The sequence below is a fragment of the Bos grunniens genome, chromosome 9 (assembly GCF_055505025.1).
Source record: "Bos grunniens cultivar Pamir isolate PY7600 chromosome 9, Bosgru_T2T1.0, whole genome shotgun sequence".
NCBI lineage: Eukaryota > Metazoa > Chordata > Mammalia > Artiodactyla > Bovidae > Bos > Bos grunniens.
Window position 1 is genome coordinate 76,339,830 of NC_141173.1, and position 72,089 is coordinate 76,411,918.

General features: G+C 41.1%; 1 protein-coding gene and 1 pseudogene across 1 annotated transcript; both read right to left on the minus strand.

The window, feature by feature from the left end:
• Nucleotides 1–3,219: 3,219 nt before the first annotated feature.
• Nucleotides 3,220–42,755, minus strand: LOC147366203 (DDB1- and CUL4-associated factor 13-like; annotated as a pseudogene).
• Nucleotides 42,756–47,429: 4,674 nt separating this feature from the next.
• Nucleotides 47,430–48,690, minus strand: OLIG3 (oligodendrocyte transcription factor 3). Its single transcript, XM_086316164.1, has one exon. The coding sequence runs from the start codon at nucleotides 48,246–48,248 to the stop codon at nucleotides 47,430–47,432; it is 819 nt and encodes a 272-aa protein (XP_086172290.1). The 5' UTR covers nucleotides 48,249–48,690.
• Between the last annotated feature and the right edge of the window lie 23,399 nt (nucleotides 48,691–72,089).

Genomic DNA, 72,089 nt, shown 5'->3' on the forward strand with positions numbered 1-72,089 from the left:
TCCATTGACACTAATGGGCCATTTTATGCAAAACTGTTCATTTTCCGGAAGGGACCATGTCTGACTGGTGGAGTGATTCACAAAAATCACTTCATTAAACGATTACTCCTCATGCATGGCCGTATTCCCTTTAGTGGGCTGGACACTGTGAGCCACGCATGGGTACGCAAGGCAGGGAAGCTCTTCCTCACACTGTGAATTCAACGCCTGGTTCCCGGTCTTGCCCTCAGACAATGACATCCTGGGGCTGGCACACAGGCTAAGAACCCTGGTGACTCTGTTCATCCCTGGCATGCCAGCTCCACAGATAGAGCCTCTGAGAACCAGCCCCCTCTGTCTCCACACCAACCCTAGTTGTATTCTTTCCCCCAATTCTCCTTGAAGCAAGCAAATGACTCTGTTTACAACAATCTCCTTCTGGATGAACTCCTGAGAGTTGATACCCCGCAAACCTGGGAAACCAGCATGCTTCTCCCAAAAGAACACTTGCTCCCTGAAATTCTCCCACAATCTTCAACAACATGACAAGTCCAAAGATGTAAAAATATCAGAGGAAGAAGTTGCTTAATTTGGAAAAGGAGAAGGGAACCAGGTTTGTTGAGGTTTGAAGGAGTGAGAAGTTGAGGTGCCATTTGAGCCTGTAAACATGCTGGGAAATTCTGGGACGATTTATCTTAACCTGTTGGAGCTTCCATAGATGAAGTTATCTTTAGCTGTGGGTCACGCTGATCTCCTGAAGTCGCCTGGCTTACCTGAAGTCAGTGCTTCCACAGGCAAAAGGTCACAGCTTGTCATTTGTCTGAATGAAACTTCTCTAAATAGGAAGTTTCTCTCACATTACTTTTCAGCTTCTGCATTGGTTAGGGCAATGGCAAGATTTCACTGAACGTTCAGAGTCCAAACCCTTTGACTTTTGAAAATACTAAAAATGAGTGCTTTGTCTTTAAGAATGCCACGGCAAGCAGTGTGTGCAAGGTCCGTTTTGCGTGATTTGCACATCCCAGGACTGCTCCGAGCTCAGCTGCACCAGGCTAATTTCCATAAGCATCATGTGGTGTTACAGAAACCACATTTTGCCAAGCTGTCAACTATACAGCCTTCTCTTTGCTAAACAGACTCCCATTAAAACTGTCTGCACAATTTGTCAGTTAAATGAGGTACAAGAGGGACGCTCTATTTGCCCCTAATTAGCTGCGCAGACTACCTTTGTCTGTTTGATTAAGCATTCACATTATCAATTTTGTTTAATCTGATTCATTTCACACACCTCCCCCGGGACAAAGCCCATACGGTTAACTAATCTCTGATATCATCTCTCATATCAGGCAGCTCTCATCTCCCCCAGAATACATTCTACCCACAGGCTCCACGATTGTCAAGCTCCATGAAGGGGAGTTGGTCAGATGAGGGGCAGAAATTTAGCTCAGCAACTGGAGCTGAACTCCAACATGCCTAACTGAAAGCCTCAAGCAGATTCTTGCTCGGTGCCATCTGTCCACATTATCCATCCATTCATTTAGTCGTATTCACTAATTCATTCATTCCGGCAGTAAACATATTGTCTGCCTACTATGCACCAGGGGCTGTGCTGTGAGCTGGGAGGGATACAAAGATGTAGAAGCTAAGGTTCCTGCTCTCAGATTGCTTATTTTCTCAGCCCCCAAGATTACTGTACAAACCATCAACTAGCGTAGAAAGCACACTTGCTCCCTGAGGCCAGTTCTTCTAATATCTGTCACACATGGCCTATTCAACTCAGCTACCAAACAACTCTCCAAAGAAAGATTTCGGATCAAGGCATAAAAGCAAGTGGTTATGGTTTCCTGAAATAATCTTGCCTCCCTCTCCTGTGTGGAAACATAGTTGGCAATGGAGACGGAGGAGTTTTAGAAACTAGAAATAACAATCACTTGATCTTCAATAGTTCTGAAGTGTCATTGTAGCTGATAACTTCACAGAAGTTATTGCTTAGTGAAAGCAAATCACTAAGTTATTTAACCTGACACCTTCCGTAAGTTGATAGAACAAATGCTAACCACTAGTAGAAAAAGCTGAAATTTTTGAGAGAAAGGTGATTGGCTTAATTTAGTGGGAAGTATAAAGTTATTCTGAAGAATATATATACTTATATATATATCTTTTATATATATGCATAATATATATGTATGACTGAATCACTTTGCTATACATCTGAAACTTACACAACAATTGTAAATCAACTATATTTTAATAAAAATTAAAAAAATATACTTAAGATGAGAGCAGTTGAAAACTATTCAAGAATTCATGGCTCATGAAACACTTGTATTCCTAAAAATCTATATCAAAACCTCAGGCTGATCAAGATGGCAATCTCAGAATCATATTCCCCCTTGAGGGTTTCTGGGTCCCAGCAGGTGATAAGTACTTGAAAATGAGTATTTGAGTCTCAGAAAAGAGACATGGAAGGCTTTGGAGTTTTTCAGTGTGATCCTCTATCTGTCCGAGAGTCTCCTGGATGACATTCCCAGAGGAAGGAATCGTTGGATTCTGTGTAAGTGCCTCCACAAATGGGTTCCACGTCCTGCAAGTCTGCCCTCCCCTTTTCAGTCATTTCTGGCTAGCAGAAACGTAGTGGTTATGTTTGCTGAGATCTTCCCTATGAAACACCCCTTTACTGATTGCAGGCAGCTGGTCCGAGGAGGCAGGCCTAACATCTAAATAATTTTGAGGACAGCTTTAGGTTTCCTACCCAGGAACTTCCTTCTCTCAGCACAGTCCCTTCAGTGTTTTCAGTGGTTCTGCATCTGGTGATTTCTAGTCCTCTGCCTTCTCCACTCACTCTCTTCCAAATATTCTTTGGTTAGTTCTCCTTCTTCTCAAAGTCTGATCCCCAGAACTGAGAACTGTCTCCAGGAGTATATGACATATGCACCCGGAGCGAGACCCTCCCGGACTCTGGACCACGTCTGGTCCAGTTCTACCGATGTGATCCGAGATCATGTTGACTTGTTCAACAGCATCATTGCTCTGTGGATTCATATTGGCTGAAAATCCTTGGGGTCTTTTACATGTGGCTTTTATTCAGCTCTCATCACTCTGGATTTGCCATGCTATTCAATTTTATGTTAATCCCTGTTATTTATTATCTTGGTAACATCAATTAAGTTTATTTCATTTTTTTTTACTAGAGCCATTAGTTTTATTTGTAGAGTTCACAAATCAAAACATAGCAAATAATTACACATCAATATCGGTTGGAATACCAAATATTATTTCACTACTGCCACGGTGTCCTTTTTTCTCTGACACAAGCTGCGTAGATGCAGGCTTTCTATGTTTGATACGATTCAGTTCCTTTCATCGACAAGCTTCTTTCATGATATGCTGTTCCTAAATCTGACTGTAAATAGGTTTTGGTAGATGTCAGTGACAAGGGATACATTTCATATGAAGATGATGTTGAAATTTCTCCGTTAATTTCTGGTTATAATCTGCAGCTGTATTTTCTCAAGGTGTAAGCACACCCAACTTTTCAGAAGCATTAGTTTTTCATAGATGAATGTTTATTTCATTATATCCATACACGATGTACAGTTCTTGCTGTCAGAAGTGCATTTTACACAGATAACATGGTTTTTTGTTTTGTTTTGGGCCCCACCTTGCTGTATATGGGATCTTAATTCCCTGACCAGGGATCAAACCCACATCTCCTGCACTGGAAGTGCAGCATCTTAACCAGGGAAGTCCCACAGATAACATGTTGCATTCTCTGTGTGAGATAGACTTTTGTCCACAGGTAAGGTTCATATGGATTTATCAAAACTAGCAGACACAAATGATTTCCCAGTGGTAGCGTAATCCACATCAAGCCCCACAGATACATGAACCATATGTACCATTACAGGACTGTCCAGAGCATACATATTAAAAGTATATAAGTCATCATCTTCATTTGCTGCAGTAAGAATGAATGATTCCATAGGGCTTCAGCAGGTTGTATTGGTTCTCATATCCAAGATGATCTTTTTCAGAGAAGTAGCTTACCTCATATCATACAATATATTCCTGTGAGAAGCACAGCTTCCCAAGAGAAATGTTTCAATTAGGTTAAAGTTAACACCATTTATACCATCAAATCCCCAAGTCATTGAACATATAGGACTGAGTCTTTGTTTGTCCTAAATGTCTACTTGCTATCCACACGTGGCAAAAACAACTTCTTTCCAGTGATGATGAATTCCTGTATATTGTGTCTTTCCTAATACTGTGTGCAACGATTCCTCCTCTTCCCCATAGTTTGGTCCACCCATTTTCCTTTGCTTCAGAGTTTTAACTACTAACAGTAAAAAGAAAAAAAAGTCCCACAAAACAAGTACATATTCCTTATACAAAATCTTCATGTGCTTGTACCATATGAATACATTTTCATTTAGTCAGTTTCCAAATTCTAACCTCTCCATCACACGCCTCAGAGAATACAGTAGGCAGGCTCTTTGGATGCTTTGCCAAGCGACTGACTCCATCTCAGTGACCAGCCAGGGAAACATCAGTTCATTTCAGTTTGTGGGTTTCCATCTGGCTCTGCCCTCTTGACTTCTGTGGCCTCCCAGTTTAATAAGGATGGCATCACTCTTTCATCCCAGTTATTGATTAAAATCACTGCAGATGGTGACTGCAGCCATGAAATTAAGACGCTTACTCCTTGGAAGGAAAGTTATGACCAACCTAGATAGCATATTCAAAAGCAGAGACATTACTTTGCCAACAAAGGTCCGTCTAGTCAATGCTATGGTTTTTCCTGTGGTCATGTATGGATGTGAGAGTTGGACTGTGAAGAAGGCTGAGCGCCGAAGAATTGCTGCTTTTGAACTGTGGTGTTGGAGAAGACTCTTGAGAGTCCCTTGGACTGCAAGGAGGTCCAACCAGTCCATTCTGAAGGAGATCAGCCCTGGGATTTCTTTGGAGGGACTGATGCTGAAGCTGAAACTCCAATACTTTGGCCACCTCATGCGAAGAGTTGACTCATTGGAAAAGACTCTGATGCTGGGAGGGATTGGGGGCAGGAGGAGAAGGGGATGCCAGAGGATGAGATGGCTGGATGGCATCACTGACTCGATGGACATGAGTCTGAGTGAACTCCAGGAGTTGGTGATGGACAGGGAGGCCTGGCGTGCTGCAATTCATGGGGTCGCAAAGAGTCGGACACGACTGAGCGACTGAACTGAACTGAACTGATCTGATTGATTAAAATGAATTTTTAAAGGACACAAATCACACAAATCAAGTGAGTAAAGTTACCAAAGTTTCTAGAATGAGGATAACAACTACTGCTACCATCTGTTGGACAATTATTCGTGCCAGACGCTACACTAAGTACTTTATGTAGCTGATCTCTCATGCAACGTTAAGAAAACTCTATAGTACCATTGGCACCAGATTATAGATGAAAAAGTTGACTAGAAGTCTAAGAAAGTAATTTGCCCTAAAGAATGCAGTTAATAGTTATGTGGAGGAAGAACTTGAACTAAGGACTGAGTCATGCCTGAGCCCAGTTTATTAAGCCCTCTACTGTAATCACGTCTGTAAGGAAAATGTATCAGATCACAGACAAAGTCAATGACAGAAATGAGCAAGGAACCTTTCATAACCCTTTGCATTAATGCACGTTAGTTAGTTTACCACACATCCCTCTCAAGTGTATGGGGTTGAATTCCTCATACTCTTCTATTCAAGTCGCACTGTTATTGCTGTAGGGCTCCCTTCACATTTTACTTGCTTATTCTTTTAATCCCATTTTCTGCTTCCATTCACCTCCCCCCACAGGAAATCATGCTAAGGTGTTTGATCTATAACCTTGAATTTGTGTATATCTTTGTAAAATATGTAGTGTTATTCTTTTGATTGTTTTTATTTACCTAAATACACTGGGCTGTAGACCTCATTCTGTTTCTTATTTTTATTCCTGAGTACTTTTTGTTAGAAATCTACCTATGTTGCAGGGCATGCATCTAGATTGCTTCTAACAGCTGTGTAGTATTCCATGACCTGTATGGACCACATTTTATTTGTCTATTCCTCTAGAGGTAGACAAGTAGGTTGCCTCCAACTTTCTGCTATCACAAACAAGGCCAAGAAACATCTTGGTATGAGAAATTTATGATCTTGAGTAATAATTTCTCTGGATTATGGATCAAGGGCAGAAGTTCTAGGGCATAGATAAGTAAGTGTTCAGTGGTCCCATTAGCAGAACATAGGATTTCTGTTTTCCTACATGACCTATTTGGTATTTAAAAATGTTCAATAAAACTCCTAGAGGAGAACATAGGCAAAACACTCTCTGACAATACATCACAGCAGGATCCTCTATGACCCACCTCCCAGAATATTGGAAATAAAAGCAAAAATAAACAAATGGGACCTAATTAACCTTAAAAGCTTCTGCACATCAAAGGAAACTATTAGCAAGGTGAAAAGACAGCCTTCAGAATGGGAGAAAATAATAGCAAATGAAGCAACTGACAAACAACTAATCTCAAAAATATACAAGCAACTCCTACAGCTCAACTCCAGAAAAATAAATGACCCAATCAAAAAATGGGCCAAAGAACTAAATAGACATTTCTCCAAAGAAGACATACAGATGGCTAACAAACACATGAAAAGATGCTCAACATCACTCATTATCAGAGAAATGCAAATCAAAACCACTATGAGGTACCATTTCACACCAGTCAGAATGGCTGCCATCCAAAAGTCTACAAATAATAAATGCTGGAGAGGGTGTGGAGAAAAGGGAACTCTCTTACACTGTTGGTGGGAATGCAAACTAGTACAGCCACTATGGAGAACAGTGTGGAGATTCCTTAAAAAACTGGAAATAGAACTGCCTTATGATCCAACAATCCCACTGCTAGGCATACACACTGAGAAAACCAGAAGGGAAAGAGACACGTGTACCCCAATGTTCATCACAGCACTGTTTATAATAGCCAGGACATGGAAGCAACCTAGATGTCCATCTAGAAAGCTGTGGTACATATACACAATGGAGTATTACTCAGCCATTAAAAAGAATACATTTGAATCAGTTCTAATGAGGTGGATGAAACTGGAGCCTATTATACAGAGTGAAGTAAGCCAGAAAGAAAAACATCAATACAGTATACTAACGCATATATATGGAATTTAGAAAGATGGTAACAATAACCCTGTGTACGAGACAGCAAAAGAGACACTGTTGTGTAGAACAGTCTTTTGGACTCTGTGGGAGAGAGAGAGGGTGGGAAGATTTGGGAGAATGACATTGAAACATGTAAAATATCATGTAAGAAACGAGTTGCCAGTCCAGGTTTGATGCACGGTGCTGGATGCTTGGGGCTAGTGCACTGGGACGACCCAGAGGGATGGTATGGGGAGGGAGGAGGGAGGAGGGTTCAGGATGGGGAACACATGTATACCTGTGGCGGATTCATTTTGATATTTGGCAAAACTAATACAATTATGTAAAGTTTAAAAATAAAATAAATTTTAAAAAATTTAAAAAAAATAAAATAAAAAAATAAATAAAAATGTTCAATGTTTGCTAATCTGATATGTATGAAGACACTTCTCACTACTGTTTTAACATGTGTTTATCTGATCATTTATGGATTTAAATATCTGTCTATGTATTGTTGGGTTCCCCGGTAGCTCAGTGGTAAAGAATCTGCCTGCAGTGCAGGAGCCCCAGAAGATGCAAGTTTGATCCTTGGGTCAGGAAGATCCCCTGGAGGAGGGCATGGCAACCCACTTTAGTGTTGTTGCACGGAGAATCCCATGGACAGAAGAGCCTGGCAGGCTACAGTCCACAGGGTTGCAAAGAGTTGGACCCAACTGAAGCAACTTGGCACACGTGCACACACTATATATTTGTAAGCAATTTGAATTTTTTCTTCTGTAATCGCCTTTTTGCATCTTAGTCCATTTTTCTATTTGTTTTCTTATTTCCAGATAAGTGGCAAGAATTCTTTGCATAAAAGCATACTTGTTATATTTTCTTATATATTTTCTTGTTTATGTAATTCATATTACTTCTATATAGTGAATAATGGCAAAACTCTTCAAAAAATTCTGACCATCTCTAGGCAATAACAAATCTTGAAACAATTTGTGTTAACTTTAAGAATGCCCAACTCTAAACGATAATTGACTCTGATTGCTTAGCAAATATCACCAAAATGCAAATGAATTTACCATAAGAACACCTATTCACAATAAAAGATTGAAGGAGAAAAACAATATGATCAACAATATGATAATTTCCATAGATGCAGAGAAACCCATTTGATAAAATTCAGCATCTACATGTAATTTTAAAAAATAGCACATATTTTCCTAGATATGAAATATTTGAAGCATTTAAAATTACCATTAGGAAAATGATGTCTAATATCATCATTTCCATTCAGCATTGAACTTAAGGTCACAGATGGTATAAGAAAAACAAAAAACAAAAAATGTATAAAGATTTGTAAGAAAAAGCTTAAGTTGTCTTAATTCACTGAATTCTATATGAATAAAATTATACAATCCATAGACAAATTATAAGAATTTACAGGTTAGTTTAACATGAGGACTATAAGATCAATATAAAAAAAAAACCAACTGCATTTTTATAATCAGTAAAAACAATTAGAAAATAAATTTTGTAGACAGTAGAAAGCATGTTATGAAATAAATTATTCTTGTTATGTGCACTGTGTGCTTAGAGGTTTGGGGGAAACATATCTGTCAAATGTTAATCATGATTTTTTTGGTAGTTTACTTTCTTTTAAAGAGATTTCTGTATGACTTACTTTTCTAAATAGATTAACTTCATTTTCAGAGCTTAGGAATACTGTATATAATCTGTATTTTAATCACATATTACTTAAACTATTTAAACCTGAAGAGTAAAACGTGAGCATGTACCTAGAGGGTAATGTTATTTCTACTATTGCCAAAGCCTCTAGTTCATGGGGAAAAAAATTGTCAGAATTGTTTCTTCATGTCAAAAGCTGGTTCAGTGATTTAATAGTTAATTTTAAACAGCTTTTTGAGCCTCTCAGAACATTAGAGAATCATCTAGTTATCTAATAAATGCTTGTTACAATATCAATATCTTAAATAAAAATAGACTTTTCATTTCTTGATTGAAATGGCTAAAAGAAGAGATTGGTTTTGGTAAAGGATTAAGCTAGCAAGTGCTTAGAAAGTATGTTTTGAGATCACTTAAATATGGTTGGATGGTATCACCGACTCAATGGACATGAGTTTGAGCAAGCTCCAGGAGGAGGTGAAGGACAAGGAAGCATGGTGTGCTGCAGTCCATTGGGTCCAAAAGAGTCGGACACAACTGAGCGACTGAACAATAACAAAAGATGCCAGTGAAAGTGAAAAAAGAGAACCATAACAGGGAGGCACTGCAAGTGAACGTTAGTCACTCGTGTCAGACTTTGCAACCCCATGGACTGTAGCCCTCCAGGCTCCTCTGTCCTTGGGGATTCTCCAGGCAAGAATACTGGAATAGGTTGCCGTGTACTTCTCCAGGGAGTCTTCCCGACTCAGGGACTGAATCCGGTCTCCTGCATTGTAAGCAGATTATTTACCATCTGAGCCATTATTTACCATCTGAGCCACCAGTAAGTGCTTAGAAAGTATGTTTTGAGATTACTTAAAGACACTAAGCACAGTTTTATTCCCGTATTTGCTTTCTTATCAGTGTTTCTTTAACATCTATTTATGTGTCTACTTGTATGTTTTAATTTTTAATGTAAGTATTCTAAGATCTTTTATTTCCCAATAAACAAACTGACAGATTTACATTTAAGACTATTACTAACTCAGTACTCCGACCTCAAGAATCACTTGATTGTTCTTCCTGGTATTAAAGTTCTGTGAATAAACATAACTTGAAATGCTTATCAGCAGCCAGGAACATCTGGCTTATATGCCTAATAAAAATAAACCCTTAAGTTAAACAATTTTTTTCATAGATGCCCAGAAAAATTTAAGTTTATATGGGTCCACTTTTCTCCCTATTGTACAAATGGAATAATGATAGGTAGAAAATTAAACTTCCTAAATTAAATACAAAGATACCTTATTTATTACAAAAACTATGAGAAGTTAGCCAAATGTAAATGGATCATTCTAAACTTCATAGTGATGGCTTAAAGTAATCAACCCCTCATTTACATGAATAAGTTTTTTAATAGCTCTATATATGCTGAGCTCTGAGAATCATTTTGACTCATTAGTTTCTTTCATCCAATGCTATTAAGTATCAATACTTATGCTCTTTGGCATTGCCATCAGTTTTATACCAATCTAATTAGTACCCTGACTATATGTAGTCATGTTAATTAAAAAGGATTTCAAATCTCAAAGATGAAAGCTTTATTTTCCTTCATAGCATTTGGCTAAAGAGTTTCAAATAACTATGGATAAGTGCCAAGAATCTAAATTCATTCTGCTAAGAGAAGCAAATATTGAGAGGCAACCAGCTTTCCTCCCACTTTGTGAGGAAAGTAATCTTGGGGAGAAGGTTTTATCATTCTCTGTGTTTGAGACATACAAAATGAGGAAAATTGTGGGTATTTTTTTTTTTTTTGGTTGTTTTTGTGAGCAACAGATTAACCAAACCATGTAGTCCCAGCCTTAAAATAGAGATATGCTCTTTAATCTAAATACTCTGTGGTGCATATCTTTACATGAACTCAACTAAATGACTTCTGGATCTCCTGATTTGTTTTTCATTGTGTATTTGGTGTTTTGTTAACTCATTCATTGATAGATTACAGATTGATTCATTCAATAAAATTTGATGAATAAATATATAATGATTATTCACCAGAGAGATGATATTTTGAAATAATTAAGAACAAGTTCTTTTAAGCCAGACAGTTTTGGTTTACTTTCTATATTTTCCATAAGTTTGGTCAACCCAATACCTCTACCACTTAATAGCTTTGTGCCTTGATTTTCTCACCTGTAAAATGGGGATAATAATCAGGAAAGTAATAGTACCATTATCGACAAGTTAATATATATTAGGTGCTTAGCCTACCATAGCCTATCATTGTCAGCTTGTCATATTGTAAGTAATTAATAAATATTAACTGTTATTACATATGCTAAATACTATAGGCTTAGATAATACTCAGGACAGTAACAATTCAAACTTTAAAAGCTATTTTTAAGCTGTCTTGTACATCATAAACTCTATAAATATTTTACTGTCATTATTAATCATTGTCAAGTTGTACTTTCCACATAAATTTATCTCTGTATACACCAATAAGCATGGATTTGTTTCACATGTTGTTTTGTTCATCATTATTTTCTACTAGATTATGAATGTCATGAAATAGGAAGTTTCTTAAATTCTTGAGTTAATGAAATAAGTGTCTCAGTTCTGTGAGTTGATTGAGTAAATAAAAAATTATTTGTCAAACCATAAGTGTAGGCTGCTGAAAGTTTGAATCTCCTGATAGAGATGAACCTCTTTATTACAATACAGAAGTGAGGTGGCAGGAAGAACATCCCCTGCCTCAAGGGCAAAGAAGCCACAACAGGCTTGTATTGCAATATTGTATGTAACTTATTAAATTCCAGGCAGTAATTATCTTAGCCATGATGAAATATATAAGTGGTGTGAAGAAGTGTTAATTGAGAGACTGCATAGACAATACTTTCAATGGAAGAGAGCTATAATCCAATAGACTATTCAAGAATATCACCCAAGAATTCCTATTTCTTTTACCATAATTTTCAAATACCAAATCACGTTTTCATATATTTGGCATCAAACAGATTCCACTTTGATAAACATTTCCTAATTAAAGGATAAAATTAAAAGAATTTATGTCACTCAATTGGACACCAGGGAGTCACAGACCAAATCAAAAACAATTATTTGGGGACATTCTGAGCAGCCAAATAAAACTAGACTAATACCATAATAGTTTGTTCCATTCATGTTGTGTTTCTAAAATGTAGTTGTATTTGCCAAGTCTTACTTTAGAGGGAGTAGATGTGAAACTTTCCAGTTGTCTTACTAAGGTACTGGTAGAGAAATATGTGTAACAATGCACGTCATGTTGAGATATTCATTACCATTTTTATGGAGAAACCCCACGATTCTGTCACAAACATTCAGTAAGCCAATTAAAAATAGTGTTAATTTTGGCTGACTCAAGTGTTATACTTTTTGAAGAACAGATTAAGAACAGTAGATACAATCATACCAAGATATTATTAAGTTGGTGCAAAAATAATTATGGTTTTGCATTGTTGAACTTTGTTATTTGATACTGGAATGCTGCTGCTGCTGCTGCTAAATCGCTTCAGTCGTGTACGACTCTGTGGGACCCCATAGATGGCAGCCCACCAGGCTCCCCCGTCCCTGGGATTCTCCAGGCAAGAACACTGGAGTGGGTTGCCATTTCCTTCTCCAATGCATGAAAGTGAAAAGTGAAAGTGAAGTCGCTCAGTCGTGCCCGACTCTTCTCGACCCCATGGACTTCAGCCTACCAGGCTCCTCTGTCCACGGGATTTTCCAGGCAAGAGTACTGGAGTGGGGTGCCATCGCCTTCTCCTACATCCTTAAATAAACGTGGTTATGTTATACATTATTTTAATATGCATTTCTTGCCTTTTTTTGCTAGTGAATTATTGAAAGTGAAAGTGTTAGTCGCTCAGTAATGTCTGACCCTTTGCGACTCCATGCACTGTAGCCCACCAGGTTCCTCTGTCAGTAGGATTCTCCAGGCAAGAATACTGGAGTGGGTTGCCATTTCCTTCTCCAGATTTTCCCAACCCAGGGATCGAACTTAGGTCTCCTTCATTGCAGGCAGATTCTTTACCATCTGAGCCACCAGGGAAGCCCAGTGAATTATTACTTGCTGTTTATTTTATATGTAGTTTAGACTATGGAAATTGCAAATTTGAGCAATTTTCTTATTCAAGTTCAAAACGGGTCATAAAGCAGTGGAGATAACTCACAACATCAATGACGCATTTGGCCCAGGAACTGCTAATGAACGTATAGTGCACTGGCGATTCAAGAAGTTTTGCAAAGGAGATGAGAGCCTTGAAGATGAGGAGCTCAGTGGCCAGCCATTGGAAGTTGACAACAACAAATTGACAGCAATCATCGAAGCTGAATCCTCTTACAACTACATGAGAAGTTGTCAAAGAACTCAATGTTGACCATTCTATGGTCATTTGGCATTTGAAGTAAATTGGAAAGGTGAAAAAGCTCAGTAAGTGTGTGCCTCATGAGCGAACCGCAAATAAAAAAAAATCTTCATTTTGAAGTGTTATCTCCTCTTATTCTATGCAACAACAAACCACTCCTCAATCAGATTATAATGTGCAATGAATAGTGGATTTTACATGACAACCAGGGATAACCAGCCCAGTGGTTGGACTGAGAAGAAGCGCCAAAGCACTTCCCAAAGCCAAGATCAGATCAGATCAGATCAGATCAGTTGCTCAGTCGTGTCCAACTCCTTGCGACCCCATGTAGCACAGCACGCCAGGCCTTCCTGTCTATCACCAATTTCCGGAGTTCACTGAGACTCACGTCCATCAAGTCAGTGATGCCATCCAGCCATCTCATCCTCTGTCGTCCCCTTCTCCTCTTGCCCCCAATCCCTCCCAGCATCAGAGTCTTTTCCAATGCCAAACTTGCACCCAAAAAAGGTCATGGTCACTGTTAGGTCACCATTAGGTCTGCTGCAGGTCTGATCTACTATAGCTTTCTGAATCCTGGCAAAATCATTACATCTGAGAAGTATGCTCAGCAAATCAAAAGACGCTCTTCAACACCTTCAGCCAGCATTGGTTAACAGAAAGGGCCCAATTCTCCACGGACAATGCCTGCCCTCACATTGCACAACCAACACTTCAAAAGTTGAATGAATTGGGCTACAAAGTTTTGCCTCATTCACTTGACCTTTAGCCAACTGACTACCACTTCTTCAAGCATCTCGACAACTTTTTGCAGGGAAAATGCTTCCACAACCAGCAGGATGAATAGAATGCTTTTCAAGTGTTCATCAAATCCCAAAGCACAGATTTTTAAGCTATAGGAATAAACAAACTTATTATTCATTGGCAAAAATGTGTTGATTGTAATGGTTCCTATTTTGATTAATAAAGATGTGTTTGAGCCTAGTTATAATGATTTAAAATTCAGGGTTTGAAACTGCAATTACTTTAGTATCAACCTAGCAAATAGCTCGGAGAAGGCAATGGCACCCCACTCTAGTACTCTTGCCTGAAAAATCCCATGGATGGAGGAGCCTGGAAAGCTGCAGTCCATGGGGTGGCTGAGGGTCAGACACGACTGAGCGACTTCACTTTCACTTTCACTTTCATGCATTGGAGAAGGAAATGGCAACCCACTCCAGTGTTCTTGCCTGGAGAATCCCAGGGACGGGGGAGCCTGGTGGGCTGCCATCTATGGGGTCACACAGAGTTGGACACAACTGAAGTGGCTTAGCAGCAGCAGAAAATAGCTAAGCTTTCCAGTAAAGAGCAATTTAGTAGATTAAATGGTGTGATTCATGAAAGCAGAAACTGAGAAAAAGCCAAGTAGGAGAAAGTTAGAGAGTTAGACCTGTTGAGTTGATACATCAATGAGAGGTACTTGAATATTTGGAAAAGTTTGCCAGTAAAAGCATGCTAATTGGACTATTTTTGTGAATAAATTTAAACTATTAAGTAAAACTGTTTAATGATTACAAGGCTAATTATTTACATGTTTTGAGTATATTCTGGTAAGTTTAATTTTCTATAAAGTTATCCATTTTATCCAAGTTTTCAAATTTACCAGGATAAATTTTTCCACTGTATTCTCATATACATTTTAAATTTCATGCTCTGTTGAATTTTTTTTTTAATGAGTATTCATCTAAAACGAATTGATCTATAAAGTAGAAATAGAGTCACAGATGTAGAAAACAAACTTATGATTACTAGGGACTAAGTGTGGAGGTTTTCATTCTGTCTGCCTGCTAACAGATAAGGATAAGAGGCTTATGGAAGCTTTCTGATGGGAGAGACTGACTGGGGGAAACTGGGTCTTGTTCTGATAGGCAGGGCCATTCTCAGTGAATCTTTAATTCAATTTTCTATTGATGGGCGGGGCTGTGTTCCCTCCCTGTTGTTTGACCTGAGACCAAACTATAGTGGAGGTAATGAAGATAATGGCAACTTCCTTCAAAAGGCCCTGTGCACGCACTGCCACACTCAACGGCCCCGACCCTGTAGCAGGCCACTGCCGACCCACGCATCCACTGGAGATTCCTGGACACTCACAGGCAAGTCTGGGTCAGTCTCTTGTGGGGTCACTGCTCCTTTCCCCTGGGTCCTGGCGTACACAAGGTTTTGCTTGTACCCTCTAATAGTCGGTTTCCCTGGTCCTGTGTAAGTTCTGGCAGCTCTGCGGTTGGGTTAACGGTGACCTCCTCCAAGAGGGCTTGTACCATACACAGGTCTGCTGCCCCCAGAGCCCCCGCCCTGGAGGTAGGCTACTGCTGACCCAAATCTCCACAGGAGACACTCAAACACTCAACGGCAGGTATGGCTCAGTCTCTGGGGGTCTCCTGGTGTGCACAAGGTTTTGTTTCAGCCCTCCAACTGTCTCTGGAGGGTATGGGGTTTGATTCTAAACGCAATTTTCCCCCTCCTACCATCTTCCTGGAGCTTTTCCTTTGTCCTTGGACATGAGGTATCTTTTTTTGGTGGGATCCAAGATTCTCCTGTGGATGGTTGTTCAGCAGTGAGTTCTTACAGGAAAAGATGGGCACACGTCTTTCTACACCATTGGCTTCTGTAGTTAGGAAGCCGTAGTTAGGTCTCCCACATTGCAGGCAGATTCTTTACCAGCTGAGCACAAAGAGAAGCCCAAGAATACTGGGGTGGGTAGCCTATCACTTCTCTAGTGGATCTTCCGGACACAGAAATTGAACCGGGGTTTCCTACATTGAGGCAGATTCTTTACCAACTGAGCTATTAAATTGATTAAATAGACCATAGCCTTCTTTAACTCAAGAAACTATGAGCCATGCCTTGTAGGAACACCCAGGATGGACAGGTCATGGTGGAGAGTTCTGACAAAATGTGGTCCACTGGAGAAGGGAATGGCAAACCACTTCAGTATTTTTGCCTTGAGAACCCCATGAACAGTATGAAAAGGCACAAAGATATGATACAGAAAGATGAACTCCCCAGGTTGGTAGGTGCCCAGTATGCTACTGGAGAACAGTGGAGAAATAACTCCAGCAAGAATGAAGAGATGGAGTCAAGCCAAAAACAATGCCCAGCTGTGGATGTGACTAGTGATGGAAGTAAAGTCCAATGCTATAAAGAACAATATTGCAAAGGAACCTGGAATGTTAGGTCCATGAATCAAGGTAAATTGGAAGTGGTCAAACAGGAGATGACAAGAGTGAACATCAACATTTTAGGAATCAGTGAACTAAAATGGACTGGAATGGGTGAATTTAACTCAGATGACTGTTATATCTACTACTGTGGGCAAGAATCCCTTGTAAGAAATGGAATAGCCCTCCTAGTTGTTAGGTAGTTAGAATAGGAAACAGGAGTCCAAAATGGTGGTGGCTAAAAGACAAGGAAGAGAAAATCCCGCAAAAATAGAACAAAGGAAGGTCAAAGGAAGGTCCAAGGACCTGAGTGAGGACCTCAGGTAGAACAAACAGCACTCCTGGCTAGCCCAATTTACATAGGGCAGGCCCAGGGGGAGGAAAAATACATATAAAAAGAGGAGCCAAATTGCAAGCTCTTTCTCTCTCTCTCCCATGCACTGGCCTGCTCCCCCACTCCTCCTTTCGTGTCTTTGGGTCAGCATGCCTTCACGCCTCAAGGATGGATTCTCTTGCTATTTTCTAAATAAAATAGAGCTGTAACACTGATTTGTCTAAGTGCTATAACACGGTCCATCCAAGACCCGAGAGCTGTGATGCACCGAGGACTTTAATGCCCATCACTCCAAATCTTTGTTGTGATGAGACAGAACCAAAGAGCATACACTTGCCTGACATAGTCAACAAAAGTCTGAAATGCAGTTCTTTGGTGCAATATCAAAAAAACACGGAATGATCTCTGTTGGTTTCCAAGGCAAACCATTCAATATAATGGTAATCCAAGTCTATGCCCCCAACCACTAATGCTGGAGGAGCTGAAGTTGAATGGTTCTGTGAAGACCTACTAGACCTTCTAGAACTAACACCCAGCAAAAATGTCCACTTCATTATAGGGGACTGGAATGCAAAAGTAGGAAGTCAAGAGATCCCTGGAGTAACAGGCAAATTTGGCCTTGAAGTACAGAATGAAGCAGGGCAAAGGTTAACAGAGTTTTGCCAAAAGAATGTCATAACAAACACCTTCTTCCAACAATGCAAGAGAAGACTCTACACATGGACATCACCAGATGGTCAATACTGAAATCAGATTGATTATATTCTTTGAAGCCAAAGACGGAGAAGCTCTATACAGTCAGCAAAAACAAGACCAGGAGCTGACTGTGGCTCAGATCATGAACTCCTTATTGCAAAGTTCAGACATATTGAAGAAAGTAGGGAAAACCACTAGACCACCCAGGTATGACCTAAATCAAATCCCTTATGATTATACAGTGGAAGTGACAAATAGATTCAAGGGATTAGATCTGATAGACAGAGTGCCTGAAGAACTATGGATGGAGGTTTGTGACATTGTACAGTAGGCAGGGATCAAGACCATCCCCAAGAAAAAGAAATGCAAAAAGGCAAAATGGTTGTCTGAGCAGGCTTTACAAATAGCTGAGAAAAGAAGAGAAATGAAAAGCAAGGGAGCCATGAAATTAAAGATGCTTGTTCCTTGGAAGAAGAGCTATGACCAACTTAGATAGCATATTGAAAAGCAGAGACATTACTCTGCCAGCAAATGTCTGTCTAGTCAAACTATGGTTTTTCCTATAGTCATGTATGGATGTGAGAGTTGAACCATAAAGAAAGCTGAGCGCTGAAGAATTGACGCTTTTGAACTGTGGTGTTGGAGAAGACTCTTGAGAGTCCTTTGGACTCAAGATTCTTGAGTCCCTTAGGATTCAAACCAGTCAATCCTAAAGGAAATCAGTCCTGAATATGTATTGGAATGACTGACGTTGTAGCTGAAACTCCAATAGTTTGGCCACTCTTGCGAAGAACTGACCCATTGGAAAGTTCCCATATGCTGGGAAAGATTGAAGGCAGGAGGAGAGGGGACGACAGAGGATGAGATGGTTGGATGGCATCACCAACTCAATGGACATGAGTCTGAGCAAGCTTTGAGAGTTGGTGATGGGCAGGGATACTTGTGCTGCAGTCCATGGGGTTGCAAAGCTTCGGACATGACTAAGTGACTGAACTGAACTGAACTGAAGTGGAGGGGGGAGGGATAGATTGGGAGACAGGGAGTGATATATACACTTCAATTTTACTATATAAAAATAGATAACTAATAGGGGCCTACTATATAGCACAGGGAACTCTACTCAAAATTCTGTAATGATCTATATGGGAAAATTAGCTTTAAAAGAATATATGTATAACTGATTCACTTTGCTGTACATCTGAAACTAACACAACACTGCAAATCAACTATACTCCAATAAAATAAAATAAAAAAAAACAATTCATCATATGAAGTATTTGTGCATTCCCTCTTTTTCGTTTCCTTTGACAAGTCATTTCAGAGAATTACCTGTTTAATTAGCATTTTCATAAAATCAGGGTTTTTGCAGCTCATGATTTTTTATTGCTTATATATTTTCTAATTCATTAAGTTTTACTTTTATTTTCTTCCTTCTTTCAGTTCATTCTTCTTTTCCTTCTAGCTTCTTTATATATTAGGCTCTCTTTTTCTCGAGTTCAAGCATTCAGTTCAGTTCAGTCCCTCAGTCCTGTCCAACTCTTTGCAATCCCATGAATCGCAGCACGCCAGGCCTCCCTGTCCATCACCAACTCTCGGAGTTCACTCAAACTCATGGCCATCGAGTCGGTGATGCCATCCAGCCATCTCATCCTCTATATTCCCCTTCTCCTCCTGCCCCAGCATCAGAGTCTTTTCCAATGAGTCAACTCTTCGCATGAGGTGGCCAAAGTATTGGACTTTCAGCTTTAGCATCAGTCCTTCCAATGAACACCCAGGACTCATCTCCTTTAGAATGGACTCATTGGATCTCCTTGCAGTCCAAGGGACTCTCAAGAGTCTTCTCCAACACCACAGCTCAAAAGCATCAATTCTTCAGGGCTCAGCTTTCTTCACAGTCCAACTCTCACATCCATACATGACCACTGGAAAAACCATAGCCCTGACTAGACGGATCTTTGTTGGCAAAGTAACATCTCTGCTTTTGAGTATGCAATCTAGGTTGGTCATAACTTTCCTTCCAAGGAGTAAGCATCTTTTAATTTCATGGCTGCAATCACCATCTGCAGTGATTTTGGAGCCCCCCAAAATAAAGTCTGACACTGTTTCCACTGTTTCCCCATCTATTTCCCATGAAGTGATGGGACCAGATGCCTTGGTCTTCATTTTCTGAATGTTGAGCTTTAAGCCAACTTTTTCACTCTCCTCTTTCACCTTCATCAAGAGGTTTTTAGTTCCTCTTCACTTTCTGCCATAAGGGTGGTGTCATCTGCATATCTGAGGTTATTGATATCTCTCCCAGCATCTTGATTCCAGCTTGTGCTTCTTCCAGCCCCAGTGTTTCTCATGATACTCTGCATATAAGTTAAATAAGCAGGGTGACAATATACAGCCTTGACATACTCCTTTTCCTATTTGGAGCCAGTCTGTTGTTCCATGTCCAGTTCTAACTGTTGCTTCCTGACCTGCATATAGGTTTCTTAAGAGGCTGGACTGTGAAGAAAGCTGAGCACTGAAGAATTGATGCTTTTGAACTGTGGTGTTGGAGAAGACTCTTGAGAGTTCCTTGGACTGCAGGGAGATCCAACCAGTCCATTCTAAAGGAAATCAGTCCTGGGTGTTCTTTGGAAGGACTAATGCTAAAGCTGAAACTCCAGTACTTTGGCCACCTCATGTGAAGAGTTGACTCATTGGAAAAGACTCTGATGCTGGGAGGGATTGGGGGCAGGAGGAGAAGGGGACGACAGAGGATGAGATGGCTGGATGGTATCACTGACTCGTTGGACATGAGTTTGAGTGAACTCTGGGAGTTGGTGATGGACAGGGAGGCCTGGCGTGCTGCGATTCATGGGGTCACAAAGACTCTGACACAACTGAGTGACTGAACTGAACTGAACTGAACTGAATTTTGACACAAATAGTGATTTAGCAGCATGTTTAGATGTAAGCTATTTTCATTATAATTTAGGGCTTTTTTCCAAATTTCCAGTGTGATTTTCTTTTGTGTGTTCTATGAGGTATTTTAAAAATTATTTTAAATTTCTAAGTGTTTGGGGGAATTTCTAGCAGTCTCTTAGTGATTATTTTCAAACTTATTTGCACTGTGGTCTAATGTTACTTATTGGTAACATTAAAGTAATTTGCTTTCTGCTTGCTCTATCAATTACTAGAAAGAGTGTTTAAAGAGTTTCCCACCACAATTTTGAATTATCTTTTTATTCCAACAGTTTTGTTAACCACAGAATTTTGCATGTAATACAGATGATCTGAGTACACTTACCAGAGATGAATGATTCAGTATGCTAGCTCAGTAAATGGGAGCAATTCTCAGGGTATGCTCACTTCTCATACTATTGTACTGTGTACTAAAAGGATTTGAGATGCCAGAAATTTGTTGGTATAATTTAGACCAATGGCTCTCCATCAGAGGAAGTGAGAAAGATGTGGGGGCAATTTTGTTGCATAAAAGGAATGATGGGAACTTGGTCTTCTGGGAGTAATGGATGGAGAAACTGGAGGCGGAGCCACACTCCAACCTAGAATAACTAAAAAGTCAGATCAAATATGATAAACAACTTTCTAAAGGCAACTAAGAGCTTCTGAAGTCACAAGAGGTAAAGGGGCTAAGATTTCAGCAAGACAGGACCTTGAAAGAAGTGAGCTGGGCCTTCACAGCTGCTTTTTACCTGGGCCATTTGGTGATTCTGGGCACAAGCACAGGAGGATGAGAATCAAGAACAAAGCCTGGTGGGTATCCATAGAGAAAAACAAATTAGCATTGTAGAGTTTGAAGATCTATGTTCATTTGCTAGAGCTGTTCTAACAAAGTACAAACACTAGACGGCTTTAAAACCAGAAATCTATTGTAACATGGTTCTGGAGGTTGGAAATCCAATATCAAGGTAAGAGCAGTGTTGGTTCCTTCTAAGGGATCTGATGGAGACTGTGTTCCCTGCCTCTCTCCTAGCTGCTGCTGGTTTGCTGACCATCTTTGGCATTCCTTGACTTGTAGAATCATCACTTTAATCTCTACCTTTGTACTCACATGGCATTCTTCCTGTGTGAAGGTTTTTCTCCAAATTTCCTCTTCGTATAAGGACACCAGTCACACTGGATTAGGAACCCACCTTACTCCAGTATGGCTTCATCTTAACTGATTACATCTGCAACATTCCCATGTCCAAATAAGGTCACAATCTGAGTTACTGGGGGTTAAAACTTGAATATATAAATTTGGGGTGATACAACTTAATCCATAACAAGGCCTCAATCCCATGGCTTGGGTAAAACATTTGTGTTCTAGAATTATGGCAGGAGGACATCACGCCAGTAAGTAGAAACAAGTATACGAAATAACAAGATTCATGACTAAAATAATATATACCCACAAGGAGCCACAGGAGTTAAAACAGAGCACTGTACAAAGTATGTTCTTCAGCCTCATGAAGATCCATGAATGGACGTTACTAGTCTGCAAGAAAAGTCTGGAAATTAAGTTACTGCTTGGCAACTTTTATAGCAACTTAGAAGAGTAAGTTTACCACTGAATTTAGAATTATGTTTAAATGAGGGAAAAAAAAATCATAGACTGAGCAGTTGAAGAAGTTGAAGAAGAAAGTTACAGACACCAACCATCATCTTTGATATTTTATCAAAATGAGGACTGTGGTATCCAACACTTTTTTCATGCTGTGAATATATATATCTGTATACATATATAGTCATTAGTATGTACATAAATTCATTAATTTTTCCTTTCTTTCACTTTTTAACTTTATTTTGTTTCTTCATATGTTAACATCCATGAAATGTGTGTATGTACATTTTTGCATACTTGACATCTCAGAAACTGGATGGCACCTAACAGCTAATGGCATATTTTGGTTTAATGACAGTGGTTTTTTTTTTTTTTTCTTTTAAGTGGAACAGTATTGATAATGATGCATTTTACAAATGATAAATGTCTTAGATTTTTTCAAATTTTATAAACAGGTGTTGGCAATGTTTAATCTAGTGTTTAAAGTTATAGAAAGTCAAGGTGAGATTGTGACTAACAGAGGAAGAATAGACCTCACTCAAGGGTTTCCTTTGGTAGCTCAGTGGTAAAGAATCTACCTGCCAATGCAGGAGACACAGGTTTTATCCCTGGGTAAGGAAGATCCCATGGAGAAGGAAATGGTAACCTGCTCCAGTAATCTTGCCTGGGAAATCCCATGGACAGATAAGCCTGATGGGCTACAGTTCATGAGGTTGCAAAAAGAGTTGGACATGACTTGACGACTAAACAACAACAAACCTCACCCAGAAATACTGGAAAGAGTCAGCAAATAATAAGATTGAATCTGGCCTTTTTGGAACGAATGTGTTGGTGTCCTCACTTTTGAGGGATAGCAGTGCTATGTTAAATGGAGTGTATAATTTCTCCTTTTACTGTTTAGAAGACTGAATGTAGAAGAATACATGTTGTTGGACAAACAACAGGTGGACCGTCCTGGACATTAGTCATATGGACCTGCATAAAATCACTTGCCTTTACAGTCATTGTGAATTCTGCCTTCTTTAGGTGAAACACTTGAACTACATTTTTCAGACTCTTGAGAGTAGACAAGTGTCTACCAAGCAGATGAACCCAAGAGACACAGAGGTTGGAGAACAGAAATTTAAACAACTCAAGTGATGAGGTAGCAATATTGTAAATTGCAAGCAGTAAGCCATGGGTAATTGACAAAGCCACATTAAAGAATGTAAATTCCATTTCTTCAAATGTAAGATCATCTCAATGATCCCTTATTTGTAATTCACAATATGGAGGTATATGATGGGGATTATTCTAGGCTGGAGATTATTGAGTTGGGAATGGCAGAAAGTCAGTAAGATAATAGGTCTAAGGCTCCAGAAAGAAATTTAAAGTATTTATTTGTAGGGTCTAACGTAAAGCAATGGCCTAGAAAGTTAGAAAGAAATGGAATGGTGAGATGCTTAGGCAAGTTTGGGATAATAAGAAAATACTGTGAGAGGAAGAAAGAATACATAAGACAAAATATACATACACAGAAACACAAACACTGTGCTAACAACTTGATTTAATGACCTCCCACTATTGGGAATTACCCTTCTGTTAGTCGTCCATCTTTGCTGTTACTGCCATTGGGTCCTGAAAGCCATGTATTTAGGGACAAGTCAGTCCTTGGAATGAAGAGAAATCCAATGGCAAAATTTCCCCCTTCCTCTCTTGTTTTGGAAGTATCTCTCCTTTTCTCTGAGGGAAAATTTTAGCCCATTGTTTTCTTGTCTTTTTATGCTGACATTTAGATTGAACAAAGTCTCTAGAGGACATACTACTTGCAGTAGTTGGCTTTAGCTAACAGATTCCTAGAAAAACCCTTGAGAATCTATGCTCCCAGCTTTTGTGGTAATTACACTGAACTTCGCATTGTACAACTGTTGAAGTACTAAACTGTTTAACAGAATGCTTTCCTAGAAGGTCAAAACAAAGTATAAAGATCTATCTTAATTAATTTCTACTTCAAACTGCTTTTATTCGAGTGTGGCCAATTAAAAATAAAAAAGAACACAAAGTCTTTGACATTCCTCCCGTTGAGAGCTGAGGCCTTGGCCTTATTCCCTTGTATCTAAGGGGGTCATCACTGCTTTGACCAACAAAGCACGGTGGAAGTGGCAGTTGTGGGCTCAGATCTTATGAGACTGACAACCTTAATTTTTCTTTCTTGGAACACTTGGTTTTGGCTCCTCTTGGCTCTCTGAGCCTCTAGGAACGTTCTAATACTCTGCTAGAGAAACTACATGACAAGGTCCTGACACTCCATAACAAGTGACCAAACTGAGCCCAGTCTCCTATCTTTTCTGACCAAGACGCTAAGTATGAGAGTAAACTACTCTTTACCCCTCCAGACTAGCCCAATAGTGTGTTACTCACTCAGTCCTGTTGGACTCTTTGCTACAAGCCTGGATTGTAGCCAGCCAGGCTCCTATGCCCATGGAATTTTCCAGGCGAGAATACTGGAGTGGGTAGCCATTCCCTTCTCCAGGGGATCTTCTCGATCCAGGGATCAAACCTGGGTCACCTGCACTCCAGGCAGATTTTTTACCATCTAAGCCACCAGGGAAGCCCCTGCCACCTGCTAAATGCCACTGAAACGCCCTCAGTCAATGCCATGTGGAACAGAAGTGCTCAACCATGTTCTGCTCAAATGCTTGATACACAAATCATGGGATTTAATGAAATGGCTGTTATTTTAAGCCACCATATTTGGGATAGGTTGTTACCTAGTCATAGATGGTTTGAAAAAGACACATGCAGCATGTTAAAGCTGCATTTGAAGAGTATTTTTATAAGTCTCCCAGAAATTTCTCCTTAATATGCTTCATAATTGAGAGTTGCCTTCTGTTCTTTTTGGTGAGTACTTTAAGGATTCTTATCCCTTAAGCCCTTCTCTTAAGGAACTAATGACCTACAAACATAAGCCTATGCTCATGTGGGAGCTCCATACTTCAAGAAGTGGTAAAATAAGTTTTTAATAAAAAAATAGCATAAAGCACAAATCTTCCTCTTCTCTCTTGTTCTTACTCCTATTTTAACTACTAAGTAAGACACATAAGTAAAGTATTTACATATCTATGTTTTGTAGTTACTCATATACATAAATAGAGATATTTACATATAAATATACTCATATACAGGGGCTTCCCAGGTGACTCAGTGGTAAAGAATCAACCTGCAATGCAGGAGGTGCAGGAAATACAGATTCGATCCTTGGGTCAGGAAGATCCACTGGAGGAGGAATGGCAACCCACTCCAGTATTTTCGCCTGGGTTAATTCCATGGACAGCAAAACCTGGCAGGCTACAATCCATGGGGTTGCAAAGAGTCAGACACGACTGGAGCGACTGGACATGCACACACGCATACACACACACATATATTAATATATGCATATGTATTTTTACACATTTTAAAAAATAGGAAGGTAATGCTCCCCACAGTGGCTGTGTTCCAAGCTCACTCTACCTAATGCCTACAGACAGAGTGGGTAAAGCTATTTGCAGACCTGTAAAGCATTTGGGATCCTCCTGGGTAAAATGTGGTGTTGAAATTATAAGACCATTATCATTAACAATTGGCAGGAGATTCCCTTCATTTCTCCCGGAGAGATTCTGGGGGTTGAAGGATGTTTCCTTTCATCACCGTGCTGACCTCACCTGATGGAGCCTTTGAAAGGGAGCCCACTCTGCTCTCCCTGAGGTCCAAGCATCACCTCACTCAGAGCCACGGGAGCACAGTCTATGGTAAAGAAATTCCTTTGCCAGACAAAACGGTTACAGCAGGTGGTGGTCATTACCCAGAATAGTGCTTCGGAGGGATTCAATGTGAGAAATGTCACAGAAGGAAAAAGAGCTACATTTAGGACTGCTTCATCAATCTAAGGATACATCCCAGACATTCTGGTATAATATCCATGACCCACATTTGAGTTGACATGTGGAGCTACACAATATAAACCAGTGCTTAGTTATTTAGTAAAATAATAACAACTATGATTACAGAATGCCTCTTATGTGCTAGACACTCTATATACCTTTCTCATTTAGTCATAACTGTGGTTCTAGAAGTTGGTAAGTACTTTTTATTATACAGATGGGTGTGTTTGGTAACCTGCCCAGGATAACAGGTAACCTGCCCAGCTAAAAATGACATAAATAGGATTCAATGGCTTTCCGATACAAAAGCTGCTGTTTCTTACACATGTATACACAAAATTGGCAGTACAGTCTTAGAATTTAGATTCATCTGCTTAAAAAAGCAAACAAGACAGTAGCAATAACTAGACATGTAAGATCATTGGAAAAAAATTTTTCTTTTTGCTACATTAAGGATTTTGAAAGGGTTAGTTACCAAAAAGGAGATAGTGATTAAAATAAATACTGAAAAACACAGAAGCAGTAAAGAATAAAAACAAACAGTAAAGTGTTTTCAACCATCTAAGTACTAATGAGAGTTCTTGTATATGAATATATTTCATTCTCTACAATGACTCGATGACATTATTAAGAGCTCCATCTTACAAACGGGGAAACTGAGGCACTGATGGGTTAAGTTGCCAAGTTTACATAGCCTGTAGGTAACAAAGCCAGGCTCAAAGTCAGGAACCTAGTCCTTGAGTCTAACCAGTTAAGCTTGAGTGCTTTGGCCAGGGTTGGAAGGTTGGTTTTGTCACTTTCTAGTTTCATGGTGCAGAGATGTTATTTATGTTCCTCATCTCTAGAATAAGGATGGTGGTTGTGGTTTAGTTGCTAAGTCGTGTCTGACTCTTGTGATCCCATGGACTGTAGCCTGCCAGGCTCCTCTATCCATGGGATTCTCTGGGCAAGAATACTGGAATGGGTTGCCATTTCCTTCTCCAGGGTCTCTTCTCAACCCAGGAATCGAACCCGGATCTCCTGCATTGCAAGCAGATGATTTACCAACTAAGCTATGAGGGAAGCCCAGAAGAGGGATGCTGGTACTCGATCTATGAAACTGCTGGGAGGATTACTCGTGTGATGCATCAGCAGCACCAGTCTATGCCTGCCCGTAATAGATTCTCAACAAGTATTAGTCTCTTCCCAATTTGGGGCTACTTCCCTTCTTGTTTCTTCTCTCCTTTCTCTCACTTTCTTGCTTTTTCAACCTCCCTAGCTATCTTCTGCTTTGGTTCATTAGTGGCTGCCTCTTGTACTTCAGGGTTGTTTGCATCCTCAAAGGCAGTAGGGTGGGCACCCTGCCTTCCAGCTGGTGGTGGTGCCCAGAGTAGGAAGGACAGCTGCTCAGACCCTTTACCACTCTCTGTTCTTCCTCCCCCTTCATCTGGGCTCAAGCCACTCAAGGTCACTGCAGCAGGAAGTCTGACGGATGCCCTGGGGTAAGGAAATATCTGTTGCTCTAAAGATCAGAGCTAGCCCTGGGGAGAGCTCCAGCACATCGCTGCAGGAAATGCTGGTACCAGAACTGGGGTTACTCCAACATCATGTATTTGGTGACAACACCATTGTCCCATAGTCTGCTTTTGGATTGTCTGCTTTGGGTCCCTAGAACGAGAACAGAGGAAACATCAGCTGGGCTGGCACCGTCCTTTTTCTTTCATGTCCCCCTTGTCTACAGTTAAAAAGTGAGATGGCTAATTTTGTGCCTGACAAGAAAGGACGGATCATTTTCTCAGATGCTGTTATCAGCAGAGTCAGAGCTGGTACACTCTCCCGGGGAGTCCCTGAACCACAGGTTACTGGCAGGCAGACAAACACTCGCTGACAGCCATTTGTGACCAACTATGAAACACCATCTGCCGTGGTTGGGGGAGGAAGGGCTCCAGCAAGTGAGAGTCATTGTAGACCTCCTCACTGTGTTAATTCAGGGTAGCCTTTCAGTAGCTCTAAAGGAAATCCAATTTTGTCTTCCTGAATAGTATGTCTCGCCCAGATTGGTACACACATAAATTGTAGAACATTGATGCTTTCCTAAAGGTGAAAAAAGTTTGAATTGATCTTTCTATTAAAATGCAAACATTAAACCACTAAATCCAGCAAAAATTTTGTGGAATAAATATAGCCCAGAACTGAGCAAAGTTTCTTTGGAGACTTGAACCAGCTTGTGCATAGACATCACTACAAGAATGACAGTGACTGGATTGATATGTCTTTGACATTTTACTTGAGATTAAAAAAAAAAATCTTTATTCCTGTGTTTTTTGAGAGGAGAGAGTGCTGACAGTTTCCAAAAGGTGTTCTGCTTCAAAATTCAAGATGTATGTCCAAAAAAAGTATAGTTATTCATAATGAGTAATGGAAACATTCCAAAGAAAATGGTGCTTCGCTAAGAGAAAAGATTTCAGTTCTTTGAGATACTTAGGAAAAGAGAGTCTTTCTTGCTCATTAACTTTAATAAGGCACACAGCCAAAGGCATATGCCAACCCTCTCCCTCTATGGTTAGGAGTCTGGATTTTCATTTTTAGGAGTCTTTATAGTCCTGTGTCTCATGATTAAGTAATGAGAGCTGGAATCAAAGTATCTGAAGTTTAGCTGATCTTGCATTTATCCTTATAGGCGAGGGAAGATCGTAAAACAAAATATTTTAGAGCCAAATATACAAACACAGATAGAAAGACAGATAGATAGACACATACAGTAGAAAAATGCCAGTTCTTATTGACTCTGCTTTAACTCAGAGATCCCAGCAGGGGTTACAAGGTTTGCTGGTAGGATATACTATTTATAGATTAAAATATCTGAGTTCTGGATCCTAGCTCCCAACTGAAAAGCCAATGTATAGCTTAATCATTCTGGTTAAAACCTATCAGAATGTCCATGGTTCTGTCCTTTCGAAGTTCTTAGATGGAAGAGATTTTGGATGTGTGTCGTTGTGTTTTAATCTCCTAGAACAGAAGAGGAGCTTCTGTTCTGAAGCTAAAATCCAATAACCTCAAGCGAAGAATTTGGATCACCCCTGAAATCTGTGCCTTGGAGGGAGGGGAGTGATGGGGGTGGCAGTCCAGGCCTTTACGAATCCCATTACACCAAAGCGTGGGTATGCCTGCTCATGGGAACATAACCCAGCGGTGATGGAGGAGAAGGAAAAAAGATTTAAATGTGCTTTCACTTATGGCCGTGCAATATGAAAAACAAATCTAAACATTTGTCTGTAGAATCAGGTGATGACTGGCTGTCTGCTGTCTCAAGGGGGGTAGGAAAATTGTTCATGCACCTGCCACCTAATTCAGTTTAAAACCTGACACATTTTACCAGGAGTGGGCTGGCATAATGAAGTTCATTCAGGCTGTCAGTGGAGTCAATAACTTATCCTCAACTGCTTTTGTTTCAGCAGCCGCCGTGCCTCTGATCGGCTGAGGTACTTATTCAAGTAAAATTTATTTTCAATTGCCGGCCATAATGCCATGGGCACAAGCCTGGTTTGACAGAACCTTTGCTCAAGGCTATACTATTGTTAAAGTTTGTGTCCATTGTCTGGAGTCTTTGATCTGTCAAAGCTGCTTAACAAGCTGGTTAAAAACTGTTTCAGATAACAGGTGTGTCCTTTGAGGGTATGGGGACATTTTTCAGCTCCTTTAAAAGGCTGGTTTGAGGATTGACTAAAATTTACAAGCTGGTTGGTGGTGATATATGTAAAGCACTTTTAAAACAAGAAACTGATATTTAATGTCTTCACTTCCTTGAATTTCTGCAGCAAGCGATCTTTTTAGAGGAAAGATTTAAGAGACGTGTTGTTCTTGTTTTAACCAAGTCTAGTGTTAAATTGTATGTAGATTTGTATGGAATTAGGGCCAAAGTTGATTGTGCACTAGATGGGTGAGAGGTGGCTGCCCAAGCAAAGGCCCCCCTGTCATTGAGGTTCAACCAATTACTTACTAAAAATCCAGTCTTCTGACTTTCAGAAAGGACAAACTGACAGCAAAAGCATGCTATACAGATGCATGAAAACATACTCCTTTTCCTAGCTGTGGTGCCAGAAAAACCAAATAGATGTTACAGAGGTTCTTTTGGGGCAGCCAAATTATTTCTTCCTATTAGTTTTGGAAACATCCTTATATTTTTCCAAGGGAAATACATCCTCAGCTTCCTCTTTTCAAGTCTGTCATGAACTTATTTCCTTCTCTTCCATGGCAGTAATTTTGTTTTGGTTGAAGATTAATGGACCTAGAAAGAGGTGGGGGCTTGAGCTTGGAGGACACAGTTGGGTCCTTTACACTATTCATCTGCATAAAGCTGCCTCAAGTTCACCAAATCTTCCTTAGGAAAGAGTAGAAATTAGAGTGGGTCATTACTCTGCTTGGAATACTTGGCAAAACATCTTCCACTATACAAGTAATTTTCCAGATATTTCTAAATTGAGTTGGGAATAGGGAAATTGAAATTCAAGAATCCAACAGTATCTTTAGTCCAAAAATCCCTGAAAAACAGAACCAACAAAATTTACCTAAAATAATTATATGTAATAGTTTTCTTTCTAAAGTAGTTAAGTCTGAAGGTAGCTTTATACCCAGAAGTTTCATTGACGGTCTCTAAGAAAGGAAGTTAAAAAGGAAACAAGTAGGATATTTTTATTAAAAAAAAAAAGTTTAAAACTTTTCCCTCCAAATCAAAGCAAAACAAAACAAATCAAAATAAAACAGAAGGAGTATAGATAATGTACTTACTAAAAACGAGAAGCCCTGGCTATATGCGGAAAGTCCTTACTACATATAACTGTTTGGAAAAATCCTCAAAAATGGGGGAGGGAAGGGAGAACCAGTAAATCATTGGGGCAAATGTGGTTAGTCATGGCAGGAATAAAATCAATTTTGGTTCTCATCCAGCACCATCCTCTGAAATAATTCCCAGGTGGAGACACTATAGTTCACGTTTGAGTGGAAGCTGTTTAAATTGAGGTGAGATTATTTGCTTTTCTAATCCTCATCCATAAATTGCTGTTCATTTGTAAAATGGGGACAATTATTGCAGCTACCTAAAGAGAATGTTTTAGGATTAAATATAATAATGTTTAAAATGTAAGTTTGGCTTTTTGTAAACACTAGTTATTGTTATTGAGTCGCATTATATGATTGGACAGAAAGAGATCAAACTAGTCAATCCTAAAGGAAATCAGTCCTGAATATTCATTGGAAGGATTGATGTTGAAGCTGGAAGCTCCAATACTTTGGCCATCTGATGCAAAGAGCTGACTCATTGGAAAAGACCCTGATGTTGGGAATGATTGAAGGCAGGAGGAGAAGGGGATAACAGAAGATGAGATAGTTCGATGCATCACTGACTCAATGGACATGAGTTTGAGCAGACTCTAGGAGGTGGTGAAGGAAAGGAAAGCCTGCCATGCTGTAGTCCACGGGGTCACACAGAGTTGTATATAACTGAGCAACTGAATGACAACAAATATGATTACTAGCATAAAAGATCCATGCTTATCAACTTCTGGATGCAGAGGCCTTGCCAAAGCATAAAATCAATCAGAAATAAATGAATTCATGGTTATAATTATATGTAGTTGTAAATCCTCTATGCTGTAAGAAAAGTAACCAAAAGAAATTAATTATATGAAAAAAATTTTAAAGGACAGAAATGAGAAAAAGAAAAAAACAACAACAAAAGGAATCAAAATTAAAAGGAAAATTCAAGCTAGAAAATACACTTTTAAGAAAAAATGTACCAACGGCTACACAAAGCATTCACAAAAATTAGTAGAACATTGTTTTCAATACATAATTCTATAAAAAGCATAAATTAACACTTCTCATTAAAGGTAATTTTATTTTCTGATAATCATAACATCAAGATTATAAAAATTGGAAGATCCAGGAATCATGTCAACATTGCTTACTGCAATATCTCTATAATCTTGGAAAGAACTTAAGGGACAGCCCATACACCTTTCCCCCCAAATTTTTATTTCATTAAAAGATGTTCCTCTTTGCTATCAAAGAAATGTAATTCTAAGTAGATAAGAAAAAAACCCTAGGTACAGACTTGTATACACCCAATTATTTATTCAAGCTGATTTATAATAATGAAACATTGGAGAAAGCCTCTATAAACAAGTACAGAGAAAAGGAAAATTTTCATCTTATAAAAGAAAAAAAAAATCCTGATTTTCCTCCTTCTAACATTCATTTTAAGGAGAAGCTAAAAATTGTTCTGACTTAAGCACTGAAAATTCACTGGCCCAGATGTTCTCCGTCCATATCCCACAGACCCTAGCTGACTGTGAATCAGCTGATGCCAGGAGTGAGGAGGTTTGAGGATCTTAAAAATGTCTCACGGGTTGCCATGAACAACAACCATCATCTAGGATCATATTTCTGAAGGTTGCTGCTCCCATCAGTAGATCAGTTATCATCCACATATTCCTATTTGCTCTCAAAGAATCACAGATAATTAATAAAGGAAAGAACACTAAGATCATTTAATCCAACATTCTCATTTCATAGAGAAAGAAATAGGCTCAGAAGACCTGAACTCAGGTCATGCAGCTGGCATGGTAGAACTGGCACTGGCATATCCTGACTCCAGATATTACTCCCTCAGCCAGGGAATGGCTCTATGGCCCTGATCATAGCACTTAAGGAAGTATAGAGAAGCATAAAGAGACAGTCTCTGTTCTTGGAATTAAATTCTTAATTATGTAGTCTTTCTATAAGGAAACTCTGTGAGGGCAGGGGTTGAGTCTTCACTGATCATTAGGTATCAGTCAGTCAGGGTTCTCCAGAAAAAAAAAAAAAAAAAAATATATATATATATATATAAAAACTTCAATAACCCTATGAATTAAAGAATTATTATTTCTAAAATATATACATTGTATATATATTGTATAGCATATATATACAAATACTATATTGTATACTGTATAACATACATTTACATATACACATATAGGGAGACTGCAGTTCATGGGGTTGCAGAGTCAGACATGACTCAGAGACTGAACAATATACAGGGAGACAGAGTTCCTTCACTTTAGGAAGTGGCTCATGTGATTGCTGGGGCTGCTATGTCTGAGATCATTAGGCCAGGCTGGAAACTCAGGAAGGATTTCTATGTTACAGTCCCAACGCAGAATGCTTTCTCTTAGAAACCTTAGATTTTGCTCTTAAAGCCTTCACCTGATTAAACAAGGCCCACCTATCATGGAGAGTCATCTCCTCTACTTAAAGTCAACTGGCTGTAAATGTTAATGGTATCTACAAAAGGACTTCACAACAATCAGTTGGATGCAGTAGCTTCATGAAGCTGAAAAATAACATTAACTCTCCCACATCTCCACCCTCCCTCCAACCCATATATGCTATTCCCACTACCTGGATTTCTCTGACCTCAGTTGATGCTTGAGGTCACAGCTCCTTGCCACCCCTTGGTAGAGCTCTCCCTGGCTCCCTAGCTAAATTTAATTACCTAAATCAAACTCAAGCTACTCTGCTGTTTGGGTTTCTTCAGACCTCTTATCTCTATCTCCTTAATTTTTATGTTGTTTGCCTGCTTATTTTCTGTCTTCTCCCTAAAATGAGGACGAGAGCCAAGTGGTCATGTGCATCACTTTATTCCCGGAAGCAGTTTATTCTAATGTTAAAAACATAGGCACTGGAGATAGGTTACCTGAGTTTGAGTCCAACCTTGTCATTTAACAGCTGTGTGACTTTGGAAAAGTTACCCAAACACTCTGGGTCTTGGGTTTCTCATCCTTATAACTAGAATAATAATAATATTTATCTCATAGGTTTGCTGCATATATATATATCTATATATATACATATATATCTATACATATATCTATATAGTAGATATAAAGCAGGTAGAACTGTGCATGGTGCTTGATAAGTGCTATATGTACAATCTATGGATTATTTAGGAACTTAGTTAATATGCATTAAAAACAAGTGAATCAGTTGCAGAGCCTCTTGGCAACTGACTCACTTTTGCCTCTGCAGTATCAGATCCTGCTTTGCTCCATTCTAACTCCGCTCTCACAAAGGAATCCTACTCTCCAGCTGCACTGAAATGTCTCTCACATCCCCTCTGTTCTTTGGCTTCTGGAAACGCTGTTGCCTGTTGCCAAACCTCCTCCCCTAACAGTTCAACTTGACATACCCCTACACAGGGTTAAATGTCCATGGGGATGGTGGTTGTATCCTCTAGCATAGTATTAGGACACTGCTTCACCATTTGCTTGATTAGTTTCCCCACTGAGCTATAAGATTTCTGAGTGCTGATAGCACATTTCTTATTCTCTACAGCACCCTCAGAACCTAGTACCATGCCCAGAGCCAGGCAAGTTTCATTGAATGAGTGAATGACTAGAGAAAAAATTTCTAAAACCCCTGATGACCCCAAACAAGACCTTGTTACAGAGGTGAAAACTGTTAGGGAGGGTTGGACAGGAGCCGTCTTATGTAGGTTACCTTCAATAGGGAATGGCCACCAAGAAGGAAAGGGAGAAGGTAAGAAACAGGTCACAAGGATATTCATAAAGATGTATGACAGCTCTTAGGAGCACTAACTTTTAGAGTAACACAGCAGAGTGTTCAACATGCAGCTGTACCATTTATTGACTGGGCATCCTTTTCAAGTTACTTAACCTAAACCTTTCTCTCCTCACCTGTAGAGGGGCACTATGACACTCTTGCCAGATTACCAAGACATCTATGAAATAGCCATCATGCTATTCATTAAATGGCAGCTACTATACATACAACACACAAAAATGGAGCATCAGGGTAATAAAGCAACTCTATTCTCTTCATTTTATCTGATTAAATTATAAAGTTAATTTCCACTACAAAAAGTGCCTAGAAACAAAGTCATAAAAGCCCCTACTCCAGTGGAGCTACAGGTTTTCAAAACAGTAATAACATATCCAGACTTTAAAATCTGAATCAGACTTTGTGCTTTTGTAGCATATCTTTGTGAAATCTCATAGATGGAAGGGAAACTAAAGACCATCTAATAAAATGATGCATTCAAAGCTTAGATCTATCTCCTCTACAACATTTCTCATTCATTAGTTCAGAAAAATGTCCTTTATGCACCAATTATATTCCAGACACTATGCTGGGTGAGCAGGACCATCACAGTCCTGCCCTATAGAGTTAATATTCTTGTAAAAGAAAAGGACAAGCAAGTGGTTCCAGGTCAGGAGTGCTGTGAAGGGGCTGTACACTGGGCTATGAGAGCACTTGGGAGGGTAAGTACCACTGATCCAGGCTGCCGGGGAAGCTGGGAAGTGAAGACTGGCTGTGAATAGGCAGGCAAGTGGGGATAGGGTGGGACCAAGTGTTCCAGGCAAAGGGATTAGAATGCGTCCAGGCTTGGAGGTTTGAAAGAGCCTGAGTAAACTTGAAAGGCTTCTATTCAGATTTGAATCCATCTGCAAAATGTTTTTTTCAGGATGAGCAGGAAGTCCCTCCTTAAGAAGAATTTCTACTCTCTTCTGTAGAAGACGCTGAATAGTAGGTACATGATGATGTAGAATATATGAGGTAATGGAATATAACAATGGACACTATCTCTACATTTTATAATCAGAAAGAAACTTGCTTCTCAGCCCAGATCAGTGGGGCACTAGAGAGTCATAAAACTTGAGAATTTCTGTCCATGATTATCAGTTTTGAGGTTGAGGAAGTAGAGTGAAAAAATGAAAATATTATGATAACTCTAAGAGACCTGCATATACACATATCTCTTTTCCCTCCAACACTCTACCACCTAAAAAAACAGTGATAGAAGTCTGGTAATATCAGCACTGCATTTTAAAAATCATTATTCTCATTGGCCTAGAATGTACTCAGTTTGGAGGCAAATATGACCCTTTTGTGAAAAATTTATTGTCCTTGGATTTATTTTACTAAGACATAATACTAAGTCACAGCAATAACAATTTACTGGTAGTGACAAAGAAACAGACCAATATACCGATGACACTGAGTAGAAAGTTCAAAAAAAGACCAGTGAAAATATAGGAACTTGATACAGCATAAAGACACCACCACAAAGCAAAAGGTAAAAGACAGACTGTGTAACAGACAATTCTGGGAAAATTGGGCACCCTCCATAGAAAAGAAACAAAAACACAAAATTAAAATATTAGGTGAAAACAGTTGTTATATCTAAAACTTTCAATATCTAAACTGTACAAGGAACCCTTGAAAAACAGATAACCTGATAGAAAAGTGAGCAAAGAATATTGATTATATATATAACATATTATATATAATCAATTAATTAATATATACAATCTCCAAGATTTGTGATCAATATTCTATATGAGTGAGTGAGTGAAAGTCGCTCAGTCGTGTCCGACTCTTTGCGACCCCATGAACTATACAGTCCATGGAATTCTCCAGGCCAGAATACTGGAGTGGTTAGCCTTTCCCTTCTCCAGGGGATCTTCCCAACCCAGGGATCTTCCCCAACCCAGGATCTTCCCCAACCCAGGGATTGAACTCAGGTCTCCTGCATTGCAGGCAGATTCTTTTCCAGCTAAGCCACCAGGGAAGCCCAGTATTCTATATATATGTGTGTATATAATTTCCAAGATATGTAATCTATCTGTCTGTCTATCTATCTATCTATCTATATATATATGAAAACTTCTTGAAGAGATTCAAGAGGAGACAAATAAGTAAAGATTTTCACAGCAGTGTTATCACATGTGAAGGGTGCTACAGGGAAGCTAAGTTTCATCCCAAGGGACATGAAGAATGAAATGTGATGGACACACAGTATGGAATACTCAGCAGAATTGAAACTGGAGGACATTATACACATGCAACCAGCAGATAAATAAATCCTGGAGACGTAATACACAGCACAGTAACTGCAGACAACAAAACAGTATCTGAAACCTTAAACTTGCTAAATGACTAGATCTTAATTGTTCCCAATGTTGGAAGAACTGATAATTATGTGACAAGACAGAGGTTTAACTATTTCTACAGTGGCAATCATAGAGCAATATAAACACATCAGGAGAATACATGGTACACCTTGAACTTACATACAATATTATATGTCAAATATAATTCAATAAAAAAGGAGTGGAACAAGATTAACTTACAGCCAAATAAATTGGATCTTAAAACCTAATGCTGAGGGGGGAAAAAAGTAATAGAAGAAGGACTATAACACAGTTCACACATAAATTAAAAATGGGTACACAAACAAAGAAGCATTGCTTATTATAAAAGAATTCGGTACTTCATAAATATTCAAGATGAGTATCATGTCCATGGGAAGAAGAAGAAGGGGAGTAGACAGTGGCCTTGTCCTGAAAAATGATGACAAAGGGCCAATTGCTTGAAGAATGTACTGGTCTCAGCCCTCTGTTGGCAGAAACTTTTCACAGATCTCTTGCATTTCTTTCTCTGTATCTTGTGATCTGAGACACTGACAAACTTGGCTACCTCTGCAATGTTCTTGTGGGGATTAAAGAACCAGGGGAATCAATGTGAACATGATGTTCATGATACTTTCCGCACAGTGAGAAATAAAGTTCCTTGTTTCTGACCCAGGAGTGTTGCGTCCTCTGCCAGCGTCCACAAAACTGTGATAGCCTATCTTATTTGTTGGCAAGCAAGATAAAATCTCAGAATTTGTGTTTCTAACAAGGTTCTGGATGCTGCTGCTGCTGCTGGCCCAGGGAACTTATCCTGTAGGTCTGGGGATACCACTGACCTAGGACATACCAGGAAAGTTATATACCTTTCTGCATCTCAGTTTGTGCATTTGCAAACATGGGACTAGTAATAGCACCACCTGCATAGGCTTTCAGTGGGAATTAAATGAGTTAATATTTGTTGAGTATTTAAAACCGTGACTGGCACATTTTAAGAACTTTCTGTTTTCTATAATTATTAATATAAACATTTCCCCTAAGTTAACATAAGCTAGCTAGGACATGCATACTTCTATCACCTGGAAAGGCATTCTCATGATGCTGCTGCTTTTTGGAATTTAAAGTGCTTTCAAACATCTTTAGTTCTGGGATACACGTCCCTGTAGCTCCCCCCACCCACTTTTTTTTTTTTCCTGTAACATAACACAGGCTGAGAGTGAAGGTATTAACAGACCTGCTCAGAATAACAGAAACTGGTTGAAGGAGCAGGCAGGCTGCGTGTGCAAGGACTGAGTGAGAAGGCTAAGGGAATGTCAACCCCAGGCTCCCCTAAAGCAACGAAGTGGCCAAAGTAGTGGACAACTAGAGCGGAGGGACGAGCTGGAATGGAAAATAAAGTAAAGACTGGAAGCAGAGAGGTGGAAGAAGATAGAGAGCCAGAGATGAGGAGATGACAGAGACTCCAGAGAGAAGGATAGAGGAAGAAAAGAAAATTGAGGTGGAAGGCAGAGGAGAAAGAGAAGAATTCAGCTATAATCTTTCATCTCTCGGAAGTCAGCAAACACGGTCCTTTTTTTCTAAGAAGTATCTTCACCTAAAGCATATATAGGTGAGGCACAAACTATTAACAGTAACCTTTGATGTCATGTCACCAGCAAAAATGTTTTACCTTTTTTAAAAAGTGGCCACCATGTTTCTTGCCTTACCTGCTCCACTTAATCTGTTTTATTCCTGCTTCGTAGATTCTATTTCCCATTTCTTTCTTTCAAGCTTAAAATGTAGATAAATATCAAATGTTTCAGTGAACCTGATTCTAGTTTCAACTCCAGAAGATTCTTTTATACCATAACTGTATATATTTTAGATGAGCAAGCTTCACATAAAATCACAAAGGAAATAAATTATAGAAGAAGAAAAGAATCTATTATGGTCAAGTACAGAACTGTAAGAAAAGCCTGTCACTGCTCACCATCCACTTAGATGAGGTTCAGGGTCTACATAGTAGAGTTCATGGGACCCACATTTAGAAAAGTAGTATTTCCCTTCCTGCCTCTTCTGCCCTCTTCTTCCACCACCCAAGGACAAGTACCACATTTGCTGGGGTTTAAATAAAACCGTTGTTTCCCAAAAAAGATAAATTCTTTCCATTTTAAATATATTCCAAGAAGTTTTTTTTTTTTTTACTGTTAGTAGTTTCCCTCAAGTTATACCTCCCTTGTATTTATTTAACTGAGATCTAATGTTACTGCATGTTTCTCAGTAGTTTCTATTTAAAAATTTGCCCTGATCAAAAATGATGAAAAGTTACTGATTGTAGTCAATATACTCTGTGGTTCCACAGAGATCCAGTGTCTCAAGAGCCTGGAAAACAGTACTCTACAAGTGGTGGAAATGCTTCATTTTTTAAGGGTAAAAAAATGAAAAAAAAAAAATTTCCAAATCAAAATGTCCTTTGGGGAGGGGCATTAATACCTGAGCACATTAAGTTCTGCAAAGGGGAAAAATAGGACCTAAGCCATCTCTGCAGCACGTGGTTAGTCAGTATAATTTCTAAAACTACTTTATTCAACCTTGCAGTCTTATTTATTCATAATATAAGCTAGTAAAAATTGGAAACAAATTGCCTCCTCTTGTTTTAGTATTCTCCATGGATTATTTAGCAAGAGGAATGGCTTCCTGTTTTTCATTTTTGTCTATTAGCTATGTAGTATTGCGGAGCAGTCAGGATTGTAAGGACATCATTGATGAGAAAGGCAAAGATAGCCTTTTGTACGGGTTTTATTGAAAGGAACAACACTATTTGAGCCCACAGGCCACACTGTCTGTCACTCTGTATGTAGAATCTATTTCTCACATAACTGGGGTGAACAGTCAACAGGACACAAAATCAAAAGTTCAGCATCAGTTGGGGGTCGGGCTGACTTTAAATGATGGGTCTCTTTTTGATTCACTAGATTTTTTTTCAGTTTTCAAAAGCAGAGACAAGTATGTGTTTGTCACCATTTGATATGAAACACGATTATGGGCACAATTTAAAGTCTTTGAGCTACCCTTCCTCGCCATGATTAGCTCCTGCACCACGCAGGGACCAGTCAACCATGGCAAGGAAAGAAGAGGTTGAGTTCTATCAACACATGACTCTTGAGTAATAGTAATCGCTTAAGAATGACCTACGTGTTTTTGAGATACCATCACTACCTCAAAAAGAGATGGTAAATGTGGGAAACTGTGTGGCTTGACACACTCTTTCTGTTATTGCCTAGTTCAGGCAAAGAACTAATTTTCAAAACAGATCATCTCCACATCTTGATCATTTTCATGACCCCTCTCTCTAGATGCTACCTTTCATCTTTCGGCAGTGTTCTATTTCAATGGTCCACAAACGTTAAATGTACACCAAATTAAAATGAATATTTTCTCAATTAGTGTACAACATGCATATCTTCTTCCGTAAAGAAATGCTTTTAAAAATTGAATTTTCCTGCTTTCTGATGCCAATTTAACTGGATGACTGCTCAATGCTGCTTCAGCTTAAATAGGATTTTAAAACTTTTTTATTTTAGAAATATATTTAACTGCATGTTGCAGTTGTCACCTTACAGATGTGAAAAAGTCACAGAGAATAATAACCCAAATCTGTCCCTTACATTTTGACTCTCTACTATGTCCTTTTTTTACTAGAACAATCAAATTTGTCTTCTTCTTTAAATCACTAATAGACAAAAAATTGGAAAAAAATAACCAAACAAAAATAAATGATGAAACAAACTGTAATTAGTACAAAAGAAGATTGGATAAAAGAAATCTTTTATCAGTCAGAGTCTCAAATAAAAGAGAAAGGAATTCGACACAGGAGGATGAGATGACGGAAGGGCCAACCATGCTTTTTTTAACTTTTGTCCAAGAACATTTGGCCTCAAATTAAAAGATTACCCCGGAAGCCCCAAAAGAGCTCACTCTGGGTTTTTCTGAGGATCTATCGAAGATTCAACTATTGTATGCTGAATCTTTGTGTTCTAGGTAGGATTATTTATCGGGGATTTTGTTTTGTCTGGGTTTTTAATGGCCCAGCCCCAGCTGTACATTTGGGGGCAGACCACAGCTTCAATCAACAGAGGGTTTGTAGCAATCCTTTTGGAAGCTTCCCTCCCCCTGGGAGGATAGAGTAATTAACAGACCATTAAGTCAATTCTGCTTTATTGAGGGGGATACCGTGCAGGTCATTTCTTTGAAAACTTTTGTTCTTGAAGGAAATTACAGAATTGTTTTATGTTCAGAACACAGCCTGGTGAACTCGGGAGTGGAGAGACAAGTTTCTGTAGCTCAGGGACCCACAGAGGCAAGGAAAATAACGACTCTAATCTTATTAAAAAAAGATTTCTCCCAACCTCCCCCCACCCTGTTATTTATTTATTTATTTTCTTTTAAAAACCGGTTAAAAGAAAAAAAACGATTTGCTCATTTGGTAATAACTAATGGGGACATGAATTTTGGAGATGCCACAGACTGAAGCTTATCTAAATGTCAATAAATCTCTAAACAACTGCAATGAAGCAAAGTACTGCCACCATTGCTTCTTTTTATTCCCATATTAATCAAAGGCATCTGCTCCTGTTCCCTATCAGGACAGTGAGTTTTCCAGCATCTGAAAAAGCCTCTGGAAAGCAGGCTTGCAACACTCAGTGTTTTGTGCGGCCAGTGGAGGTTTTACCTTGGGACTCAGATGCCATGTTTCCCCACTAGGGTCTGAGGACTCCAAGGGCAGGGGCCATTTCTTACGCATTTGAATGTCCTACTTCTCTAGTTGTTTTGTTCATTTTTTTTCTCCCGCGACCGTCACAGTGCATGGCACAACAAAAGCACTCAGAAAATGTTGATTGTTGAAGTGAAGGAAGATTAAGAGAAATACCAAAGGAAGTAACGTTAAGGCTTGCAACGAATCTTGCGAATCCCCTTGTCCCTTCACCAGAGTAGAAGGGAGGGAAAGACAAGTAACCGGGAGAAGAGAGTCTTCATAGAGTATACTTGCTCCAATCTCCGTTTTCTCCAGTGGTGTTAAGAATCCTACCTGTGGCAGAGATGTGTTCTCGGCCCTTGAGCTCAGCAGCACGCAGGGGCGGTGGCGGGGGTGGGGTGCGGGGGGTGCGGGGTGGTTTCCCAGGCCCAAAGGGGATGAATGATTGACAGCCTGCATCTTACACATAAACTGTGGCGCCCCCACAATCCGTCCCAGGCTTCCGCACTCTGAAGTATCGGTTGAAGACCATAGAGAAAGACTGGCGCTGATCATGTCCTTGCCAGACAGAACCCCAGAACTTTCAGGGGCAGGTATTCCAAGTTGCTTCCCAGACCCTTCATTGCTATCCCGTTCCTCCCTGCCTTTCTCTGGCAGGAGACACCCAACCACTCGGCTTTCATCCGAACCCCAGGACACCGCAGCAAAAATCCAGCCCGCTCCATACCACCACTGCCCCTGGCCCCAGCCAGTTGAGCACTCAGATCTGCGCACGCTTCCCTCTCCACGCCCTAAACCCCAGCAGATCCCGATCCCTGTTCCCCCAGGACTTGTCGAATTCCCGGGGGAGTGTTGAACTTCCGGTCTCGAGTACTGGCTGCAGGGTACCGTGTTCACTTTGGAGCCTGGGACGTGGGCAGGGTTGGGTTAGAAGGTATGTCTCCGCGCCAGCGCCAGATTCGGCCTTGGGGAGGGAGGCAGCCCGGGCCGCCCTGGCCGCCTCGGACAGGATCTCCTAAACAAAGTTGACCCAGTGTCCGCGCGCCTACGTCGCAGGGAACAGATATCAAAAAGCTCGGCCTCGGTTGGGATTATGACTGTTGCATTTTCTTCCACTCACTTTCCACAAACGCTTTGGTATTTCGAGGCTCTTTGCAAGTGTCTGCGCAGTCTGGCGCCTTGCTCCACGACGTTCCTCTCCCGCGCATCTTTCTTTTGTCTTCTGCGCCCGGCCTCACTGGGCCTGCGGAGCGGGAGGAGAGGAGTCGGGGGTCCGGTCGCGGAGACCGAGGTTTCCCAGGGGACGCAGCCCCGCCCCCCAGGACCTCCGGTTCCGCACCAACCGGCTCCGCGTTAGACTCCACGGACAGAGGCGAGGTGCGGGGCCAGTTTCTGCGGCGCGGGGCCCAGACGCGACCCTGGATCCACGCTCCCAGCCGCCGAGTGCAGAGCGCGGAGGGAGGAGCTGCCCACCCAGCGGGCTGGCGGCAAAACCGGGAGGGGGTGGGGTGGTGGTCTGGAAGGATTAGGTCCCGGGACTCCTAGGAGGCCTCGGCGATCGCTCTTTCCCGCGACTGACCTCTGTTCTTCCTCTCTTAGTTCCCCGAATCCCTCCTTCTCCGGCCCCATTGAAGGTAAGATTTCAATGAAAACGGACACAACTAAAAAGAGAGTGCAGAGCCGAACCTTCGGGGTTTGATTCCTCCCGGCTATTTATAAGGAAATGGGTACACGCGCGGCTCTGAGATTCTGAAGGGGTTGGAGAGGAAAGCAAGTTTGCCTAGAGGCGGGCGGAAGATGCCGGTGCCCCCCCCCCTCCCCCGCCACCCGCGCCGCGACCCCTTCCCTGGCCCATTTCTTTCCAAAGACACTGCCAACGCCTTTCAGCTGTGGCACCTCCTCTTGCCTAGCTTCCTGAGCCTTAGGAGCCTGGACCCGCCAGTCTCTGGGGACTCGGTTCCTTGATCACGGAGGCTCCGCGGAGCCCCAGCCTTAAGGCCTGGCCAGGTCCCCAAAGGCACAGAGGGGCTGGGGGAGCATCTTCTGGGTGGGCCGGGGGCGTAGCCGTCTGGGCGCGCGGGCTTGAGAACCCATCTTGAACACGCGCTGCGGGACAGGACGCGGAGAGAGAGGCCCGAAGTCTCTAGAAGGAAGAAAAGAGCAGTTAAATCTTGTTAGCTGAGCGAGGTGCTCAGAGTATCCATCGTCCTCCCTGGGGAAAGGTGCTTTTGCAGTTTCTGCAAAGGGTACCAGAGGAGGCGGTGTAACTGCTCGACCCAGGAGCTTGGAAAATCTTGAGGCAACACAAGGCCTCCGCCTGCAGGAGTAAGGGAACTTTGGACTTCGCGGACCAACTCCGATCTCTCCTCCCCGCTCTTTTTGAGGGTTGTAGATCCAAGACCCTTTAAAGAGGGTCTTTAGGAACAAAGGTTTAGCAGATCCTGCCAACTGCCTGTCCGTTTTCCTTTTCTAAGTGTGACTTTCTCCCTGCCTTAAAGACGGGTCACTAGCTTAAAAGGCATCCTGAGGATTCTAGCCCTGGTTTCTCTAAATACCTTAGCCCACTAGGTTTTCACCATCGTTTTAAATGTAGAGCAACGTTTTCTGTGGAATGAAGGGATCCTTGTAATTCTAGATTGAATTCAAAACTGCTTAAACTTAAGAACTTTTGAGAAGGTGACAAACTGTAGTGAAAAGAAAATCAGGCCAAGAATTCATTCTTATTTTTGCGGCCATGTACTCTTCTTTCTCGCATAAGTAAATCGAGAATTTAACGGATAATGCCAGTTAGAATCGCCTGCAAAGTCACTCCTCCAAGCAAACCAGCCTGCACCTGGCTAAGTCCCTTCCCAGTGGAGGCAAGTCGAGCAGGATGGAGGGGCTGCTCCATCCTCAATAAATCTAGAAACTCCAGATTTATCTGGCTCCCACTTTGTCTTTCTCCCATCCTTTTCTTAAAGGAATGCTTTCTCCTAGTCTCTAGGTCTGAGGAGTTTGTGTGACCCAGAAAAGAGACAGATCAGTCCAGAGGATCTCCTCAACACTAGAAACAGTGTCTCTTCTCTTCAGCGCCCAATTCTAAAGAAGGAATGAAGCCTACTACCCTGCCGGTGGTCAGGCCTCTTGTCTTTCCCCAGACTCATGCCTTTAAAAACAGGACTCAAAAGAAGCCAGTGACTCACGGAAAGTCGTTTTCCTGATTGATGAAACTTCTCCCTCCTCTCTCTTTTCTAAATAATAAACTCACAGGGAAAGGCTGGAGGGCTGCCTTGTGTTGGTTTCAAATAAATCCTCAAAAGCTCTTTCCTCACCCAGAGAAATGAATCACCCTTGGGAAACAGACGATTATTCCCCCATTTATCTGCCTAAAACCAGAGGAAATAAGCACCCTCCACTGTAGACCCTCACTTAGATCTTTCTCCCTGGCAGTGGGGGAGCTGAGGGTAAAAAGAGATGAAGTAGAATGAGTTAAATAGACCCAGGACCCACAGAGGTGTCCTCCCAGGGAGGGGCAGTGGGGACCCAGGAAGGAAGTGGCAGATGCTTCCTAGATGGGATGTCTATGCTGGATCCTGGAGAGAGACAGCTCTATGGAGAGAAACCACCTGCCTCCCCCTGTTGAAGCAGAACTAGGTCTCAGCCAACAGGGAGGTGATAGTACAGTAAGCTTGAGACAGATTCTGGGGTGGTACATTGCAATCAGGTTTCTATTATCCTTGATGGGGAACAGAGGCACATGCTGTTCAGATTATCATCCCTAGAACTTGATTTCCTGTCCTCTATAAACAAGTAAACAAAACCTTCTTGCTGGATTATTTTTGCTTATACAAACTATCTGGAAATGTTATGGGGTGGCAAGAGAGATAAGTAATTGATTAAAATAATCCATTTTAGCCATTATTTATGTAGAAGACTTTTCTTTCTCTCCTTGCCCCTACCCAATAACACTTCCAAATAATTTGTATTCAACTAATGGGATCTGCAATCTTCTAAGGGAGGAAAGAAGAGAAAGTTCCCACTACACATCTGGAGATGCTGAGACTTGGGTGGTCACTGGCCTCACTCCAGGCTCACCTTAGAAAGCAGAGGGGCCTTCCTTACCTCCAAGGAATATGCTACCAAGAGGCTAGTGGGCAGCTGAGATTTCGATTATTTTTTTAAGATTACTTTTCTTTGATTTTAAAAACATACACTGGATTGAATTTTGCTTGATTTTTTAAAAAGCCACACAGACAATTTAAAGTGAAAAGAAGTTAACTTACTGTTTCATTCTCATCTGTTGCCAACACAGCCAGTGCAGTCACAACTCTGCCTCTCATTTCTTGTCACTCTGGGTTTCCAGATCACTTGAAATAAAAAATCTCAATTGCTGAGTTCATGAAGGTCTGATTATTGCAGAAAAAAGTTGAAATATCACAAGCCTACCAATGTGGACAAGGCCCCCACTTGAAGGACATTTAATTGTAATAATTAACACCAATGTGTCTGACCTCTTTACCTTTAAATGATCAGGAAAAACAGCTTTGTGTTAGCCCACCCACCCAGATCTCTCCCCTACTTCCCCTACACTTTACTGAGTACACATGTTCCCTACCCACTACCCCCATCTTCAAAAATTTTAGGCAAAGGCAAAGCCAGGATTTAAAGATTCTTTTTTATTTGAAATCTCATCCAGAAACACTGGTTATTAATAAATATATCATAGTTATCAAGAATATATAAAAAATAAAGACAGGTCTTGTCTTTGAAGCCCTAACAAAATATTTCAAGCAAACGTTCAGGAAAATAAAACCAGCACCCCTCCCCAAACCACAGTAAGTTTTCAAAGCTGACGATGGAGAGAGCGACCCCGCATGCAGAATAACTGAGCAAGGGGGGGTGGGGTGGGGGTGGGGCAAGCTAGTAGAGGGAGCCCAAGCTCTTGCAATCACCGGTCCCTGAAACAGCCCAGGGAAGTTGGGAATGAAGTTTGAAGGCGGGTGGGAGTGGGGAGAAGCGCGTGTGCGTGAGTTTGGGTCTTTGCACTCTGCCCCCTTGTTCATTTCCTACAACCACAGACAGATGTATGGAGTACTTCGGAGAATTCACTAATAAATCCTTGTTACAAGGAAAATGGCACCATGGCCTGCACAACATGTTTAGAAGAGATTCATTTAGAAGCGTGCATGCATTCTTTCGACCTACACTGCGTCTTAAGAAAAACCCACAGAAGAGTTATCATGCCCCGGACCGGAGTTGAAATTCAAAACTTGGGTCCTGAAATACATTTTGTCTCTGAGATACATTTTTTTTTCTCTCTCTCTTCTCTCTCTCCCTCTCTCTTTCCCTCTTATCTCTTCCCCCACGTCTCTCTCCCTACATTGTCTCTAGAAAATCAACTGTCCAGCAGATAGACAGTCATAACTGCACCCATCTCAAGGAAATATTTACATTTGCTTCTCACAAAAAGGATGGTTGTCTTTTCCAAGGTAAGAACTCAGAGCCAGAGAGAGCCAACTCTAAAGTCCCTTCGCCAAGTGTTTAACTACACCGATCCTGTCTTTATACAATAAATGCAGTCTTGACAAGAGCCTATGGCAGTGAGAAAAAGTGGCGCGGCATGGAGAAAAGAAGCATGCATGCAGGACACACGACGTCTGATTCGAGTCCCCCTTCGTTACCACCTAGAAATTGCAGTTTGGTCTTAGTTCTGTCCCTCCGGGGGTCAAGTAGGATCTGAGATCTCTTAGGCAGTGTGGGAGGCCACTGGGGGGTCCCACCGCCGTCCACCCTCCCACGGGCCACGCGCCCAGCTCCCCCTTCCTTCTGGGCCCGGCACCTCGACCCGACCCCTCCCGCCCGCCGCTCTCCCCTCAACCTCCGCAGCCGGGCCGGCCCGCTGCTCACTTGAGCAAGTCCTTGGACTCGGCAGACAGCCTGGCCATGTTGGCGGTGGACAGAGCGGACAGGTGCGGCGGCGGCGGCATCTGGCAGATGGTGCAGGGGCAGGGCAGCCCGGCCCAGTGCTGGAAGCCGCTGCCCAGCTGCAGCGCGGGAGGCGTGGACGGCGCCTTGAGCAGGGAGTGGGGAGGCCGGATGGTGCCGATGGCGGGCAGCGAGGCAGCGGACAGAGGGGACGAGGCGTTGCCAGAGGAGAGCGCGCCGCCCAGGATGGGATGCACAGGGTGCACGGCGTTGGCGGCGTGCGCTGGGTGGCCGGCCGAGTGGCCCACGGTCCCGCAGTGGAAGGCCGAGTGGTGGCCCCCATAGATCTCACCAACCAACCTCTTCATCTCCTCCAAGGAGCTGGTGAGCATGAGGATGTAGTTTCTGGCCAGTAGGAGAGTGGCGATCTTGGAGAGTTTGCGCACCGAGGGCCCGTGTGCGTATGGCATGACCTCGCGCAGCCCGTCCATGGCTAGGTTCAGGTCGTGCATCCGCTTGCGCTCGCGTCCGTTGATCTTCAGTCTCAACTGCTGGAGGTCCTGCTCCGACAGCTGCTTCTTGATTTTGTACTTGCTGCTCTCGCCCGCGGCCTTGGCGCCGGCCCGCGAGAGGCTTTCCCCTGGCATCTTCTGCACTATGTCGCCCTGCGTGGACGAGACCGAGTTGAGGCGGCTCTCCTGGTGGTGGTGATGGCGGTGGTGGTGGTCCCTCAGATACATCTCATCCATGTCCGGAGATGAAGCTCTGCTGGAGACAGAGCTTGAATCAGAATTCATTTTATTATAGGGGATGCGGCCCTACCGTGGGGAAGCTTTAGGCGGGAAATTAGAGAAAATCTTGAATGGAAAAAAAAAAAAAAAAGCTGCAGAGCCCAGCAACCCACTTCTCAGCGGCAAGACGTGAAAAGAAAAGCTGAGGCAGTGCCTTTCCCCGCCTTTCTCCCTCCCCTCTCCCTTCTTTCTGGTTTGGCTGTTTCCTGGACAGCTCGTTGGTGTGTGCTTGAACTAACCTCACGCTGAAAAAGAGGGGCTTTTATAGAGCTGCGCCGGAGAAAAGAGACAAAAGGAACCCTCCTATCTATCCTGGGCTGGTTAGGATGACGTGCCATCATTCAGGGCGGTGCGCTTTGCTGTCCCATTTAGCAAGGATTCCTATTCATATTCATTGTGGGGCCGCCCTGGGACACCTCTGCTCAGAACTGCTAGGAGCCCCCAGGCACAAAACCCTCTGATTGACACACTCACCGCTCCAGCTCGCGCCTTCTGGATTAAAAAAAAAAAAAAAGAAAGAAAGAAAAGGAAACAACTTTCCTCCACCCCACTCCCCTTCCTAATTTCCCTAACCAAAGAATACCTAAAGGCACTGAAGGAAGGAAATGGAAGGGAGCCAGGTGGAGATTCCTCTGGGTTTGGAAAGAGGAATTGAAACATTCTCTCCTCTCTTTCACCGCTACTCCCAAGTTTTGGAAAACGTGGGCAAAAGAAGCTTCAGTGGAAAGGTTTCAATGACGGGGATGCACATGAAGGGCAGGTTCAACACGCCGGGGTCAAGGTGGGAGGGGCAGGGGGATGCCTGCCGACGTGCACAGCCTGAAGGTCATTTCAATAGGTTTCTTTCCCTAAACACTGACATTGTGCTTATTTTGTTTATGGGGCCCTCCGGTGTGGTTGTAATGGGATGTCCGTATCTGGTGACGAGGTTGTACCCCCAACACTGCTGTGAGAATGGGTCTCTGGCTTTTTATATATTTTCTTTCGTTTTGAAAAATAGATTACTGAAAGAATTTCAATGTTGCCAGATTCTGTAACTTCTTAGACCTGGAAATGAGGAAACAAACCAACTCTGGCGTTACAATGAGAGCCACTTGAGAAGGAGAGGAGAGGGAAAGTGGCCGAGGAGGAGGGAGGGAGTTAAGGATTGCAGTTTCCCGAGAACACCGGGTGAGATTGTTTCTTCTCCGGCTACCCCCCAACTCCCGGACCCCGGCGCTGGCTGAAGATGGCGGAGCGGTCCCCCTCCCGCAGCTCGACCCGAGGGCCTTAGAGCGCTGTGCGCGCCCGGGCGGAGCGTCCGCGGCTCCGCGTTCCCCGGCCGGGGCCGCCCCACACCCGCGGTCCGGGAGAGTGGGAGGTCAGGGTCGAATGATAAACTACGACTGTGGGTATGTGTGTGTGTGTGTGTGGTTTGGCACCATAAGATCTAGAGGGCCTCTTGTGCGTGCGCGCGTGGGCCCTGCGGTCCCGCTCACAGTCCATGCTGGGGAATAAAGAGGAGGCCTGGAGTTTGGAGCCTTCGGTTCCAGGGGGGAGCTCGGCGCCGACCTTTCTTCCCCCTTGCTGAGTTTTTGTCAGTCGGAACTAGCTAAGCCGCCTGAGAGGCCGGAAGGCAGAAATCCCCGGAAGGGAAGCTGCCCCAGGGGCGGCCTCTAGAAAAACCTGGGCACCTCCACGCTCCGGGCTCGGAGAAACAGGAGAAAAATGTTAGGTTGCGGCTGAGTGTCTGGGTGGCAAGTGCAAAACTGAAATAATCCCGGGATCTCGAGCAGTCAGGGCCTCACACTGCGCCGCAGAGTCGCTGCAAGCCTCCAGGACTCGCGAGGTAAAAGAGGCTTCACTTTCCATTGACGCAAACGGAGCGGCCGACCGCAGAGGGATGCACCCCCAGGTCCCGAGCTCGCGCGCTCGGTGAGGCTGTGCCTCGTCACCGTCACGCCGCGAAAGCAGGTCGAGTGGGGAGACGAGACGTGGGGACGGATCCTTTCTCGACACCGATCGTTGCTTCTCCGTAAAGAAAAAATAAAGGAAATGGCCAGCACCCCTTCGTCAAGGCCAGGATCTTAGAGCCCTTGAAGATTGGACACAAGCCTCTCATTCTCCTGTCGCCTCCATAAAAAGTTTCTTAAAACGAAAAATCCAAGGAATTCGGTTGGATGTGGAGATTCTGATGGTCAAACGCACTCCTAATATCCAAGCAAAAGGAATGTTTCCTAATGCACCGGACTCGCCCATCTAAACTCAGATAACTACATCCCCGGAGCTGCTTTTGAGCAAAAGGATTACAGAACGCACACTTTCGGACAACGCCCCAGGTGATGGACGGAAGCTGGGGGAAGAGGCGTGGTCCAGACCACAGCCTTCAGAAGCTCTTCTGCTGTGGGGCCGGGAGCGCTGGACCCAAGCTGAAGCGGCTTCCTCGCCTTTGGGCCAGTACACAGGCCCGGCCCCCTGTCAAAACCACCTTCTTGACCCTTGGGTATCGACCTCTGTCCTTCCCATGCCCCAAGTGAGAATGCTGCTGCTCAGTTTTGACTTTAGGAAGCAGCAAAGTCTAGTTTGAGCAGAAGGGTTGCAAATAAAGGAATAGAAAAATCAGGCCGCTGAAAGGTATTTACCTTTTTAAAAATCCCTATTTTCTCAATGGACAATATGAAATAAAGTGTAAAATCTCCCTCCTCCCCCCTCCCTGCCAATTAATAGAGAAGGTAAAGTTGCAGTGGGGCGGGGTGGGTAGGTGGAGGAAGGGCAGGGAGGGAAAGAGAGAGTGTGTGGGCGGGGAGGTGGGGAGCATTCCGCTCAATACAAACTGAAGAATTCACTTGCAGGGTTGAAGAGACTGGGGGCTGTGTTCTGAAGTCAGAAAACCAGCCTCTCTTCCTCCGCCGCATCTTTCCATGGAGAGAGGGACATAGGCTGACAGCAGCCAGGCCCAAGGGGGGCTGCATTGGGCGCAGAAGGGGCGCCAGGCCTCTGCCTGCACGGACAAGATCCACTTCATCCCCAAAAGGTTTTTGGCTCCAGTATGGAGGCAATGCTTGGAGTGTGTCCTGGCCTGAGGTCCTCTTTCACAGTCTGGGACGCGCGCGTCCTCTCCTCTCTAGTCGCCCTCTGCTTTCCCCAAGGGTCACTTTGTGTGAGCCTGGGATGGCTCAAGGCCCAAGGCCCCAGCCAGGCAAACACTTAGAGCCTTCCAGGAGTCCCATCCTCTTCTAGGAGGCTTGTTCCCCATTCTTTAGCTCTTGGCAAAGAGGGAGAGTGACTAAAGGAGCCACAGTTTTGCTCGCCAAAAAATGGGTTGGTACTAGCCAGGGCCGAAAAGGCAGAGACGTCCACCAGGCAGCGCTGGCGCTGCTCCTGGGCGCTCGTCTCGCGGAGTCGCTTTGGACTCGGAGAATGCACTTCCATTCGACTACCCTACCCCGGAGCTCAGCCCTTCGGGATAAGCCCCGCGCCCCGAAAGGGAGCAGGTTGGAAACCCCACTAGAGCAAGCAGATGGATTCCTTTTCGAGGGATGTCTCTGCCATCGTCCACCCTCCGGCGTGAGCTGGGAGGGGAGAGGAAGGCAGCCGGCGTTGGGCCGAGCCAGCGGCTGCCTAAAGGAACCTCAACCAGAGACGCGCCGTGACCTTGGCCCTGGACAGGGGCCTATCCGGCAGGCCTGGAGCGGAGTGAGCGGGCGGGCGGCAGCGGGGCCGCGCTCTCCAGGCCACACCCCGCGCCCTGGCTGCCCGGGTGGGCGACGGCGGGAAAGCCGGGGGTCGTGCTCCGGCAACAGGTGCGTCCCAAGGCCCGCGGGCTGCTCCCGCCAGGCAGTCTCGGGTCTGGGAATAGCCTGTGAGTTTCTCAGCCTCTGCATAACACTAAAAAAGTAGCAGGTCAGCGCGGGGACCTGAGAGGGAGAGCCGCCCTGCCTGGCCGGCGCGCCTCTGGCGCACAGCCTCAGCTCCGCAGCCCCAGACGGGACGCAGCCCCGGCTTCTGGGGACCGCGCCCTCCAGCGGCTTTGCGGCTCTTCCCGACCCCCTCCCATCTCCAGATCGCCGGGGGGCTGTGTCTTACCCGTTGCCCGGTGCGCGCCGCTCTGCAGTTCCAGCTACTGAGTTCCTCGCCAGAAGCTGCCGCTGTGCCCGAGCCCGCGGCGATTTGGGCTCAGGAACGATCGCCACCGCCCACCCCCCACCACCCCCAAAGCCCTCGTAAGAGTCCAGAGACAAATGTCACGCTGGCTGACCTGCCAGGCGGCTACTGTGAGGAGCCGGTCAGTAGACCACGTCCGCGGGCTTCTCTCGCTCAAGCCTCAAACTTGACCGGCAGAAACTTTGGCCAAGACCGAACAGCAGGAGGCTGCCCTGTGGGCTTCACCTTTTAACCCAATCCCCCTTCGGAAACAAAAGGGATAAAAGGGAAACCCAAATATCTCAAAGATGCTCCGTCATGGGCAACCGGAGGAATAGCCTAAAAACTAGTTGACCACGGAGGAGCTTCTCAAAAAAGTAGTTTCTTTCTTTATCTGCTGAGTAAAACATTCACTTCACAACAATAGCAACGGGGACCGGGTCATCCAGACTGTTAGGTTGATCAAAGAAGCCGTTACAAAAAAGAAGAAGAAGACATCAAGTTTTAAAAAATGAAATGTCAACATAAATCGCAGCCAAGCAAAAATTATCTCTTCTCCCAGCAGCGCATCCTGAATGATGGAATGTAGCGAGTGTGCTAAACCCCCTGTCCCCGCAGTCGGAGATGCCAAAATTGAAAACCAAACAATTAAGGACCCAAGGGGATGGACCTGGGCCGGTCGGCTAAAGTGCTTTAGCTTTCTGGATTTTCCCATATTTTATATAATATCTCCAACACTCATGATCTGTCCAGTATTTCTCCTCACCTTTTTAAAATTTGATTTTCATACGAGGAAAATAGCAGAAGTTGAAGGACACCAGAATTTTATGAAGCGATTGTAACTGCTTTTCGCAATGTTGGATGTGAGATTGGAGGGTGAGAGGAAATCACAGAATAGCATAAAATGATGAAGTGCTAATTATGTGGATATACAGACAAGTTAATCCACTGACAGAAGTAGAAGTTTGATTTTAATGATGCATAAGCTACTAGGCTGGCCAGAACTTACAGTCTCATTATAATTATTTAAAGACTGACAAAAGTCAAAGGAGATATGAACTTCTGGGTTTCATTTATAGGATTTTGCTCAATTAGTGAGCATACTTAAGTACTTTTTTTTTTCTTTCTGGAAACATCTGCTCAATTGCCAAAACCTCTACTGAGTTTTCCTTCTAAAGAAAGCCAATAAATTGAAAACATTTTTCCTCAAGATTGGAACGTTTAGGTTGATTTAAATATCACTGGTGATCAATCACTTAAACTGATGAGTTTATATTAAAATTTGCATACATATACACACATTCTTGGCATGCATCCTGACATTTTGAATTTGTGGCCCCATTAATACCAATACTTTAACAAGGACTAAGTAGATGATTTCTTATTAGTATTTTATTGTTATTAATTTTCTTCTTTTATGATTTTAGAGTTAAAGTCACTGTGTACAATTTGATATTGATATAAAATAACATGGAATATTAAGTTCTGCTTTTTCTTTTGGAAACTATTTTATCATCTTGGTATATTCAATTAGATAGTTAAATGTAACACATATTGCTGTATTCTTTGCTAAAACGCTTAAGGAATTTAGTTTTATTTTAGAGATAAATATTTGTTTTAGAGATAAATATCTTGGGTAGCATGAGTATTATTTTCATTTTGTATTCAGTAAATTCAGGTTTATACATAAAGTATGTGAATATATACCACAAAGTGGTAAGAATGATAAGAACCTACCTATCGAGCGACAGAGAATTAAAGAGATGCTAACATTCATGTTCTCAGTTTATCACATTGCCTTTTATTCTAAGGACCTATATATGTGTATTCCAAAACTTACATGTACATTTGCATAAAATTAAAGACACTAAAATATTTATTTGAAGCCTTTGAATTCTAAATAAAAAGGAGTAAGTTCGTTTTCATATGCTAATAGGGACAAAGAAAAACGGTACACACCTTCTCAGAGGTAGAATTGCATTTGAAATGTTATATTTGCACACATTATTTTCAAAAAAATGATGATTAAAGAGTCTGCCACTGAATCTTGAAAAGTCAAAATGGCAGTTTTTGAAAATCAACATTTCCACAGATTAACTGATTTTATACATAATACGTGCTACAGACCAGGTGAATTCTGTTTCATCATTTCTAAAGACACATAGAAATGTGATATACTCTCCTTTCTCACTAGACCATTGTTTTTTTCTATTTAGTGATATGTTTTATTTTGTTTGCATAACATCAACAGTCTGAATGTAAAGTTTATAAAGCCCAAATTGTCACCATTTACAATATTGCCAGAATTTTCACTTTCATCTCTAATATTATGCTATATAATAAAATTGAAGCAATTATCCAGACAACTGAAGTTTCAAGTACTGTTTTTCTTTTATCTTGGGAGTGGGATCTGAAAAAAGGAAGCAGGTTGGAAACTGAAAAAGTATTACTTAAAATTTGTAGATATTTAGTTATTCTATATTTCACTTGTAGACTAGTCTGAGTCTCCTGCTCAAATGAAATGATATTCTCAACTGTCGAGAACTGGTAGTAAAAAAGTCTTAGATATTTGGAATATGTTATTTTTTACAACATCAAATGACAATGGAAGTTAACATTCAGTTAACATTACTGAAGACATTGGTGAAGGAAACGATAATTTTCCAAACCCTCATATTTCCTTAGTAATTTTGATTGTTTTTTATAACCCTTGATAATTATGAAATAATAGAATATTAGACTATTTATGTTCACAGAAGTGAGCATTTCAATTGGATACCTTAGCATTTTGTTTTTTCTCCTTTTCATAATGGCAAGTATAATAAATATGGGTAGACTTTTAGAAAAAAAAAACTTTGTAAAAGGGGGAAAAAAAGGGAGGGCATAGTACACACTTGTATATGTCCTTTGTTCATAATACATAAACTTAATCCACTTTAAGTGCATTTTAAAGAGCTGTTTGCATGAAAGTGCTCTTCATGTATTTTCTTAATTTAAAACATTTTGGAAAATTTAACATTAATTCTAATATTTTAATATAGAGCCCACTTGTAGCCATTTTCCAAAGACCCAGGAAAAGCAAGTTTTCTGTTTCTATGGCACTTTGTTCACCATTCACACATCCTGCAAATGTATTTGTGTGTGTATCTCAGTCAAATTGCTTGAGATAAGCTGTGAGGGTGAAAACACTGAGGACTTCTGCGATGGTACTTATAAGTACCATCAAAACTACTGTAGAGGTCAAATGGCAAATGGAACACATTATCAGACTGAAACCCTGCTAAAAAATAGATTAAAAAAAAAAATTAATGCTATAGATCTCCTAGCTAGAGAAGGTTTCCAAACAAATTCTTGATTTTTTTTTCCACTGGCAAAAAGAAACAAAAGCTTTTAACTTTATCAATTTTATACTGAAGGACAACTTTAATGTCCCAATACTTGCTTATAATACAAGACATTTACCTCAATAAGAATACAAGACTAGAAATTCATTGCTAGAAAAAGCCAATTTCTATTTTGTTGATGTGAACTTATAAACTAATTTTAAAATTCTTTCCAGAATCAAAATTATTTTTCTCCTTGAAAAGCTCTTATATGTGATCTTTTTATGCCCAAAAAATATCAAATGCAATTATGTGTAAAATTTTCAAGTATTCTTACTGGAATGGACCTATATTTTTATCAAAGTTTTGTCCCCTGTGAAAATAAAGCAAGGGGTAATAGCTCTTTTGCTCCCATTAGATTTATTATTTGAAGTAATTATATTAAATGGAAAATAATGTCTTTGGCAAAGTGATGCCAAGAACAGATACCCAATAGAAAAATATTGCTGAAAGATATGTGACAGGAAAGATGTGGGCCCATCAAGAGCCTCTAACCAATTCACCTTAAGAGTTTTAAGTTGCTATAGAAACTAAAAACTAAAATCTGAAGAGCATATGCAACCAGGGATTTGAAAACCTTTTTAAAGACTGGACTAGAATAACTTCCCTAGTGGCTCAGATGATTGAGAATCCACCTGCAATGTGGGAGACCTGGGTTTGATCCCTGGGTTGGGAAAATCCCCTGGAGGAGGATCCACTCCAGTATTTCTGAAGAAACCCCATGGACAGAGGTGCCTGGCAGGCTATAGTCCATGGGGTCACAAAGAGTCAGAGACGACTAAGCAACTAGGCACAGCACAGCACAACACAGAATAACTACAGCACAGTTCCTCTCAGTGTCTGTGGTGTCCTTTCCCTCCTGTTTGATAAGGCCATCAACAACAAAGGGAGCAAAACCAAACATCAGCAACGAATACAAGTCAACAACGAATATTGTGTAGGTTTCTCTAATAAGCTATCTTCTGGCCAAAGCTTCTACATACCATAGAATCATGGGGGAAATGAGTTCCTGGAGAGACATAAAATATCTCTTTGGATAACTTTTATGTTGTAAACATAGAGATGCCACTTCCCCATTGATGGCAGTGTTTTCCTTATGGTAGGAAGACCAGAGGCAGATATTACACAAAAAAGACTTCACAACCCACCAAATTTCCTGGATAGGGTTTGCTCTTTCCTAGAAGTACACACTTACTTTAGAACTTTCATTCTGTCATCTGCACAATGAAAATAATTGTGCAGATGACAAAATTAAAGAAGGCAAAATGGTTGTCTGAGGAGGACTTACAAATAGCTGAGGAAAGAAGAGAAGTGAAAGGCAAAGGAGAAAGGGAAAGATACACCCATCTGAATGCAGAGTTCCAGAGAACAGCAAGGAGAAGAAGCCTTAAATGAACAATGCTAAGTTATAGAGAAAAACAATAGAATGGGAAAGACTAGAGACCTCTTTAAGAAAACAGGGGATATCAAGGGAACATTTCATGCAAGGATAGGCACAATAAAGGACAGAAATGCCAAGGACCTAACAGAAGAAGAAGAGGTGGCAAGAATACACAGAAGAACCATACCAAAAAAGTCCAAATGATCAGGATAACCATGATGGTGTGCTCACTCACCTAGCGCCAGAAACCCTGAAGAGTGAAGTCAAGTGGACCTTAGGAGGAATTACTATGAACAAAGCTAGTGGAAGTGATGAAATTCCAGCTGAGCTATCTCAAATCTTAAAAGACAATGCTGTTAAAATGCTGCACTCATTATACCAGCAAATTTGGAAAACTCAGCAGTGGCTGAGGAAAGGACTGGAAAAGGTCAGTTTTCATTCCAATCCCAAATAAAGGCAATGCCAAAGAATATTCAAATTACTGTATAATTGTGCTCATCTCACATGCTAGCCAAGTGAAGCTCCAATCCCTCAAGCTAGGCTTCAAAAGTATGTGAACTGAGAACTTCCAGATGTACAAGCTGGATTTAGAAAAGGCAGAGGAATGAGAGATCAAATTGCCAACATCTGTTGGGTCATAGAAAAAGCAAGGAAGTTCCAGAAAAACATCTACTTCTGCTTCATTGACTATACTAAGGCCTTTGACTATGTGGATCACAACAAACTGTGGAAAAGTCTTCAAGAGATGGGACTACTAGACCACGTTATCTGTTGCCTGAGAAACCTATATGCAAGTCAAGATGCAATAATTAGAACCAGACACGGATCAATGGTTGAAAATTGGGAAAGTACATCAAGGCTGTATATTGTCACCTGGCTTATTTAATTTATATGCAGAGTATATCATGCAAAATGTCAAGCTGGGTGAAGAACACTCTGGAATCAAGATTGCCAGGAGAAATATCAACAACTTCAGATATGCAGATGATACCACTCTAAAGGCAGAAAGCGAAAAAGAACTTAAGAACCTCTTAATGAGGGTGAAAGTGGAGGGTGAAAAGCTGGCTTAAAACTCAACATTCAAAAAACTAAGATCATGGCATCTGGTCCCAACAGTTCATGGCAAATAGATGGGGAAAAAGTGGAAACAGTGACAGATTTTCTTTTCTTGGGCTCCAAAATCACTGCAGATGGTGACTACAGCCATAAAAGTAAAAGATTCTTCCCCCTTCAAAGAACAGCTATGACCAAGCTAGAGAGCATATTAAAAAGCAGAGATGTTACTTTGCCAACAAAGGCCTGTCTAGTCAAAGCTATGGTTTTTCCAGTAGTCATGTATGGATGTGAGAGCTGGACTATAAAGAAAGCTGAGCACCATAGAGTTGATGGTTTTGAACTGTGGTGTTGGAGAAGACTCTTGAGAGTCCCTTGGACTGCAAGGAGATCAAATAAGTAAATCCTAAAGGAAATCAGTCCTGAATATTCATTGGAAGGACTAATGCTGAAGCTGAAGCTCCAATATTCTGGCCACCTGATACAAAGTACTGACTCATTGGAAAAGACCCTGATGCTGGGAAAGATTGAGGGCAAGAAGAGAAAGGGATGACAGACGATGACATGGTTGGATGGCATCATGGACTCAATGGACATGAGTTTGAGCAAAACTCCCAGAGTTGGTGAAGGACAGGGAAGCCAGGCATCCTGCAGTTCATAGGGTTGCAAAGAATCAGACACAACTTAGTGACTGAACAACAACTGAGATGAGAAAGACTGAGGAAGGAGGTATTTTAAATATGTTAAGTCTGTGATTCCTATCCAAATGAAAATGTTAAGTAGGCAGTTGTATAAGCATTTCTGCCATTCAAGGAAAGAGATTAGGTAAGATCACCAAGTAGTGTCAGTTCAGTTCAGTTGCTCAGTCATGTCTGACTCTTTGAAACCCCATGGACTGCAGTACGCTAGGCTTCCCTGTCCATCACCAACCTTGGAGCTTGCTCAAACTCATGTCCATGAAGTTGGTGATGCCATTCAACCATCCTATCCTCTGTTGTCCCCTTCTCCTCCTGCCTTCAGTCTTTTCCAATATCAGGGTCTTTTCCAATGAGTCAATTCTTATTATCAGGTGGCCCAAGTATTGGAGTATCAGCTTCAGCAGCAGTCCTTTCAATGAATATTCAGGACTGATTTCCTTTAGGATTCACTCGTTTGATCTCCTTTCAGTCCAAGGGACTCTCAAGAGTCTTCTCCAACACCACAGTTAAAAGCATCAATTCTTTGGCGCTTAGCTTTCTTCACAGTCCAATTCTCACATCCATACACGACTACTGGAAAAACCATAACTTTGACTAGATGGACCTTTGTCGGCAAAGTAATGTTTCTGATTTTGAATATGCTGTTTTGGTTGGTTATAGCTTTTCTTTGAAGGAGCAAGAATCTTTTAATTTCTTTTAATTAAAATTCTTAAAATTAAATTAAGAATTAAAGAATTACTTCTTAAAATTAATTTAAGAATTAAAATTCTTAAAATTTTAATCTTTTAATTTTCACTGTAGATGGTGACCACAGATGGGGCTGCGGTCACCATCTACAGTGATTTTGGAGCCCCCCAAAATTAAGTCTCTCACTGTTTCTGCTGTTTCTCCATCTATCTGCCATTAAGTGATGGGACTGGATGCCATGATCTTAGCTATTTGAATGTTGAGTTTTAAGCCAGCCTTTTCACTCTACTCTTTCACTTTCATCAATAGGCTCTTTAGTTCTTCTTCATTTTCTGCTATAAGGGTGGTGTCATCTGCATTTCTGAGGTTATTGATATTTCTTCTGGCAATCTTGATTCCAGCTTGTGCTTCATCCAGTCCAGCATTTCACATGACGTACTCTGCATAGAAGTTAAATAAGTAGGATGACAATATACAACCTTGACATACTCCTTTCCTAATTTGGAACCAGTCTGTTGTTCCATGTCTGGTCTCAATGTTGCTTCTTGACCTGCAAACAGATTTTTCAGGAGGCAGGTAAGGTGGTCTGATATTCCCATCTCTTTCAGAACTTTCCACAATTTCTTGTGATCCACACAATCAAAGGCTTTGGCATAGTTAATAAAGCCGGAGTAGATGTTTTTCTGGAACTCTCTTGCTCTTTTGATGATCCAACAGATGTTGGCAATTTGATCTCTGGTTCCTCTGCCTCTTCTAAATCCAACTTGAACATCTGGAAGTTCACAGTGCACATACTGTTGAAGCCTGGCTTGGAGAATTTTCAGCATTACTTTGCTAGCCTGTGAGATAAGTGCAATTGTGTGGTAGTTTGAACATTCTATGGCATTGCCTTTCTTTGGGATTGGAATGAAAACTAACCTTTTTCAGTCGTGTGGCCACTGCTGAGTTTTCCAAATTTGCTGGCATATTGAGTGCAAAACTTTAGCAGCAGCGTCGTTTAGGATTTTAGTGCTTCTCCTTTGCCTTTAGACATGGGGTATCATTTTTTGATAGGATCCAGCATTCTCCTGTTGATGGTTGTTCAGCAGTGAGTTGCAATTTTGGTGTTCTCACAGGAAAAGATGAGTGTGTGTCGTTCTACTCTGCCATCTTGCTCCCAGCACACCCCTGGTGGTGTAGATTTAGATAAAGTTGAGAACACTCCAAGGACTGAGCTTTGGTGCATTTCCTGGAAAGAGGGAAGAAAAGGAAGAGGCAACAAAGGAAGCTCAGAAGGAACAGCCACTAGGGTGGGAAAGTCCATACTTGGTGATATCCTGGGAGCTAAGGATGAGACAAAGACCATGAGACAAAGACCTAGGTCTCATCTTGTGGATTTATCCAGATGCAGGTCATTGACAACCTAGACTAGAGTGGTGTTGATGGTATAGTGGAGGAAGAAGTCAGCATGGAGTAGGTTCCAAAAAAAATGGGAAAGGAAGAATCGGAGAATGTAACTAAAAAACTCAATCACATAGTTTTGTTGAAAAGAGAAGCAGAAAAATGATGTAATTACTGGGACCATGTTTCCTTTTTAAGATGGGAGAAACCTCAGCATGCTTATACATTTCTGGGTATGATCTAGTAATGAAAGTGTTACAACCTTAGTCCTGTCTGACTCTTTGCAATACTGTGGACTGTAGCCTGCCAGTCTCCTCTGCCAGTCCATGGGATTCTCCAGGCAAAAATACTGGAGTGGGTTGGCGTGCCCTTCTCCAGGGGGGTCTTCCTGATTGAACCCAGGTCTCTGACACTGCAGGCAGATTTTTTACTGTTTGAGCCATGAGGGAAGCCCTCTAGTAATGAAAGGCAACTGATAATGTGGGGCAGGACAACTGCTGGGTCTATGCCTTTGAATAGGTGAGAAGGGCTGGGCCTATGCACACAGGAGGGGACAGACCTTATGCGGAACACTTAGGTGCAGGAAGGTAGAAGTGGTGGTAGGTGCTTCTGCAAAGTATCTTGTATTAATCCTATTTTCTCAGTTGAATAAGAAACAAGGTTACTTCTGAAAGTAAGAACTGAAGGATAAGAAACTGATGAGTTAAAGAGATACATGATACGAAATAGACTTTTGGGAGAATGGGAAAGTAAATGGGTTAAGGAAGTGCAGTGGGTTGCCAGCACCACCCATACCCAGGAGCACTGCAGGTATGCACCAGTGATCACATGGCTGTCTCATCCTCCAAACATAGGAAAGTCAGATGCTGGGGGTTTGGGGCCTACCATACAGGTACCACCAGTTGCCTGCTCAAATCATACCTCACCATCTTCCTTGTAAACAGATGTCTAATTTTGTATATTTGACAATGTGCTCATATTGTCATGTATACAAAAGGGGCTGACTCAAGACTGGTCTCAAGCTGGGTAATCTATTTCCATTTTTTCATATACTTGCTTTTCTACTTGAGATGAAAGTGGCCATACGGCTCTGTTTTTTTATCCACAAGAATAAAAAAGCTTGCTGGAGGCTTCTGGGAAAGTTGCTTCCTTCTCTGATGAAAGGAAATCTCTTTTACTTTCACTTCCTGCTTCTTGAGAACAAAAATTATTAGACTGTGGCTGTCACTTTGTGACACTGAGGCTGCATGAGAATGTAAAGCCAATTTACTGGCAGAACAGAAGGGAAGCAAAGAGCAAGCATTGGTTGAGTTACCAGAGCAGACTTGAATTCACTTCCTAACAGTCTTATTATTGAATCTAATAAATGTCTTATAATGTTAAAGTCATAGAATACTTGGGTATTCTGTTATTTGCAGCCATATTCATTTTAACTAGCATTCCTAGACTTGAACATAATAACCAGCATTTAAAAATTTTACATGATATGCAAAGTGTGTGGCTATAGAGAGGGGATATTCAGTTCCTCTTTTCTTTCAAAATAAGGTATGTAAATTTAATATTACTGAGATTCCACTTTTGGATACTTATGAAAAAAAAAAAAGAAAAAAGAAAAGCAGGATCTTAAACACATATTTGTACACCCATGTTCATAGGATTCTTCATAAATAGCCAAAGAGTAGAAGTAACTGAAATGCCATTGATAGTTGAATAAATAAGTAAAATATAAAATATACATTCAATGGAATATTATTCATTCTTAGAAAGAAAAAATGTTACAACATGGATGAAACTTGAGAACATTATGGAAAATTAAATAAGAAAGTCGCCACAAAAAGAGAAATACTATATAATTTCATTTATATGAGGTTTATTGTCATTTAGTTGCAAGTCAAGTCCAACTCTTTTGCGAATCCATGATCTATAGCCTTCCAGGCTCCTTTGTCCATGATTTTCCAGGCAAGAAAACTGAAATGTGTTGTCATTTCCTTCTCTAGGGGATCTTCCCGACTCAGGAATCAAACCTGTGTCTCCCGCTAGGCAGGAGGATTCTTTACTACTGAGTTACCTAGGAAGCACATATGAGGTATGTAGAGTATTAAATTCATAAGAAGAGAAAGTAGAATGGTGGTTGCTATGGATTGGGGGAGGGAGAAGTAGGGAACTGCTGTTTAATGGGGACAGAGTTTCAGAAGATGAAAAAGTTCTGGAGATTGGTCGCACAAAAATGTTAATATACAAAATACTGCTGAACTGTATACTTAAAAAATAGTTAAGATGGTAAATTTTATGTCAGGTGTATTTTAACCACAATGAAAAATAAGTACTAAGAAATAAAATAAGAATACTCCATAAATAAAACCATAAAGCTTATGAAGAAATATAGTATCCCTGAAAATCAAACATACTCTAATGAGATTTTTTTAATAATAAGTTTTCAGCAGAAGTTTTTAAAAAGTCATTCAATTGTGTGAAGTAATTGAAGTAATTCAGTTCAGTTCAGTCGCTCAGTCATGTCCGACTCTTCGCGACCCCATGAACCACAGCACACCAGGCCTCCCTGTCCATCACCAACTCCCGGAGTCCACCCAAACCCATGTCCATTGAGTTGGTGATGCCATCCAGCCATCTCATCCTCTGTCATCCCGTTTTCCTCCTGCCCTAAATCTTTCCCAGCATCAGGGTCTTTTCAAATGAGTCAGCTCTTCACATCAGGTGGCCTAAGTATTGGAGTTTCAGCTTCAAAATCAGTCTTTCCAATGAACACTCAGGGCTGATCTCCTTTAGGATGGACTGGTTGGATCTCCTTGCAGTCCAAGGGACTCTCAAGAGTCTTCTCCAACACCACAGTTCAAAAGCATCAATTCTTCGGCACTCAGCTTTCTTTATAGTCCAACTCTCACATCCATACATGACCACTGGAAAAACCATAGCCTTAACTAGATGGACCTTTGTTGGCAAAGTAATATCTCTGTTTTTTAATATGCTGTCTAGGTTGGTCATAACTTTCCTTCCAAGGAGTAAGCGTTTTTTAATTTCATGCCTGCAATCACCATCTGCAGTGATTTTGGGGCCCAGAAAAATAAAGTCAGCCACTGTTTCCACTGTTTCCCCATCTATTTGCCATGAGGTGATGGGACCGGATGCCATGATCTTAGTTTTCTGAATATTGAGCTTTAAGCCAAATTTTTCACTCTTCTTTTGAAGCAGACATTAAGAAGAGGTGGCAAGAATACGCAGAAGAACTGTACAAAAGAGATCTTCATGACCAAGATAATCACGGTGGTGTGATCACTCACCTAAAGCCAGACATCCTGGAATGTGAAGTCAGGTGGGCCTTAGGAAGCACCACTATGGACAAAGCTAGTGGAGGTGATGGAATTCCAGTTGAGCTATTTCAAATCCTGAAAGATGATGCTGTGAAAGTGCCACACTCAATATGCCAGCATTTGGAAAACTCAGCAGTGGCCACAGGACTAGAAAAGGTCAGTTTTCATTCCAATCCCAAAGAAAGGAAATGCCAAAGAATGCTCAAACTACCGCACAATTGCACTCATCTCACATGCTAGTAAAGTAATGCTCAAAATTCTCCAAGCCAGGCTTCAGCAATACGTGAACTGTGAATTTCCAGATGTTCAAGCTGGTTTTAGAAAAGACAGAGGAACCAGAGATCAAATTGCCAACATTCGATGGATCATCAAAAAAGCAAGAGAGTTCCAGAAAAACATCTTTTTCTGCTTTATTGACTGTGCCAAAACCTTTGACTAAGTGGATCACAATAAACTGTAGAAAATTCTGAAAGAGATGGGAATACCAGACCACCTGACCTGCCTCTTGAGAAACCTATATGCAGGTCAGGAAGCAACAGTTAGAACAGGACATGTAACAACAGACTGGTTCCAAATAGGAAAACGAGTATGTCAAGGCTGTATATTGTCACCCTGCTTATTTAACTTCTATGCAGAGTACATCATGAGAAACACTGGGCTGGAAGAAGCACAAGCTGGAATCAAGATTGCCGGGAGAAATATAAATAACCTCAGATATGCAGATGACACCACCCTTATGGCAGAAAGTGAAGTAATTCAAGAAGCAAGTAAATGTATGACTAAGTCAATTGAAAGGTATTGGCCTGAAAGTTGTGCCACTGACACCCAGAGGAGATTTTCACAAATGTATTTGTATTGCATATAAATGAATCTTTAGAAAAAATAATTATGTAAAAAAGAATATGGAGAAAAAAAATAGATCTGTGAAGTTTTTATTTCTTAGAAAACATTTGGATGTGTGTTCAACAGCATGTCCTTTTGAAATACACTGATTCTTTATAGTCAGAAATGCTTAATATTTGTCAGTCATCTACTAGGTGCTGGACCCTTTGCATGTAAAATTTCCAGTCCTGGAAGGTGTAGTCTAAGGTGTATATTATCATCCCTATGTAGAGATGGGGAAATTGAGGCTCAATAAGGTTATGTGGCATATTCCTAAGAGACATAGTAAATAAGTGGGGAGACAGGATTCAACTCAGTGTTGTCTGACTTTCAAATCTGTACTGTGTCTACTGAATCCATCTGAACGGTTATATCAGTGTCTGATTACAAGGAGCAGAGAGTCTGGATTAATATCCTCACCCAGTGGGAAAGAATCTGTGCCTGTCTCCCCCTAGTAGTTTATGAACACTACTAGAGTAGTTTTCATAAAGATCTGAAAATTAAACAGATTTTTAAAATTTTATTTTTTATATTTAATGTTTTAAATTGGAGTACAGTTGCTTTACAATAAAACAGATTTGAATAAGAATTAGAGTTTCCTAGCATGATAACCCAAAATGTCCTGGACACATTGGAAGTGACTCATACTAAGAAACAGGAAAACCTCAACTTGAAAGAGTAAATAATCAATAGACACTAACACAAAGATAACACTGATATTTGAATTATCTGACAAGGATTTTAGAGTAGCTGTTATAAAAATGTTTCAAAGAACAATTGCGAATACACTTGAGACAGTTGAAAAAGCGGAAGAACTTGGCAAAGAAATGGGAGATATAAAAAAACCCAGCATGTAAATCAATGAAGTTAGAACAGTCCCTCACACAATACATAAAAATAAACTCAAAATGGCTTAAGGGATTTTCCAGGCAAGAGTGCTGGAGTGGATAGCCATTTCCTTCTCCAGGGGATCTTCCCGACCCAGGAATCGAATCCGGGCTTCCATCACTGCAGGCAGACGCTTTACCGTCTGAGCCACCAGGGAAGCCAGATATAAGACAGGACACCAAAAAGATTCCTAGGATAAAACATAGGTAAGCCATTCTCTGCCATAAATAATAGCAATGTTTTCTTAGGTCAGTCTCACAAGGCAATAGAAATAAAAGCAAAAGTAAACAAATGGGACCTAATCAAGCTTTTAAGATTTTACACAGCAAAGAAAACCATCAACAAAATGAAAAGATCATCTACAGACTGGGAGAAAATATTTGCAAATGATGCAAGCAACAAAGGCTTAATTTCCAAAATATACAAACAGCTCATATAACTCAATAACAAAGAAACAAACAAAGCAGTCAAAAAAATGGGCAGAAGACCTAAATAGACATTTCTCCAGAGAAGACATACAGTGGCCAATTGGTACATGAAAAGATGCTCAACATCACTAATTATTAAAGACATGCAAATCAATACTACAATGAGGTATCATTTCACACTGGTCAGAATGGCCATCACTAAAAAGTCAACAAACAGGGTGCTGGAGAGGGTGTAAAGAAAAAGGAACCCTATGAAAAATGGTATGGAGATGACTTGAAAAACTAAAAATAGAGTTACCACATGAGCCCATGAGCAATCCCACTCCTAGGCAAACGTCAAGAAAAAGCTGTAATTCAAAGAGAAACATGCACGCCAATGTTCACTGCAGCACTATTTACAATAGCCAAGACATGGAAGCATCCTGAATGTCTAACGATAGATGAATGAAGAAGATATAGACCACACACACGCACACACACACACACACACAGGAATAGTATTCAGCCATGAAAAAGAATTAAATAACGCTGTTTGCAGCAACATGGATAGACCTAGAGATTATCATACTCAGTGAACTAAATGAGACAGAGAAAGACAAATATTATATGATATCATTTATATATGGAATCTAAAATATAGTATAAATGAACTTTATTTACAAAACAGAAACAGACTTATGGACATAAAAAACAAACTTATGGTTACCACAGGGGAAAGGAGGGGAGGGATAAATTAGGAGTTTGGAGCTGGCCGATGCAAGCTACTATATATAAAACAGATAAACAATGAGGTCCAACTGTATAGAACAAGAAACTATATTTAGTATCTTGTAATAACTTACAATGAAACAGTATACAAAAAGACGATCACTTTGCTGTATGCCAGAAACTAACACAATATTGCAACTCAACTATAATTTAATAAAAAAGAACCAAACAAAAATTTTCTAAGTGAAAAATATAGTAATCAAAATAAAAATCTCTTTGCAAGCGTAAAATACAAGAAAGGAAATGACAGAGGAAAGAAGCAGTGACTCTGAAGACAAAACAATAGACTTTATCTAATATGAATAATAGAAGAGAAAATGAACTGGAAAAAAGAAAAAAAAAAAGATAACAGACAGATGTAATTTGGCACCACAGAAGCTTTTTTGGTATTTAAGAACATGTCTTACAGAGATATCATCTCACTGTAAAATATCTGCTTCAGGTAATTCCTGCTCAAGAGATGTTGCAGTTAATTTGTTTGAAGGTAACGTCTTTGTCTTGTGAAATGTGACTGTTCTATGGCAGAGATAAGTGACTTCTTTTAAAATGATTATGAAGAGAAATACAGAGTGTTTAAATTCAGAAATACATTTAAAAAGTTTTTTTAATGTTTAAAAAACATTTATGCTGTGCCAAGAATGGAAGCTATTAACATTTTAGTCCAATCTCTTTATTTTATACAGGAAGATTCTGAGGGCAAAGAGAAAATAAATGACTCCCTTAGGTTAATATTTAATTAATGACAGATTGGCGACTGGACCCCAGGTCCAGTAATAACTAGTGTAAATCTTTTTCCATGAGTAAAATAAATTTAGTTAGAGAGGTTTATTCCTAAAAAAAGAAATAGGACTTTTAGCAACATCTTTTCGTTGAAAGTAATATTTCAGAGTTTATGAGAAGTTAACTTTTTAAAAAATCTACAGCCTTGGGAAAGATGTCAAAGTACTATCAAAATCCATCAAAACAAAACCTTATAATCAAGGGGTCAGTGTTGCTAAGTTAAAATACAACATATAATACAATCTACAGCAAAACTTTTCTTACACGTTTATTTACGAAGTCATGGAATAGGTATAACCTTAAAACATGGTTGTTTTCAGTGGCTGTTTTGTTCCTTCATAAAAGAAAATGGGTCTTTCTAGGATGGGGAGATCGAGAGGAAAATATAGGTTGTGTCATGACCTGAAAAAAATAGTGATTGATAAGAAAATTAGTTCTGTTGTGGAGGTGTGTCTGCTTCTGTCTTTACAAAAAAAATATTGGTTTGGCCAAAAAGTTCATTTGGATTTTTCCATTATGTTGTGTGAAAGAAAAAACAAGTGAACTTTTTGGCCAACCCAATACAAGAAATAACTTCATTATTTCAACAGCTGTTTTTCAGCTTTCAAGAGTCATTCTATTACCCCTCCCTTTGCGTCGTCCATTCTGCCCTTTACCACCCCTCCCACCCCCACCATCAATATACATGAAAACAAATCAAACCTCTGCTCTAAGTCATTGCCAGGAAGCTGAGTTTCACAGTTAGTTACATATACACAGAGTTAGGAATCTTTCGCAAGGGAAATCCTGAAGGAATGCTTATATATCAAACAGTAAACCACAACTGGGAAAGGAACTTGCTGTAAACAGCTGTGCTGTGGTGTGTTCCGAAACACCAGCAACCTCCCAAATGCACAAGTTTGTGATTTTAGAGCCTAGCGGCACTGCTATTTGGGTCCCCAGATTAGAAGCCAGGGTACTGGACTGGATTAAACCAAGGAGGAATCTGTTTATCCCCTCCGCTTTAAACACCAATCAAAAGCCCTGTTCCTCTCTTGAAGGTGCTGAAATGCAAAGCAAGCTCCCTGCCCCTTTTCTCTCTCTTGGTGGCATTTGAAAGTGTAAAGCTTTGAATACCAATTGCTTGAACTGGACATATGTGAATCTCTTCTAATCCTACTAATCCTGTCCCCAAGTGCTTCTTTGTACGTGGAGGCAGCACACATAGATCTAAGTAAAAGTGGCCATAATCCTGGAAATGTGGAAAAATGTCCCAGTGTGAGCGATGCGAGACAGAGCGCTCCCTGGCAGAGGGACCTGCTGAAGAAAGCATTGTGTCAGTTCAAGAAAAAGAGACGATGTGAAAGAGCCCTCTCACCTTTTCTGAGCTCCTGGGTGGAGAGCAAACCCACCCAGCAGGCGTCCTCCATTGCACACAGCCCTGGTACACTTGAACAAACTCAGAGAACTGAGACAGTCTCCAAAAGGCTGAGAAATTCCCCGGCGGCTGCTTTCAGTGGCTTGAACCCAGCAGGCCAGGCCGCCACGATGGGCAGACTTCTTTATGCCCCAGAATTTTCTTTAAAACAGCCGGCGTGTTTACAGATTTCTGAGCTGGTGCTCCTACTGCCAACAGACAGCGGGGAAGGGGTGGAAATTTATGTTGAAAGATCAAGAATTAAAATCATCCTACAGACACTGCCTTGTCAAGATATTTCAAACAGAAGCAGCCGACGGACAGTAAGTTTCTAAATTACTGTTTTGTCGAGACAACTCCTGAATCTCCTCTGACTATCTCGTCAGCAATTGTCAGCAAGGAGGCACTGCAGCTTTTGAACTTTCTAAAGGAGATGTGGCTGTGTTCCCATCCTCAGGAAGAATAAACGAATCCGTCTATTCACGAATAATAACTTATGCAAACAGACTATTTTAAAGTTGGTAGCATATTTAATTACTGATTTTTTGAATCAAGTCATATGGGCAAAATGCTGCTTAACAGCAAAAGTGTTACATTTTTCAAAAGTGAAAATTTTCAATTATATAAAACTTGTGAGAAAGATGATGGGGCTATTGAAATTTCCACTTGATGGAAAAGCCATCATAATCATATTAAATACAGCTCATAATGGATACATGTTTTTCAGCTTAAATGAGACCAAAACAAGAACCATCAACACAATACCCCATCCAAGTAGTTACTGCAATTAAATTTGTATCAGGAGGTACAACTGACACATCTTTATTTCTTCTACTTTTTTAGAGTTATTTTGTTGCTGTTGTTCATTTGTTGTTTCTAAAAATTATTATTTGCTGTTAAAAACAGTGTGGAAAATTTTAGGCAAACAATATTTTTATAGCCCAGAGTCTAGTAGGGAAGTGGTCTTATTATATTTAATACTGCAATAGAAAGTTGTACCATAAGTAGCAAAAAGGAGTATACAATATAAGCTAAATGTATGTAAATAAGTAACTACAGAGATGTCCAATTCTTCTACACCTAAGAGAAAAGTTGAGATAATTTTGAATAAAAAAAAATAGTGTTGATGATGCAGTTAAAAAAAAAAATCAAAAAAACAGTGAAACAAAAGTTTTCCCCCAGAGACTGATTTTATAGGTGTGATTTAACAAAACTTATAATGTGTCTGGCACTATTATAGGGCACTGCTGCTAAGTCGCTTCAGTCGTGTCCGACTCTGTGTGACCCCATAGACAGCAGCCCACCAGGCTCCCCCGTCCATGGGATTCTCCAGGCAAGAGTACTGGAGAGGGGTGCCATTGCCTTCTCTGTTATAGGGCACTAACAAACATTAAATCATGTTAGCTTCATAATAGCCCCATGAGTTGTTGTTATTGTTGTTCAGTTGCTAAGTCGTGTCCCACTCCTTGTGATCTCATGGACTGCAGCACACCAGGCTTCCCTGTCCTTCACCACCTCCTGGAGTTGCTCAAACTCATGTCCATTGAGTCGGTGATGCCATTTAACCATCTCATCCTCTGTCACTCCCTTCTCCTCTTGCCCTCAATCTTTCCCAGCATCAGGGTCTTTTCCAATGAGTCAGCTTTTTGCATCAGGTGGCCAAAGTATTGGAGCGCCAGCTTCAGCATCAGTCCTTCCAATCAATATTCAGGGTTGATTTCCTTTAGGATTGAGTGGTTTGATCTCCTTGCACTTCAAGGGACTCTCAAGAGTCTTCTCACAATTCAAAAGCATCAGTTCTTCAGTGCTCAGCCTTCTTTATGGTGGTACTATAACTGTCCCCATTTTACAGAAGAGGAAACTGGGCACAGGGAGGTTCTTGGCCTCTCCTATGCCACCTTTGTTTCTGGACACACCTGATCTGAACACACAGCTATTTGTGCTGCTGGATCTCAAATCCACAACAACAAGAAAACATAAACACTTTCAGGGTTTTAGTTGCATGATAAAGAAAAGCAGAATGAAGACAATGATAACGACATCTCTTGCTAACAAACTCCGGTACCAATGTGAACTCAGTGAGCTAAGAAATAAACATCTGCATGATTGGCAGAATCAAGCTCAAAAACAGCTCCTAATGAAGGTGATGGTATTCGAATTCTGGGTCATCATTCTGTAGTTCTAGCAGTCTAAGAGATATTTCCCCAAAGGGTAATTTAAAAGACCTCCACAAAGTGCATCAGAAAACTGAAGCAGTTATTTAGATTAATTTTGTGACTATGGGAGATCTGTTGCCCCAGTTTGTGCCCCCATTTTCTTATTTCTAAAATCATCTCAAAGGTTCAATCTCTCTCTAGAATATTTGGGATATATAACTTGTGAAATCTTAGCTAATACCAACAAGAAACCCAGTAGTACAGAAATAAAAGACTGACAGGGTTAGCAAACTTCAAGTTAAATATGACTTGGTCTTGGGATGCGGTTATCTGCTCTGGATGCCTCTTGTCCCTATCCCCCTCATCCTCTCAGCCCACTTGTTCATACAGCCATTGCTGCTGGTGAGAGGCTTCACTTCTGGGCACTTCATACCTCTCATGTCTTGACTCCCCTCATGTCTTGACTCCCCTCACGTCTTCATATCCCTCATGTCAGAATTGGCCTTGCACGTGCAC

What these genes read in the sequence shown, in the direction of transcription:
- OLIG3 (XM_086316164.1), bottom strand. Translation starts at nt 48,248, where the DNA reads ATGAATTCTGATTCAAGCTCTGTCTCCAGCAGAGCTTCATCTCCGGAC.